Source organism: Papaver somniferum, chromosome 3 (assembly GCF_003573695.1).
Source record: "Papaver somniferum cultivar HN1 chromosome 3, ASM357369v1, whole genome shotgun sequence".
Classification (NCBI taxonomy): domain Eukaryota; kingdom Viridiplantae; phylum Streptophyta; class Magnoliopsida; order Ranunculales; family Papaveraceae; genus Papaver; species Papaver somniferum.
The window spans coordinates 66,782,850-66,854,938 of record NC_039360.1 but is presented as its reverse complement, the minus strand read 5'-3'; the positions used below and the strand labels follow the sequence as shown (position 1 = coordinate 66,854,938).

General features: G+C 36.1%; 4 protein-coding genes across 10 annotated transcripts; all 4 read right to left on the bottom strand.

Annotated features, from left to right (window-relative positions):
- Positions 1-26,661: 26,661 nt before the first annotated feature.
- On the bottom strand, positions 26,662-29,304 carry LOC113361330 (gibberellin 20 oxidase 2-like). The gene is made up of 3 exons (XM_026604602.1): positions 28,557-29,304; positions 27,922-28,243; positions 26,662-27,143 (listed from the first exon to the last, which is right to left on the bottom strand). The coding sequence occupies exons 1-3, from the start codon at positions 29,132-29,134 to the stop codon at positions 26,760-26,762; spliced, it is 1,284 nt and encodes a 427-aa protein (XP_026460387.1). The 5' UTR covers positions 29,135-29,304; the 3' UTR covers positions 26,662-26,759.
- A 901-nt stretch (positions 29,305-30,205) lies between these two features.
- LOC113356383 (PHD finger protein EHD3-like) lies at positions 30,206-36,150 on the bottom strand. Its single transcript, XM_026599498.1, has 6 exons — positions 35,549-36,150; positions 33,738-33,992; positions 33,352-33,648; positions 31,739-31,828; positions 31,585-31,629; positions 30,206-31,459 (listed from the first exon to the last, which is right to left on the bottom strand). The coding sequence occupies exons 1-6, from the start codon at positions 35,807-35,809 to the stop codon at positions 30,551-30,553; spliced, it is 1,857 nt and encodes a 618-aa protein (XP_026455283.1). The 5' UTR covers positions 35,810-36,150; the 3' UTR covers positions 30,206-30,550.
- A 9,225-nt stretch (positions 36,151-45,375) lies between these two features.
- Positions 45,376-59,340, bottom strand: LOC113356382. 6 transcript variants are annotated; one of them, XM_026599494.1, is made up of 7 exons: positions 59,195-59,340; positions 59,048-59,089; positions 53,659-54,240; positions 51,702-51,787; positions 46,680-46,931; positions 46,493-46,594; positions 45,376-46,389 (listed from the first exon to the last, which is right to left on the bottom strand). In XM_026599494.1, exons 4-7 carry the CDS (start codon positions 51,753-51,755, stop codon positions 45,652-45,654), a joined length of 1,146 nt encoding a protein of 381 aa, XP_026455279.1. In that variant the 5' UTR covers positions 51,756-51,787; positions 53,659-54,240; positions 59,048-59,089; positions 59,195-59,340; the 3' UTR covers positions 45,376-45,651. The 6 variants fall into 6 exon arrangements, 4 of the variants coding, with proteins under 4 accessions (XP_026455279.1, XP_026455280.1, XP_026455281.1 ...); XM_026599495.1 differs by having other exon boundaries at positions 54,200-54,240; XM_026599496.1 differs by lacking the exons at positions 59,048-59,089; positions 59,195-59,340 and adding an exon at positions 47,512-51,012 and having other exon boundaries at positions 46,680-47,236; positions 54,200-54,213.
- A 1,414-nt stretch (positions 59,341-60,754) lies between these two features.
- On the bottom strand, positions 60,755-65,013 carry LOC113356381 (putative pentatricopeptide repeat-containing protein At1g77010, mitochondrial). 2 transcript variants are annotated; one of them, XM_026599493.1, is made up of 5 exons: positions 62,495-65,013; positions 62,287-62,392; positions 62,050-62,212; positions 61,106-61,219; positions 60,755-60,994 (listed from the first exon to the last, which is right to left on the bottom strand). In XM_026599493.1, the coding sequence occupies exon 1, from the start codon at positions 64,853-64,855 to the stop codon at positions 62,807-62,809; it is 2,049 nt and encodes a 682-aa protein (XP_026455278.1). In that variant the 5' UTR covers positions 64,856-65,013; the 3' UTR covers positions 60,755-60,994; positions 61,106-61,219; positions 62,050-62,212; positions 62,287-62,392; positions 62,495-62,806. The 2 variants fall into 2 exon arrangements, with proteins under 2 accessions (XP_026455278.1, XP_026455277.1); XM_026599492.1 differs by having other exon boundaries at positions 62,050-62,392.
- Positions 65,014-72,089: the final 7,076 nt, after the last annotated feature.

Here is a 72,089-nt window from a genome sequence, read left to right as displayed (position 1 = left end):
AAGTATCTTTTGATTGAATTCATTACGATCCCATAGTTTTTGGACCTTTGCCAATTTTTATTAAGAAAAAGGGGAGAATAATTTAGTAGTTTCACACTACATACATATGGTTTACAGATCATTATATAAGGGGGGGTGAATCAATAATCTATAGGTTTCACCTATTATGCAAAAGATGTAAGTATTGATTAAGAGGGAGAAACATATCATCGTAGTATTACTTCGAAGTTGTGATACAACTGAACTTTGGAGAAGATAATAATACTATGTTTATGTATAATGATAATTAAAAATCTCTTTTCAAAGTTGTTATCGCTACGGATCTTCAACAACAACGATGAGGTTAATACCTCAAACTCTACTCAATCAGTATGTATATAGACTCAAGGTCCGTGAACATGATTGTTAAGCAGAGTACTTGAACGATCTCAAAAATCAATATCCAATATCAATCTAGTCATATCCAAATAATTCGATCGGAATTCTGCCAAGTGATTGAATTGTTATCTATCTTTCAAGTTACGATTTCTATAAGAAACTAGTATCGTAATTGATTAAAATTAAGCGGACGTATCCACTAAGATTGAATACGTAAAAACCTGTGTAAATCCAATTATAAAGATAAACAATGGGGAATAGGAAAAACACAAGATACCAGAAATTTTGTTAACGAGGAAACTGCAATAACAGAAAAACCCTGGGACCCCGTAAAGATTGAACACCACAATGTATTAAGCTGCTACATACACTAGCCTACTATCAGACTTCGTACTGGAATGTAATTGAGACCGAATCCACCCTCCAAGCGATTCAGTTACAGTCGCGCTCCTTACGTCTCTTAAACCTCGCAAGGTTTGAATTCCCTTAGCTGGCGTCCTTTACAACCTAAGAGTTGCTTCACCGAAGTGAAGAATTTTGATACCAATCAACCTCTAACATATAAGCCTATTTGATTTCCGTTTATATCAAAGATCAACGCGTCGAAATATGTTTTCAATACACAAGCTAGCAAACCTCACAAATCCGGAACTTACAACTTCCAAAGAGCAGCCTAGATTCTTAACCACCTCTTAAAAACAATCGTCGTAATATCAACTAAGATCAGTCTTTAGATATCTATCTTGAGGAATCACAAAGTATGAGACAAAGAAAACTTTGCGATTACTATCTATCTTGCCTGAAAGAGATTATGAAAACTTGGATAACAGAAAAACAAGATTAGGATACACGAACTATCAAGGTAAAGATAGTGGGTCATGGATTCATGAATCCCCAAGCGAAGTCTTTTAGTCGTAGACCTAAAAGGTCAATAGAGGAAACTCTAGAATCAACTAGGACACAAAGTGTCATGGATTGATTTTTCCAGTTGACAAAGATGCTCTATTTATAACTTTCAAAGACCAGGGTTAGTTTAAAATTCAAGCTAAGATAACTTGAGAATCAAGAAAACAAATTAGGTCTTCAAACTACAATATAAGACTATACACATAGGTTCGGTTACGGAACCGTGTATGATGACTGTTCGGTTTGGCAAGTTAGCCAAAATAACTAAAAGTTATTTGATGTTCATTTAAACACCTAATAAATTAATCATGAATCACACTCATAAGTGTTTAAGTGATCAATGAAGTCTTAAAAGTGTTTAAGAGAGTTCTAGAAATGCTAAACATATTAAAATAATAAGACTTTGAGCATCTGCTAAACATTATCGGGACTGTTGGTATAACGGTTAACCAACCGTAGGGCTTGTTCTAGAGTCAGGGTACTACGGTTCGTGAACCAGGTTCGCCAACCCTACTAGACTATCGAATCAGTTGACCACAGTTCGTGAACCGGGTTCGCCAACTACTAGCCAATTTATCCAACTTATAAAATAAGTTCACCACGATTCGCCAACTGGGTTCGTGAACTGTACCAACTAATTGAACTTGCGGTTTGGGAACTGGTTCTCCAACCTTCCTGTATTTCTATATCTCAATTATTTATGGTTTGCGAACTGGCTCGCCAACCTATATACCCTGAGTGGAAATTTTAGTAAATTCAGATTTCTCTCTTATAATGTTTGAAACATTCCCGAGTGATATAATCATTTGCATAGGAAATTTTCAACTGATCCACAAATTAATTCATATAACTAATATTGTTAAGGACCTTTGAACATCTAATCGGTAAATCATATTTCAAGATTTTTCACAAGACAAGCTTGACTCAAAACATCTTCTTTGTAAATCTACTATAAGTCATACGACATAGTCTCAATAGATATAATCATGGTATAATGAGTAAAATATAATGGTTCAGTCTTCACATACCTGATACAAAAGTTATCCAAATGTCTTCGACGATCTTCAGTCTTCAAGGGTGATCTGTGATACTCAACTACAATTCTAACCTATCCGAAACTTGACTTAGTAAACTAGAAATCAAGATATAGTATTGATCACCTAATATTGACAACAAGCCTGAGATAACAAAACTTTTGGGTTCAACTGAGAAATGCTCTAACAGTATTTTTGCATGGATGTCAATATTAAAATTGAGCTATAAAAGGGAAGCCATAACACCTATGGGAAATCGATTATAATCTTATGTTGTACAACTATGTTTGTACTACAAATAAGTTAAATGTGGTCAATAGGTATTCAGGTCTCTTCTCGCTTGGTTATTCTTTCAAATCCTTGCGTTTGGTGCTTATTTATCTCGTTGTGTTATGTTTTGAAGATCTCAAGATGCTCATCTTACTAAGCTAATGAACTGAGATGAATGATTTCAGTTGGTGGTCCTGGAAATCGAATGCAGTCACTACTATGTAAGTTTTTCCTTTTTAGTGTATGATAGTTATTTTGAAGCTTTTCGATCTGAGATAATCTTCTTTGGTAGTAATGTTAGTGCAAATTCAGGCCAGACTCTTGCTTGACACGCACCATTAGGTGCGGGGTTACCTCATACTGTAATCCGCACTACCACTAGCAAAGTTGCATCATGAATGAAGGGTGAGATGCAAACACTCTTACTAGAATTTTTTTCATGAAAATTACTGCTCTAAGTTTATCTCACCTTATTTACTTTTTTTGATTTTCTAGTCATCAATAACCTAGAAGTATGTCTTATGTGCTGCAATCCGTGCTTCCGTAGCAATGTGAAGGGATTGGTGCTATTCCTCGAAGGTTCACAGGGAAACCTGGAGATGTGCAATTCCAAGTGAAACTTGCGAACAATAAAGCAAGTAAAAGTTGCAGGTCATGTTTACCTATTAATTCCTCGAAGGTTAAGTTTCTATTTGACGGTGTTCCCTTTTTAACTACATTTAAGTGCTTAGACAAAAGAACATCCGATAATGGTTTAACTAGAAGTGGTATCACGGTACAAGATATTTCCATGGAATTAGTATTCGACTTAGGATATGCAGGAATTCTCTTTGAGGAATCTTTAGCGCATTCAACAAAAGTGGTGTTGTATAATTGATGGTTGTTAGCTTTGGGTTATCAAAAGCATTAGGGTGAGATTCAATTTAAATTCTTGAAGTTCCAGCTTAATGGGGACAAAGGATGTGGGTGACGTAGAGACATTGGAGATCATGGTAATACTTTTAATATTTATGTTTGTAACGCTTTCGTTTAACAAGGTAAACATTCTTATTTAAGTCTTGTTTACTCTGCGCTTTTCCTCCATGTGTGTCGAAGGCCACTTTATTATTGTTGCCATGTTTACATTTGAGAAGATTGGGTTGTTTGGAAAGATCTAGAGATACTAACCTTTTCGATGATACTCCATACTAGAACATTCTCCAACGGATACTTCAACTGAACTATGAAGTTCATTTGTTTGTCCGTCTCATGTTTCTGTTTGTGAAGTTTTAAAACAACGTTTCCATGTTGATTTAGGTAAGCAATGAAGGCAACCTGTACTTTTTGCTGCGGTTATTGTTATCTTGAAATGATGGGCCTATAGACTATGCATATGGGTGACTAATATATCATTTGTTGTATCCTTGTAGACATGGAGATTGAGTCTAATTTAAAGGAAGTGATGATACCCGTCACTTATTCACTGGTAAGTTATACTCATCACCACAACTACATGCCACTGCTGGGTCATAAGATTAGTGATGTTGCTAAGTGCACGATAACTGCAGCTAAGCTGCTCCTATCTACAATCTTATTCTAATTCAATGTTGAGTGCTCTTGTATTCTGACTTCATAGTTGCTAAAATGTTATGTAATCATTTTCACATTTGGAACTTGAGAGATAATAGTTTGTTGAATTTATAAAATGAAGTCGGTTAATGATGCCCACTCAGTTTCATTTTTTTTGATAGTTTTGTTGGGTTAATTTGATTTCCAAATGAACAAGGTAACTTGATTTTGTTACAAGGAACTATAATTTTGACTTGGTTTTGACATATCGAAACCACTACTTTTTTATGTTGTAAATATTTCGTAACTGCAGTAAGCTGTTGCGACCTTTCAATTTCGCAACTTTTTTTAGCTGTTGTAACCATGTTGCGACCGATAATTCGCAACGACAATTTAGCGGTGCTAAAAATTGCAACATTGATTTTCGTAACAGTGATGAACTATTGCGACTCCGCTTTGCAACTGCCACTCACTATTGCTAATCAATTTAGTGTTAGGAGGTGGCTACAGGAGAAAATATTAGTATCTGGTAAGATAGATGGATTGATGGAGCATCAAACTTTAAATAGACCCACAAAATTTCTTTTGTCGGATTACACAAAGGTATCTCAACTAATCAATCCATACTCAGCTGAATGGGAAGATTATGCTTTAGCTGAACTATTTTCCCAAACCCAACTAGATCAGATCCACCATATTATCCCTCTGGAAGGCAAGGATATTATAAAATGGTCTTTAAAAAATTCAAGGAACGTTTCAACTAAGTTTACATATAAAGCTCTTTTGCGGGATCAATGAGTTTCAACGCCATAAGAAACTGAAGCAATGGCTACATCTCTGGCACATGGATATTCTTCCAAAATATAAAAAAAAATTATCTGGAAATGCATTCATCATATTTTTCCTCTAAAATCCTTTCTAATTAGATTTATTATTTTGTCCAATGATCTTTGTTTCTCTCTGTGGTTCTAGATGGTGGATTTTCACCAAAGGGAAAAACTGTAAAATCATGAGGCATGTTTTGACATGGCTTTCAGGCATGCAACGATTCATATTTTACGAATCCATGACGAATATGTTTTCGAAAAGCCTCCACTAGCTGACTGTTCGATCCCTGTCATTTCGTCGTGCCCTCTATGCAGAATAACATATTTGGGCGGTTCTCCGTAGATTGAGAACTTAACGCCTTCAGGACGTCGGTGATACTCATTGTTCCCTGACTGCAAGAGAGAGACCCACCTCCACATAGAAGAATAGTTGGGCCGCGGACGCCTTCAGGACGTCAGTGACACTCACCGTTCCCTGATTATGTGGAGAGAGTGCATAGATTCAGGCGGTTCTCCGTAGAATGAGAACACTAATGCCTTCAGGTCGTAAACAACATCGTGACTTCCTGACTATGCACCATTCAGAATGGATGTGACGCTTTAACTGGCTAATATCTTTTCTGAAATAGATTACTTCTGCCGTGACATTCACTACTGAATTCCCAGAATAATCTATTATTGCTCCTATTCCATGGTCAAATCCACGGCCTGATCCCATGGAATGACAATAACAATTGCTCCTATTCCATGGTCGAATCCACGACCAGATCCATGGAATGACAATAACAAATTGCTCATATTCCATGGTCGAATCCACGGCCTGATCCCATTGAATGACAATAACAATTTCTCTGATTTTATGATCAAATACACGACTTGATCTCATAGAATGGCAATAAAACACAACTGTGTTATCTCGTTACTCCGATTTCATGATCGAATCCACTGATCTCATCAAATGGTAATGGATAATCTTAATTACTCCGATTCTATGGTCGAATCCACGATCCCATAGGATGGTAATGCTTGTTTTATTATTCTGAATTCGTAATCGAATCCACAGCTATCCTATGAATTAATAATGAACAATTATTCATTTTTTATTACTCATTTTCATGAATTATTCTCCACTAAATTTCATAAATTAGTAATAAATACTCAACAACTAGGCATCTGGACCATCGCTGAGTAAGCCCCACAAAAATGGTGCAAGTGTACTCGACAATGATGCACGACTGAGCACTCGGATGCACGAACGAGCATCCAAAAATGTGAAACAATGAGGAATCCTTCACAAAACAGGAGAAAGCATTAAATAATAATAAAATAATAAGAGGCGCTCAAGGTGGGCCCACCGGCCGGTCGGCCGACCGTTCCCTAGCCATGGTCGGTCCGTGCCTCTCCCATTATTTTCTTATTTTTTGTTATTTCGTGAACCCACGAAAACTCCTTGGTTTTAGCAACTTTCCTTGTTTTTGCAAAACTCGTGAATTTTCCATAACTTTGTGGATTCACCAAATAATATTATAAAATAAGAAAAAGTGTGTGGGACCAGGCATCCCAGCCGGCCGGCCATGCCCAAGCCGTGGTCGGTCCCACACCTCACAATCCTTAGCTTTTTATAATTATTATTCCTAATCTCACGAAACTCATCTGTTTCAACAAAAACTCATGGATTCTCCATATCTTCATGGATTCTCTATATCTTCAAGGATTCTCCATAACTTCAAGGATTCATGAAAAATAATATTATAAAATAGGGAAAGGTATGCGGGACCGGGCAACATGGCCGGCCGGCCATGCCCTAGCTGTGGTCGGTCCCACACCTTGCAATCCCTAATCTTTCATAATTACTATTTTTCTCAACTTGTGAAACTCTTGGGTTTGAGCAAAATTCATGATTTCTTCATATTTTCTCAAATATTGCTCGAATCACGAAAAACCAAAAGCCAACATGGTCACACGACCGTCTAGCCTCTCACGAAAATTTTAAATATTAAAACACTTTTATTTTCATATTTTCAAAATATTGATGAATTGAGCATACATGCTCATTTCAACAAAAATCGAGAATTCTCAGTCAAGATGAAACTCTTCTGAAAATTCACAATGTTGCTCAAACGCGCATCAGAAAATACTGAAACTCTCAGTACGGAGACAAGGACATCATGGAAACACGTGCATGCCTTCATACCGACCAGGTCATTCCTAGGGATTGCACGAAGCCGGTCCCACACGTTTTCGCAATTCTGACTTAATTTGCTCAATTGCTCATACTGGGCCCGAACTCTCTCCAACCAACTGGAGAATTCTCCAATTGACCAAAAACTGGTCCCGTGACCACCAGGAGTCGGTCACATGCCCTCTTGGTCGGTCCCCCATCTCTCATACTTAAGTTTTATCACCTAATGCTGAATTCACCAATATTTCAGAAAATGGTGAAACCACCATTTAATCATCATTCTTTCACCAACTCTCAAACTGAGAATCCTGATGCGTGCTCACTCGAGCACTGAGCACCACATAGACGCCCATCATTCCATGTGGTCGGTCCCTCATCACTCATGATCAATTTTCAGCAATTCGCCAATTGATGGAGGATTGATCGAAAATTATGGTTTCGAATAAACACTCTGTGAAACCATCATTCTGAGCAATTCCAAACACTAATAAATTTATGTTGATCCATCAATCAACATCTAAATTAATTATACAATATTCGGCAATCTTCTAATATTTTAATTAATATTTTATTGGGTCACGTCACCAGTAAATTATTCGCTGAATCGAGCAAGACTTGCTCAATCGCTTGAATATTAGTCAATATTCAGCAATTCATCAGTAATTTGTCGAATTGACAAATACTTGCTCAGTTGCACGTCGGATTAACAAAAATCATTAATTTGGTGAATTGAGCAATACTTGCTCAGTTGCTCATCAGATTCCCATAATTCGGTGAATTGAGCAATACTTGCTCAATCACTCAACTAGTCAGTAATTCATCGGTGAATCAACAATATTGACATCCCTTCAGAGAACTACATGTTCGATCCACGAATCGCTGAGCATTCATCACTCATGCTCGATTCAACGAAACTTAGACTCATTGTCTAAACAGTCAACAACGTACTAATCAAAACACGTCTGCCCTGCAGACTCCACGATTCGTGAAATATCAATCACGTCACAAATGGGGGGGATATCACTTAGGGTTTTGGTCTGGCGGTCTACGGCACGTGGATTCATCCACAACGAGAAGAGTGGGTAAGTTGTGCAAATGGTTGAAGGAGTTAGCAAAGTAGTGGGTGCACGATCAGTAAGTCTCCACACGACATGGAACTGACTTTACCACGATCTCCCATTTTGCCACTTTTTCACTCGAGAAACCGTCACACTTACAGGGATCAGTGTGTTCACTACTCTAACAGTATAAATAAGTCTCTGAATTCATGATTGAAAAAACAAGAATTACAACATAAGTAATCATCCACACAGAATTTCTCGAGTAAATACTCTCAAGAATTCATCAATCATCCAGAACTTATTCGAACTCGTCAGTTCACCAATACTGCAGAAACCTTCAACACACCCACAATCTTCGATCATCACTGATCCCACACAATTCTCAGCTTCCCTCCTACAGATCAACCCATCTCCCTCTTTGCGATCGAATTGACTCTGGAACGACCATTGTCTTGGTTTAGGCCGGAGTCATACAGATTGATTTCCCGAATCTAAGCACCCCTTTTTTCCCGGCTGAGGAGTCTCGACAGCACGCTCGACTCTTCACTTTCCCAAAAAAACCGGCGACCCGTTTTTCCCCATCCACAGATTGGAGACCACAGTGAGAGATTAATCTCTCGGTTGCAATCTCTCATTTTCATAAAATGGTTGATCTTAGGTCTGGTTCAGTTACCAATCATAATCCAAACAACGCTAGCAGTAGCAACAATGGCGGTACTCCAGAAGTTACGCCTGCTTCCAACATCGGTGTTGTTTATACCACTCCTCCTCAAGCCAACTTTGGAAGCAATCCTCTCTTCAGACGATCTCCCGAAGAAATCAGGGAAAATCCACGGACTATTTTCGATCTCATGAAAGTTCAGGAAGTTCTCGCCAAGAATCAAACTGATATGACTGCTACTCAGAAGGAGCTATGTAAATACCTCAAAACTCTCACTGACAAGATGTCAGATAAAACTCAAGAGAAGGGAAAAAACAAGGAAACATCTCCAACTACGGATCCCGAAGTTATTCCAGTCCCTGACGAAACCCGCAAAACTGCAGAACCTGAACCTGCCGGTTTCATCACCCGTGAAGACCTGGAACGCTTTATGGAGAATCGAGAAAAGGTCCAAACACCATCCGTGCACCGTCATCAACCTCCATATCACGCTGCTACACAAAAATCCCTCTCCCAAAAGGCTACACTTCTCCAACGTTCACACTCTACAATAGAACGGGGAATGCTCGAGAACACGTCTCTCAATTCCTAGAAGCACTAGGAGAGCACGAACACGACCACGTCGTCCGTCTGAAGGAATTCTCGAAATCCCTGACAAGCCGAGCATACACCTGGTACAACAACATTTCACCAAGGAGCATTGCTAGTTGGGGAGAGATGGTTGACGCTTTCTACCGAAAATACTTTTTCGTCTCAGAGCAGATTACTCTCTCCGACTTAGGAAGAATGTCTCAGAAGAACAATGAACGTCCGAACGACTATTTGAAGAGGTTCAGAGTCCAAGCTTTAGATTGTCATGACACGAATGTCACTGAACAAACAACTGGTGGACTTGTACATCAACAGAATGATCTCAGTCTACAGAGCCTTGCTGGAAAATCTCCGGTTCTAGACTTTTTCATAGCTTCATGAAGCAGTCAAACGATCAGCGACTACTGCACCCGCTTTCCTGGAAAGAGTAAAGTCTGCAAGATCGAGGATCCTCGAAGCAGCCGACGCCTAGTCAACAATCAGCGCAATCTCCAACCTTCCACGAACGTTGTTGCTGAAGGAAGCAAAAGGAAAGCCGAAGCACCAAGTAAAGCATACTTCTCCAATCTCTCAGGATCCTTGGGAAGCGCAAAGAAAGGATAACCAATCCTGAAATGCACAAACCTCAAGCCTGCATCAACAAACGAGGAAATGATCAAACGGGGACTCAAACTTCCATCTTCCCACTGAAGAAGTGATCGAGTTACTGGAATTCTAGATTCAAGATGATGTAATTTATTGTTCATCAGATAGAGCCAACTAACGAAAAATGGAGAATCCCAGAACCTTTACACTCTCTGAACAACCTATCAAATAGGCAGTTCAATCCTTGGTCGAACATATATGCTCTATCTGTCAAAGGCACAAAGGAAAGACATGTTTACAACACCGCATTACATTGTGTCAGACGTCTGTCTATCCCGGAAATACTCCTTTAACCTTCATCCACGGACAAGAAGATGCAAGACTGGGGACTGCTTACCACAGTCCATCTCAGAGGAAATGAATTCAGAAGAATGATTGATCGATGCTAACACCGTCATCAACATCATTCCACAGAAAACCCTCAGACGCATCCGCAGGCATCATTCGACGAGAAGCTACTCATGATCCCATCTCAATCAGAAACCATGAAGGAACGCACAAAGATACTTGTGGCTGCATCACTCTCAAAGTGAACATAAGTTCAACAAATCAAGTTTCACATAATCAAGAAGATCCAGGATATAACATGGTCTTCAGACGAACGTGATTCCACGCTGAAAACATGGATACTGACAAAGCGCCTTTAGTTGCACATCACTCCAACAAAGAAAGTTCTGATCTAGAAGATTTGGCGAACATTCCATTATCAGAGCACTTGGAGAAATTTCAAACTTTGACGAAGTTGAAGCAAGAACCTGCAAAAGATGCATAGACATTCATCAAGAGGTTCCGTACTCAGGCAAGTCTCATTCCATGTCTATGTCATTTATTTCCTCACATGTTATCCTAGCATGAGAACTCAATTCTTCTAGCAACTCTGCAAGACGTTATGATTGGTAGCTTCACCGAATTAGTGTTTTACCAAGTGGTTGAATCTGACATTTCTCCGAATCGAGCATTGATACATTCATTACTGAGATGATGTCCAAGCATGGCAAAGAACACTTTTAGCGTTATCCCTAGAAGAGTGTTCATGTGTGCCACTAAATCAGACAGCTCTATGTTTGCACAAGTGGTGAATTCCACTACCGCAACGAAAGGAATGCTGAATTAACAGAAGATAGTTAAGGCCGAGACGGTCAAACCTAAGACATGCTCAAGGGATATGACGCTTCACCGCTGAAACACCTAAGAAGCCTTCAAATTGTACTCCCAATCAAAGAGTACACTGGCTTCAGCACAAATATCTCGACACTGATTCAACACCAGCACGATCAGAACTACAATCGATAAGTCTTCATTATCTCGTTATAAGACTTCTGAAGCAGATGCAACATCATTCATACATGAATATCACCAACTCCTTCAACATACACTGGGAAACCTGAGGTGATTCCGTGAAACTTCATAAACGCACAACCTGTATTATTTCAATTATAAAGATAAACAATATAATGCGGAAACTGAAATAACACAGATACCAGAAATTTTGTTAACGAGGAAACCGCAGATGCAGAAAAACCCCGGAACTAGTCCAGACTGAATACACACTGTATTAAGCCGCTACAGACACTAGCCTACTCCAAGCTAACTTCGGACTGGACTATAGTTGAACCCCAATCAGTCTCCCACTGATCCAAGGTACAGTTGTACTCCCTACACCTCTGATCCCAGCAGGATACTGCGCACTTGATTCCCTTAGCTGATCTCACCCACAACTAAGAGTTGCTACGACCCAAAATCGCAGGCTTTAACAATAAACAAATTTGTCTCACACAGACAAGTCTATCAAAGGATCAATCTGTCTCCCACAGAAAAACCCTAAAAGTTTTTGTTCCGTCTTTTGATAATAATCAAGGTTAATAGGAACCAATTGATAATCCGGTCTTATATTCCCGAAGAATATCCTAGATTAATCAATCACCTCACAACAATCTTAATCGTATGGTATTGAAACAAGATGTTGCGGAATCACAAACAATGAGACGAACGTGTTTGTGATTACTTTTGATATCTTGCCTATCGGAGAACTCTCACGATCTCTAGCCAATCAATATGATTGTACTATTACGATAGAAGATGCAAGATAAGATCACACAACTACGATAAAAGTAGTATCGGTCTGGCTTCACAATCCCGGTGAAGTCTTTAAGTCGTTAACCTGGTTTAAGAAGAAGAAAACCTAAGGTTAAAGGAGAAACGACTCTAGCACGCAAACTAGTATCACACGTAAGGTGTGGGGATTAGTTTTGCACAATACTAGATGTCTCCTTTATATAGCCTTTCAAATCATGGTTTTGCCTTAGTTACAAAGCAATTAATATTCACCGTTAGATGAAAACCTGATTTAGGTTCAAGCTAATATTTCTCAACCGTTAGATCGAAAACTTAGCTTGTCATACACAAATGACTGTACATTTCTAGGTTTTTTTAACCGCACCCAAATGTGTACAATGTTGGTTCAACAATAGTCTACCCAAAGAGGTTAACCATATGAGCATTTTATACCAACCATGTTCTTCTTCACCATAACTAGTTCAATTGACTCAAATGAACTAGTTAAGAGAGTTGTTCAATTGCAAGGAAAATTTTATGTAACTACACAAGACAAAATTGAAGTAAAGATGATTTGATTCACTCGAATCGGTTCATGAACTTTAATATCCACGGTTTGCAAATGCATTTCTTAGTCTTTTAAGATTAAGTTCAGAAATCATCTTTAGATATATAACCTTCTCAAGTTCGCAGACTAGGTTCGCGGACTTAAGACACCGGATAGAGTTTACAAACTCCAGCAAAAATTCTCGGTTTCGAGAACTACGCCGGTTCGCGGACTGGGTTCGCGGACTTGGCTCACGCAAGTAGTTTGTCAACTCCAGCAGAAATTCTCGGGTTTGAGAACTTCGGCAGTTCGCGGACTTGACACTTGCCATTCTTCCGGTTCTCTTGATCAATAAAGTTCGAAAACTTCGGTTCAAGGAATCCATTGGTTATGTAATCTAAACTCTCATTCCAATCATTGAAACATTCTTAGAGGACGTTATATAGTTGTTACACTATTTCTCGTCAAAGCAATTTTCAAAGTGATTGAAACATTCATGAGTTTCGTCACTAGGTAAAGATAAACTTGGTCGAAGCGAAAAGCTTACCTACACATATTTCGAGATATAGATAAGCGAGGTATCCTCGGCTCGAAATACCAAATGTGTATGATCTAGTCTATATATATAGCATACGACTTTTGTCTCAAAGAGTAGGAGATAGAATAGAAAGACTTTTGAGTGATAGATAAGTTCAAGTCTCCACATACCTTTTTGTCGAGAAGTTCCACTGGTTCCTTGAGTAGATCTTCTACTTGTATGATGAATCGCCATGAAGTCCTTGAGCTGAACTACACTTACTATCCTAGTCCGAGACTTAGCTATAAGAGACTACAAATCGAAACTTATAGTTTTGATCACTAACATTGACAAACATGCTTGAGATAGCAACGCATGCAAGTTTGACCGAGCAGTGCTCTAACAATATCATCTTTGTTTCTCATAATTTGTCCCTCGTCCAAACTATTAATTGAGTTACTTCTACTATCAATTAGAAAAAAATTCTTTTGTAAGTGACTGTAAAATTGAATTTCAACATTTCTAAAACTATTTTTACAAGCATATAAACAGGAAATATAACGGTGCAACCGACTACTTAGCTAAATTAGCTAGAAAATCTAATGTACCACAAGTGTAGTTTGACCGACCTCTTACTTCTACTACCGGAAAACTCTGTACTTTGTAAATTGGGGTAATTTAATAAATTGAAGTATAGTTTAAAGGGAAAATGTTACATGAACAATCAACAAAAAGAAAAACAAATAAGAAAATGGGGTTGGTGGAAGTTTTCGCATAAGAATAAGAACCATGATATTGGGCATACCAAAATCTTCCAATGCATACTGAATGAAGACAAAAAAGGTTGTGAAATAGCAAAATTAGATAACCCCTTAACCCAAATGTTTTTTAATGGCAAATCTGCCCTTTACGTATTAGTGTTAATAATCTTGGTTAGTGATTAAATATTTCGTTTAGTGATTAAAATAATTTTCAGAATTATAAGAGTTGTTTAGATGAAAAATTTGAGGAAAAAAAAAATCAAAGTTTTGGTTTGGTTAAGAAGGAGAGAAAGAGAAGGAGAAAGTGAGAAAATTCTAATTCTTGATTCAATGGAGGATGAGGAGGGTCATATATCATCTAAAAAACCTAGGAAAATGCACATCAACTACATCAATGATTCCCAAACCATTGGAGGATGAAAAGGTTCGACTTACATTTATGAGCCGAACCGATCCCTTTATGAACAGTTCGGCTAGCTGAAACTGTTTAGGTATGTGCCGAACATTTGCTAGACACTAGTTCGGCTTGTATAAAATTTTCCTAGAAAGCCGAACCTATTCCTGAGAGTTCTGGAATAAAAAATGTTAATGGTTCGGCTTATATAATGAAAATCGTATCAGCCGAACCGTTCATATACACTTTCAGGCTGAAAATTTGAAGAACCGTTCGGCTTAAAAAACAACAACATTATGCGCCGAACTTAGGTTCGGCTCACAACGCAACTAAATTATGCGCTGAACCTAGGTTCGGCTCACAACTCACCTAAATTATGCACCGAACCTTGATCTGAAACCTGGATATTGACAACTAATGAACAGTTCGGCAAGCTGAAAGTGTTATTGTTATGAGCCGAACCAACTAGTTCGGCTTGTTTAAAAATATCATAATGAGCCAAACCTAGTCCTGTGTGATTTGGAAGAAAAATTATGTGAGGTTCGGCTCATGGATGTAAGCCGAACTGTTCATCAATGGGTTGGTTCGGCTCATAGATGTAAGCCGAACCTATTCCTGAGAGTTCAGGAATAAAAAATGTTAATGGTTCAGCTTATATAATGAAAATCGTAGATTTTAACCCATTAAAATCAAGTAGATTTTATCTTCATCTTCAAGAGAATGAAAATACGAAGATAACGCAAAAAGAATGAGGTCATTCCGACATTGGACGAAGAAGTTATGATCAAAACAAGATCGAAAGAATTCAGTCCACAGCGGGAAGTTCGGCTGATAACTCATCAACACGAGTCAGCCGAACCTAAAGCCTATAAATCAATATTTTCGAAGTGTTTAAGGGTGTATAGGTCATTGCATACCCATTAGACACCCTTTATCAATACACCCTTATTAGGAAAATGACTTTGTATGCCTATAAAGTTTTTGGTATGCCCAATATTATGGTTCAAGAATAAACCCTACCAAATAATCCAATAGGAAAGCCCATCCAGTGGCCAAATTGGATTTTTTCTAAGAGAATCCACTGATAACGATGAGACTTGACAGTTGACAGTAAAACTCTTCTCTGATATAGAAGCCCAATTACTGATAACTGTAGTAGCAGGTTCAACCAAAAAGTTCGTGATAATTCTTTTTAACCTCAGTATCATCTAGTGGTACTCTAACTAAACAACTCCATAGCCGTAGACATCTATAAAGGAGAGGAAGCACTATTATTTTGCCTTTTTATCGTCAAAACTAGACACTACAATATAAACACAATAACGATGTCTGCAAAGCGAATGCATGCTTTCGCATATTCCGCAACAATATATAATACCTAAGAAATCAAATAACACGATTTAGGAAAAAAAAATACTCCAACGAGAGATACCGATCCAAAGATCCACTGTCATAATTATTTTTCTTTATACGGATTGATATCCTTAGATACTTTTGATATTTCCTTTTATATACCGTGCTCAAATAAATTATTTTTGCTGAAAGCAAGCCTGATTCATTAAATAAACGGAAGTTACATGCTTCCTTCGTCCTAGTTTACTTGCCAAAATAATTTTTTTTTTAGCAAAAGTTTACCAAAAAGTTTCTATATTTTTCGCTAAAACTTTCTAATTATCAAGAAAGAACTAAAAATTAGGATGTGAAGCTAGTATATTGAACAAGTAATTTGGATGATTAATGGTGTATGTGGAAGTAATTTGAATTCCTTTCAAGTTTTTACAAAACCCTGTTTTGGCAAGTAAACTAGCTAGGACGGAGGGAGTAAAGAATTGGGACACTGCGGGAATAACTCCTGAAGGAAACATATCCCTTCCATGTTTATATAAGATTTTCTAGCTAGTTTAACTAATGCATCCGCCTGCCTATTATACTTTACTAGTTTTTCACCCGTGCGATGCACGGGTTTGTTTCTTGTCTATGGAATATTAAACGCTTGTTATAAAAACCATTATAGAAAGACAAATGCGTTAATAATCAGTATGTATGATAATCTTTGTACAAATAAAAATTAATAAATTAATATCTTAGTTGATGTGTAAATAAAAAATTAAACCAAAAAGGGCTAAAAAAAAAGTTCAGGGGGCAGTGCAATGAAAAGAAACTTCTTCTTAGCATTCTTCCACATCCTCTTTGTGTTAGCCATAAACCATTCTTATCAGTCCCGAAACTTAGCATTCTTCGTTGTGCACTTTTTCCTGGCCGTAAATCTGTCCCCTTAAAGAACAATTGTTTTCTTGGATTGTCTTGAATGTAAATCATTGTTTCATTATCAGGTAATGAGTATTATAATGTTGACTTTCAAAACCTTGAATATGTTGGCCCCGGTTTCCATATTGAACCTGATAATGACGTCTAAAAGGTATTAGTGGGTACTTTAACTAATCGCCAATAAAGAAAAAGATAACAATCGTTGTTATCAACATTGATCATGGCATGTCACCCATGGGCTGTATTCATCTTAAATTCCAAAAATGATCATAAATACATTTATGGGTACTGTGACTGGAACAACTCGGACAAAGCTGACAAAAAATTGTCGGCCTTGCAATTATATATAAAAAGAGGAAGGATGTACATATGGGATCTCTTTTTTTTGTTGATGGAAACGAAAATTAGCATATATAAGTAAATGAAAAAAATTGACCTTTTATTGGAGGAACACAAAATCCACAACACTGACATTTCTGGACCAATAATATCTTGCAATGAGAAAGGCCATGAAGTTCAAAGATTAAATGTTTGTTCCAATTTTGGCGAATTACATGATGTCTTTTTTTTTTGCAAATAATCACAAAATTACAAATATAAATATTAAGATACATCAAGAAGACAAAGATAGATCACATACAAAGCAAGAACACCCTAATAAAGATTTTAATCGAAAAGTATCACCAGTTGTATAATTTCTCGTTAAAGTCAAAATTGTATTTTCGTGGCCATTAATGATAATGTATGAAGCGCATTTTAAGTTGGTGCATTCAATACGTATGGTAAAATTACCAACATCATATTCATCATGTATATTCTACTATAACTGAAAAATAGAGCCTCAAACTCCCTTGTGTATACAAATGACTGTCAGTTTGTCCACAAGACAAACCAATACACTTAAACGTCTTCCTTGATCCCACAAATGGTACTATGTTGTAAACGTCTTATGAACAACGTCTTGCATTGGTTTGGTTAGGCATGAATCTGAACTAAATCAAGGAATGAAGGAGATCAAGAAAGATCAAGGATAATTTTATGCTCTGGATTTATGATTTTCACACAAACAGATTTACAAAGTTTACATAGGCATACATAGCTTACTCGGTTAGTTGCATATATAAACTCCAGCATTGCCATAATTAATAAACACCCTAAAAAGAACAGTGTATACTGCTAACATATGTAGTGGGGGTTTCATTTCGGTTTGCTTATGCTACTGATCCATGCCCGTGCAATAATTTTGTGTCATTGCAATAAGAAACCGAAATCGTTGGGGTATATATAGAAACTTAGATTTTACCTCGATACTATGATTTTGGTATTAATCCACGTTTTGCAGCTACCTTAAAAAAACCAGAAGAAAATACAAAAAACAGTTGTATGAGCACATTTCTAGAATCATAGCTTGAATTTAGGTTTTGCATCTCTCTAGCTTAATAGCTTATTTCTGGTGTTTGACCTACAATGAAAAAGACAAAAACGATGAAAAAGAAAAGATAGCAAATAAAGAGCTAGTGTGCAGGCGCTAGAAAACATAACACAAAGTAGGATTTCATTGTGTTAAATGAAATCCTACTTCGAAAGAATGAGCTTGTTAAACTATCATCGTGTATTGGGCTTAATGTTGCACCAACGCAAGGTCAAAATTCAAAAAAACCCTAAGAAAAAAGAAGAAAAAGAAAAGAGAATATAAAAAAAGAAAGAAAAAAAAAAGAATGGTTTCGTTATCACGGGCGGAGGTCACCAGCAACAAAAAAAAACTCAAAGAAAAATACTATAAATACCTAAAAGATATGATTTCAGCGTCAGGATGAAAACATTGAATGAGGTATATGTGTGGGTTAGAATTAATACCATAAAGCTTAAAAAAGAACTAAGATCATCCTCCTGAACAATAAAACCGTAAAAGGAACAAAAAGAAAAACATTAATGGCTGCTCTATATCATATTTCTGTTTTGGCAAACCACGTTGAAGAAACAACTCTGGTTCACGAAAAACAAAAGTTCATCACATCAAAGTAGAAACAAAGATCGCACCATAGCAAAAAAAGTAAATAAAACAAAGAGAACCGTGAAAAAAAAAGCTCATTACCTTATCTATGCACCCGTACAAAATAAAACAATTATTGTTCAAGTTTGACAATGAGGAACGACAACTGCATAACAAAACCAAATAAAATATAGATCAACGAAACTTTGAATTATGAAAGATAAAAGTTCATTACCTAAGAAGTACACCAAATTATTCCATCTAATTGCTCCATCATTCATTGATTGAGAATATAACACCATCATCTGCAAAAAGGCCAAAATTCCAAAATAAAAATCCAACAAAACCAAAAAAACAATAAAACAATATAAGAAGAAAAATCAGAGCGTAGGCGATAAAAGAAGAAAAAAATCAGAGCGTAGAAAAAGTTCATAAACCACGTTGAAGAAACAACTTTGGTGCACGAAAAACAAAAGTTCATCACATCAAAGTAGAAACAAATATCGCACCATAGCAAAAAAGTAAATAAAACAAAGAGAACCATGAAAAAAAACTCATTACCTTATCTATGCACCCGTACAGAATAAAACCATTATTGTTCAAGTTTGACAATGAGGAAAGACAACTGCAAAACAAAACCAAATAAAATATAGATCAATAAAACTTTGAATTATGAAAGATAAAAGTTCATTACCTAAGAAGTACACCAAATTATTCTATCTAATTGCTCCATCATTCACTGATTGAGAATATAACACCATCATCTGCAAAAAGGCCAAAATTCCAAAATAAAAATCCAACAAAACCAGAAAAACAATGAAACAATATAAGAAGAAAAAATCAGAGCGTAGACGATAAAAGAAGAAAAAATCAGAGCATAGACGATAAAACCTTGCCTTTGTCCGGCGCTTTATATAGAATTCGACCAAGCAGAAATTCCATAAACTTAGTACGATATTTTGGAAATAATATCATTTTATATACATAAATTTATACTAAGGATATTCTTTTATTCTTTAATTAAATTTATATTCTTAAATTTAGATAATTTGAATATCTCTGTATTTACTTGTTGCAATATTTTTGCACTCTGAAAAAAAATACACCCAGCATCATTACACGTTTACAATAGAAATTCTATTTTTTTTATGGAATGAATAAGTATTTTTTAAGGAATGAACAATATTAAGAAAAAAGACATCCAGCTCATTATTTTGTTTTTTGTTCTTCTCTAGAGTTTACTTAATACCTTGTTGTAAACATCCACGATTTTCTACTAACCACATTTTGTATTTTGACTATTGTACATGATTATCATTTATTTATTTTTGCGAAAGAGGAAGCACCTTTTGATCAACGGGTACGCATCAAAAAATTTATGTATTTTTATTTAAATTTTTAATCACACCTAATCTCGATCTTTTTGACCAACGTTTTGTTAATTTTATTCAAATTGAAATAGTAAATTTTTAATTATAATTGTAGATTGTAATTAGCATTAGTTTAATTTTTTTTCTCCTTTTTTCTTTTTTAATTATCAGTGGTTTGGAATTGTAATTAATATAAGTTTATAATTATGAGAAGTGTAACCGGACATTGGACATTGGATTTTTTTTTTAACTTTTATGATTGATTTATTTTATGATTAACTTGTGATGAATGGTTTAATATCTTTTATTAATCGTGATTTTATCTAATTTATTTATTTATATCTGTAAATTTTAATTTTAATATTTAATTAGCATAATTAGAATTAGAATTTTAATATTTAATTAGCATAATTAGAATTTTAATTTTAATATTTATTTAGCATAATTAGAATATTTTTGGTTGAAAATATATATTGTGGGCCTAAAAGATTCTACTTTATTTCTATTGGCCAAAATCTTAAATGGTGGTGCCAGAATTAACCAGAAGCTCCGGTTAATGAGAGCGCTCGAAAAAACTCTATTTTTATATAGAGAATATTTACATACACACTTTTAGATTGTACAAGTGAGGAAACGCCGATTTTACAATTATTTACAATAAAAAGATTTGTCCAGTGCAGTGCATAAAGAGCTTCATTAATAGCCCGAACTAGAATGAGATTGTCTGAAACATAATGACTATGGAAAGCCCATCCCATAAAACACTTTACTTTGTAAATTTTGGTTGGTTGGGGGATCATGGTCTTTTGGGGGACCATGGTTCTATTTTTAGTAAGACATTTAGAAGTAAATCTAGGTCACCCCTTATCTAGATATTTATATTAATACCTAAACTACCCTCCTGATTAATTTTGGATAATGATTAGTGAAATCATTAGTGAAATGATTAAGTTAAAGAAGTAGAATTATTGAGAGATTAAAGTTAGAGAATATGAAGAAGAAAAACATGGAAAAAAATTGAGTTCACTAATCTTGAGTATTCAATTGATGATAACACATCTGAATCTTCATCTCCTTCCTCTCCTAGAGTATTTGTTAATCTTCACAATGATCCGGATATGATTTATTTCTTAGATGGTGATTGTATTCTTCCCCAAACTCAATCTCAAGATGAAAACGATGGATTTTACTAACCACAACCGGAGGAAAAGCATTTGGGTTATCAGGTATGCTTCAAACTTATATAATGTTGGTTTAATTGCTCCAAACTTTCAAAAAAAATGAAATTTTTTATGTAGATTTGGGTCAGTTCGGTTACCATATGTCAAGAACATGTAACCGAACACACCTGAAAGTGTAGTTCGGTTACGTTTTCCAAACACGCAGGTTATCGAACTCGCTCGTTAATGGAAGTTTTGGTCGTACAGTGTAATGTTCGGTTTGCCCGCAATGTAACCGAACTTTAGGGTCTAGAAGTTCGGTTGCTTTGCAAACAATAACTAACCGAACTTTACGTGATAATAAAATTTTACCAACTGTACATAGTTCGGTTGGTACGCAAAGTTCATACCAACCAACTATCCAACCGAACTTTACGTTAAAAAAAATTATTCCAAGTGTAAGAAGTTCGGTTGGTTCACAAACTTTTATCCAAAAGCCTATCTAACCGAACTCAACGATAAAAAAAAAAGCCAAAGTTACAGTGCTATATTCGGTTACCTAATATAAAATGGTAGGTAACCGAACTTTGAACTTAACAATTTATTTGGGTACATCTTGTGTGTTCGGTTACATATCAAATTGCTCTACCAACCGCACTTAAAGTTCGGTGATATCCTTATTTTGCGAAGGAACCGAACTTATGGACTTGTGTTGTTCTAATATAAGGAGTTCGGTTAAAAGTATTTTTGCGAATCAACCAAACTCTGAGTTCGGTTAAGAAAAGATTAATTCGTGATAACCGAACTTTTTGCGACGTAACCGAACTAAAAGTTCGGCTGGGACTTGTTTTTTGCGACGTAATCGAATTTTGCTCTGGAAAAAAAAAACCTCCATTAAACCTCTTCCATTTTCAACTCATTTTGATGATTACTTATCATTTATTCAACCAAAAACGAATGACAAGTAGTAGGTTTGTGAGAATATCTTTGTTGATGTTTTAAATTAAGCTATATATATAGAGGTGGTGGTGGTTGGTGGTAGTGGTAATCGGAGGTGGTGGTGGTAATCGGTGGTTGGTGGTGGTGATAATCGGAGGTGGTGGTGGTAATCGGCGGTGGTGGGCGGTGGTGGTAGGAGGAGGTGGTGGTGGTAATCGGTGATTGGTGGTGGTGATAATCGGAGGTGGTGGTGGTGGTAATCGGCGGTGGTGGTGGGAGGAAGTGGTGGTTATATATATATATATATATATATAGGTGGTTATTAGGACACCCTACCCTTTTATAACCACCTATAAATTAAATTAGGTTAAGGGTAGTTTAGTCATTTCAACATTTTAGGACACTCATATAACTATAGGGAAAGTGGCCTAATAAAACCATGGTCCCCAAAAATACCATGATTCCTAAAAAAATCATTCATAAATTTGATGTCTTGTTCAAAAGAGAAAAAATATTACATGAACAATAGGAAAGCCCATCCCATAACGTATATATCTTTTTTTCTCTTCTTGAATCTTGATAGAACCTATAAATAGGGCTGCAAAAAATCGAACCAGAACCATTAACCAAACCGAAACCGTTGCCTTTTTAACCGAACCGAACCGGAACCGAGTTCCAACTGTTTATGTCTGGTTGTCAGTTTTAGAAAACCGACACACTCGGTTTCAGTTACGGTTCCAATACAAAACCGAACCGAAAAATGATGGTTAACCGATTGAATCACAGGTCATACATATAAATTCACGAAACCCTAGCACTATTTACTTTCTTCTCTACGCATCTTCTCTTCCGCCTCTTCTCTGCGGACAGCAACTTCTTATTTTTTATTGTTCGGAGATTCAATTTGATTGATTCAAGAGATTCACCTAAAACTAAAACCCATTTAAGAGAAACTTTTGTTGTTTCATGATCTTGTTCAGCAAAAGCGTCAACTACTACAACTTCCGATCTTGTTATCAACGATGCTAAGGAACTCTTCTTCTTCTGCTACTACTTCTAATTCAACATTTAGTTTAGAAGATAGGCTACGTTTAGGTAGCGATCCTTACAAAGAGAATAAAGAATTTTATTATTAAATGTTATGAATTTGGGACTAATAAAAATTTTACTATTGGATCCATGGCTAATGTTTTACTGGTACTGGTAATCTATTTTCTTTCGAAGCTTTGATCTTTAATGCCTAATTTTGAAATCTATGTCTTAATTGATTTTGGGCCACTCTCGTGCCAAAGCTGCTGATGGGTACTTTGTAAAAATGGAAAAAATTGTTCTGATAAATTGAGTTTTAATTTATTTGATTTTTTTTTATTAGATTGATCTACAATTATAGTGATTTTGAGTTGTGGGTTTTGTTTAGATTTTTCAATTGAAGCCATGGAGAACGCAACAGTACCTAGGGCTAGGGTTATTTTCAATTCCGTTCTATTTATTTATTATATGTTTGATTTGATTTTGTTAACTAATAATTGAATTTGTTGATAATAATTGAATTTCTTGAGAGTTAAGAATTGAGTTTGTTGTTAAATGAGAATGAACAATTATTCTGATCTTGCATGTTTAATTTGAATTTTTTAGTTTTAAATTTTAGTATGGCTTGCCAATCCAGGATTGGAGCTTAATTTGATTTTGCTTCTGTTGTTTCAATAGCTATATTGTTCTGTTCATTCTATTTTGTATCCTTGCCTGGTAGCTGAGATATGGATGCCCATAATTCCTGTGATTAAGCCGGTTAACCAAAAACCGAATGGTTTTATACCAAACCGAGTAGAAACCGAATCAAATGAAACCGAATAAGCTTAATGGTTTCATTGATTTTTAATATTGAAAACCGAGTATTATGGTTTCGGTTTTGCCAAAAAGCAATAAAAACCGAACAATGTGCAGCCCTACCTATAAGTAGATTGCATATCATGTATCACTTGAATCCCTTATTCTCGAGACTGTTTCTCTATCATTTGGATATCGGTAAGAAAACTCCAAATCTCAATCACGTGAAGTGATTGAATATGTTATGCCAAATAGAGTAAAAGTGCTCCACAAAGATCCGACACCGACAATGACTATCAAAAAAAAGAGATGCAGACGTTTCTCCAAAACTAGATCTTCTCTATTATTCTCTACGTGATTCCTATCGATTCCAACAAATTTTTGTTTCTGCATGCTTCTTCTCTCTCGCGGCCTCGAGAAAAATTGGCCCCTACAAGCTACAACCCCACCTCTATAAATCAAACGACATTTCTTTTTATAATTTTGATACAGAAAAGAAAAAATGTTGTTGTAGTTTATATGGACCAACTATTTAGGTAAACCCATTTTCATATGACTCATCTAAGACATGAAAACATAAGACAAAATCATCCCTCATGCAAATAAATCCTCTCATCTTCATCTAATAATTAGTCTCCATCTCCACTATTATGGAGACAAAGAATTCGCTAATATATGGAGACACCCATTCGGTTTAGCTCCCTATTTCATGTACACCAACTTTAAACTTCAACTACAGCGAAATATACTAGTGTCCGAAGGGATACTATTAATTGTGGTCATAATAGCCTGATAAGAACAAATTGCGGTGTCGGGGACTCGGCCAGATATGATAAATGACGACTAACTTCCAAGAAATTTAGCAAACCGGTGTTGTTACTATCCACGAAGTTTTGTTTTGACAACATGGATAAGAATTGGAAACTTACAAATCTTATCAAATGAGTATTTTTCCAAGGGAAATCTGTTTTTCACCCCTCAAATCCAAATATACAGTTTAAGGGCGTTGAACAAACAAATCCTAAGTTAATTATCACTAATCCATCTGCTATCTAATCCATCTGTTAGAACCATTTACTACGTTCTTTATCTAACTGGTGGTGTTGAAGGCAGAGGTGAGAGTTAAGGTGGTGGTGTTGCCGGAAGATTTGTAAATGGTGGTGATGGTACTGTCCAAGGAGGCGTAAATGATGGTGGTGGCGGTCTGTGTGTGAGGCTCATGCTCATGCATGGTGTGGCGGTGGTGATAATCGTGATGGGAAAGAATCAGTCTTGGTGGCATATTATTGGAAGTTGTTTCATGATCTCATCGGCATCTTGACAGGGAAGACTCGGATAAGATAAATAATGGTGATGGGGAAGAATCAGATGAAATAGCCATGTAAAAGATGACGAATATTAGACTACCCGTTGACCCTTGCGTACGACCCATTTTATGTAGGGATATTTGGTCTTTTTTAGGTGGTTCCATGACCGTTTGGTTCATTGAGAAAAAAACGTTTCTTGTTTGGTCCATAATTATTCGAACATATAAAATGAATAAAAATACCCTTCCGTCCTATTTTAGCATTAATTTTCTTAACTTTTTTATTTTCATAATTAATTATTTGAGTTCATTTTCTATGATCAATTCTAAACTTTTTTTTTTTTTGTAGGAGTTCTGTTTGATGAACTATCAGGTATTTGGTAATGTTTTTTGTAGATTCGATTTCATTCTTAAAAATGAATACACAACAAAAAAGTCGTTATTGTGAACAAAAACAGAATTCATTCTTTCGAATGAACACCTAATCAAAACCAAAACGTAATCAAATCTGAAAAGAGAGTTCATTCTTTCGAATGAACACCTAATCAAAGTGCATTATTATGAACAAAAATCAGAGTTCATTCGTCAAAATGAACACCTATCAAAAACAATTCAAACCTAGTACAGAGTTCATTCTTTCAAATGAACACCTGATAATTCAAGATCTAAAACAGAGTTCATTCTTTAACATGAACACAACAAAAATCCATAATTGAAAGTTCATTCGAAATCAAAAAACAAAATATCAGAGAACCTTGTAATTTACTATTTTCTTTGGAGTCATAGTTGGAATAGGATTTACAACAGCTGGCAGCATAGTATCATCCTCAATCCCCTCATCATAAACCTTTTCCCTCTGCTCATCATCTTCACCATCAGTTTTGTGGCCATCCAGCCCCTCAATCATACCGTCATATATCTCTTTTAAAGCGTCATATCTACCTGAACTAACTGGAACCAAATGCTAAGTAGCGAGGAAGATTTGGGGCAACGAAGTAGATTTTGCGCCTTAGGGTACACTTTGGCTTATAGGGCGGAGATCACAAGGAAATTTTTGGCCACATTAAGATTATGGTCACATGGTAAATTTAAGATCACAATGCATATTTTAGGCCACCGTTACTTAGCAAAATTCAAGATCAGGACATCAAAATTTGTGTGGTTGCTAATGGGGTACCACTACTTTACTAGGTAGGAGTATCAAAATCCATATAAGATAAATTTAAGGTCCTCTAACTTTTATGTATTCTGATACCCTTCCCAATAATCGGGCACCTCCCATTAGCAATGCTGAAAATCTGGTCACAGTAGAGTATCACAATAGGGGTGATATGATACTTTTGGAATTACTAGTCTAATTTCCGACCATGCAGATTAAGATGAACCTTATACTAATGACAAAACATAAAATGGTACGACCAAACAAGATGTTTACAAGAGAGATCATATGGAGAGTGAAAGACAAAACTAGAGTATGTCCAAACAAGATTGTAGTAACAGGGCAAGTAGATAATAATATCTAGTTGGTAGCTGCTGTTGCTGCTGCTGATGAAGAAGATGGGTTATTATTAGCATTTGGAGAAGTAGCTGCAGTAGAAGAGTTAGAAGTCGAAAGAAGCCAATTGGTAAAACTTTGGAGGGTAGTAACATCAGCTCTGTAGTGTTTTTGAGTGAAATCAAGGAAATCAGACCATGTGAAGTCTGGATACTTTCTTGTTCTTTCATGACTGCTATCATCTTGATGATGATCTTCTCCTCTATAAACAATGTTAAGCAGATCCACTGGGGGTCTCACAATTTTGTCTTCTTTAGGGCATACAAAAAATGCTAGTGATCTTCTCTCTTTGTATCTGTTCACTACTGCCCGGTGCAAGCAGCTCTTGTATCTTCCATTCGATAAAGCCTACACATAAAACAAACTACCATTATAACTTTTAAGCATAGCACGTAACCTATATATAAGTCATTATACTCTAGCTACGTTGATGTGCTTTTATCTATCTATATATATATATAGATATCTAGATAATCTAGCTAGATATAGATAGATAGACAGATTTTGATGCATCCATGATCCATCCGACCACACGAGCTTTTGGCCACATTTGCTGTACAATTCATGATTGATGTGACCGATTTATACACCAGCACTATGTACATTAATCATGTGTTGATGTTTGTCGATATATACATACGATTATGAATTCATACATTCTGCCCACTGGAAAAAAGTTTATCACCTTAGAGTAGTTTTAAGTACGCATTTGGAATCAATTTTGTCATCACAAACACATTTAGCAGAACAGATCTGAATCATCTGATAATCATTGATTTTTGTGATTAAAATAATAAAATGATAACGAGATTGCTGCTGACACGTGACTTTCACGTGAGCTCTTATCCCCCAAAGACAAAATGCACACTCTTTTGTTTGGTATGGGGGAGTTAGAGATTTGGTGAATAATTATGGCTTTGTCCGATCATAAAACAGGAAAAGGAAGATGAATTACATATAAGAAGTTGCATAATGATAATAATAATAATAGTGGATATTGGAGGCTAGCTAATGTAGTGGTTTTTGGGAGCAAATTAGGACATATCACATATCATGGGTTCTATAATGAAAATGATGAGATATGATGGAATTAAGTTCAACAAGAAAATCAAGAACGGTTGGTTACCATGAATGTGTCACCAATATTGACGACGAAAGCATCCGAGCGGGGTCGAACAGCTTGCCACTTGTTATGTGCAAAAACCTCGAGTCCTCCAACTTGGTCTTGATGAAGTATAGTAAGAGAAGTAGGATCACAGTGAGGACCAGTGCCGAGGGTTAGACTTGGTTCTTGACAAGGTGGGTAATAGTTGCACCGCATTAAGGAGTTACTATCTTGGAAGAATCTTCGAAAATGCAATCTATCAATACCCAAACTTATCGCCAAAAGTTCCATAATAACTAGGGATAATTCCTTCATTGCTTCACAGTATTTTTGGTAAACCAACCTGCCCGACCGAAAATCGCAAACAGACAACAAACGTGGTATCAATATAGTTTCATTTTACACCATGGTTACACCAGTCCACAAGGACTCTACATGGAGATGATGAAAATGATATCATGATGATCCAATAGTATTGCGACATGGTGATTTTCTTGCCATGTCGGATCATCTTTATAGAAAAGAAAATTTCATATACTTCTAGAAGGTATATAAGTTGAAGAATAAAAGTTGATATATTTAATAGAAAAACGGGAACTCAATGACCATTTTATAAAACAAAATAGTCATGGACGGATTGATTGTTAGTTACTTACCCGGTCTCTTCAAAATCTTTCCCAAGGACGGATAAAAAGTAACTAAGAACTGCAGAGTTATCACCACAACCATCGTTGTTGTAACCAAAAGAAAATGTCTCCTTCCACGGTAATTTAGACGAGAAACGTTCGCAATGAGCACCGGAGTAACCCCACGTGCTGCCTGGTTTCTTCCTAGCCTTGAGTTTATGAGAAACAGGTAACTTAAAGAATGCTTCCATATGATCATGAGCTGCAGTAATAAGACGTTTATCAACACCATGGTTGACAACTTGAAAGAACCCATGGTTGGTGCAAGCAGACCTAATGATATCAGCAGCATGTTTAGTAGCGAGTTCGTCACCGCATATAAAACCATGAAGATCTATAATGGGTTCTCTAAGTTCTTGCCTGCTTTCAAAAACTAAGTCACCATGAGGCCAAAGAAATTGTCTGGGTATTCTAGTTTGCTTCTTCAACAAAGATGCATCAAATACGAAATCTCCATTAACAAATACATTATCTTTCTTTCGATGATCTTTATTATTGTTGGTGGGCTCTAATGGAGAAGGACGCAAAAGAAAAGCACTTGAATCCATGAAGAGAGACAAGAAGTAAGATGAAGTGAGTGTGTGTTTTTGATAATAAGCATATATATAATGGAATTTTTACGAATTATTATACATGAAAAATTCAAAAAGTTGGTATAGTTTAAAGAATAAGTTATGAATGAGTACGTGTACAAGTCTAACAAAAATACAAATTCAAAAACGATAAAGTAAATAAATGATGATATGGAATTCAGTGTTTTTGTAGATAATTATTTGAGTTGACAAAAGAAGAAGAAATGAGAAAGAGGGAAGTTCAGAGATAGGCCAAGAGGCCGTCCATGGGTGGTGAAATATCGGAATCTACTGTGTAGAAGCACCCTACAACGACTCATGAGACGAGTCACGACAAGAAATATTTATGCATACATATCCTTATTTGGCAAATTTCGCACAACTTATTTAACTCCAAATCAGGGAATCGATAAGAAATCTCATTACAGCATCCACAGTTTGGTTTACCATTCTGTTCTTATTTGGAAAATTTCACGCAACTTATGTCTATCTTCCTTGAACACTATTTTTTGTCTTTGTCTAATTCAAGTTAGAGTTCGCCTTGTTTTCAAGGACACCCATGTGGGCAGTTCTACTACATGCATCTCTATCTCTATTATATTTTTTTGTGTGGGGTCTGCCTGTATGATAAACTGAATTTGGTAAAATTTTCTTAAACCGGCTTAACTCTTAGTTAAGGAATCAACTTATGTTCATACCGATAGTATTTAATTTTCTTGTCTTTTGTCTAGTTTGGGCTTCAGTTTGCTTGTTTTCGAGGACACCCATGTGCACAACTTTACTACTACATCTATATGCACCTCCAATGCATTTTTTGTATGTGTCGTTTCATCATTAGCTACATACAAAGTTTACCCAAAATTTTATGTAGGGTGCACATTTTCTCAAAAAGAAGGATCAAACCCAGTTTGCAGAAACTTATAATTCATTATTACTCAAAAAAGAACAAAGAAAACTTGCCATGGACATTTTTTTACTATCAGAACACTGTACCCTTAGCCATATCTGCAATTGTTACAAAAGCTGAAAAGTTAACAAGAAAAAGAGTTACTACCTCCCTCCAAAAAGCTTTCCTTTACAAGGATTGAACATTAGTAAGTCTCAGCATATGGTGTTAGTCTATTACACAGCTTACAAGAGGTGCGACAGAATGATACACCGCGTGGCATCATTTTCATCATGTACGGTGTTTGCAAGAATAGAAAAGGTCAGCAAATCTGAATGACTTCTAAATGTCAGCTCTGATAACGAGAGCATCGATTAGCGGAGGGACGATCCGAAATGTACAAAAGAATCAAAAGTCATTTACCTACAAAGCCGAGGTTAACCGAATGCAGACTAACCATATCCATAAACTGTCTCCTTTTTGCTAACAGAATGCCTCCTGCATTGTCATCGTTCTGTCTCACCAGCGGCCAGTGTCTCTTCAGTTTTCAATTTCTCAGCTGCACTTAATAACATGTCAACTGATCCTCCCACAGCATTGTTCTGTTCGATGGGTCTGTTCTGTGTCTGTTTTTTCTCACGACTCTGCCTCTGGAGAGTCCTTTTCGCTTTGCGTACTTTCTGAATTTCCTTATCACACTTTTTACAATACCATTTTCCCTTTGGAATGAAGTTAAGAGGAGGATTCGAGCAATACATGTGATACGCGTGATCACAACCATCACATAAAACAATCTTATCATCATCTTCATCGGTGAGGCAAGTTCTACAGAGGCAAGATGGGCAATACCAGCGCGGACCATGATATTTCAGCTGATCCTTGGCCAAGCAATGCACGTGGAAAATCCTGAATGGGCAGAATTGGTGCTCACATACTTTAAATTTCTGCCCTTCTTTTATGTCACCTTCACATAGCTTGCAAGGGCGGTTGAGTATTCTCTCTCTCTTGGAAAACTGGACCTCATTCTCCTCAGATACCATGCTAGACACTGACTTCTCTTCTAAATTGCACAGAATATCTTTAGGAAGCGATTCTTTACCATCTCCAACTGATAATTTTTTGATTCCAGTGTAACTGAGCTTCTCGCATACCACACAACTCTCATGAAGTAACTCGGTTCCTGCAGCGGTGCAGTTGGTACAATACCAATTTTTTGGTGGAATCTCCTCAACTGGGGGCTCTATGCAAGACACGTGAAACATTTCTTCGCATAAATCACACACAAGGTAGTCCTTTCCATTTGCTTTCTTACCACAAGGCCGGCAAATACTAACTTTGTCCAGACCAGAAACCTCTGCTTGGTCAGATATTAGGGAACGAGATACTTTTTGAGTATCCAGATCGAAACAACGGTGCTGTTCACAAAAAACACAAGCATAAATAAAAATAAGAATGAAACATATGCCATGATGATGCATATAAATGATTGCATATCAGCAAAACAAACTGCTAGTATCACAGCTTAAAGAACACTATTTACCTCATGTTTTCCTTCTACCCCGATGCCATTAACCCTCCCAACAAACTGAAAAAGAAAATATTTTTTGTTGAGTTGGTGAGGTAACAAACAAAAATGACTAGCACAGTGACATGATAAACTATGTGCAGGCACAGAATAGGTTCAACATTTTTACCTCATCAAGATAGGATTTCCGCGAGATGTCGGAAAGGAATGTTGCAAGAGAAACCATTTCTGTACCGATCTTCTGGAACTTTCTCCAAACCTGTGAAACATTCAACATGAGCAATCCACTCCAAACAAACTGACCTTCAAGGTATTCAGATACTTTTATGGAATGACGAAAAAAACACCATCATCACAAATGCAGAATAAGAACAGGATCTATAAATTGATTGCCTGTTACTAGAGTCTCCAGTAAACTGATTGCCTGTGATGTCCAAGGTCATTTAAGAACCTACAGTCTGAAACTTTCCAGTTTGACTATTTTCTAAAAAATGTGGCCATGGAAGATAACTGATGTAACAGAATTCATATAAAGTGATGCACAACACCATCAACCAATATCAGACACCAAAATATTCAACATACAAAGGAAGCAATAGATAACCAACAGGAACAACTTAACTTATGTAACCGCGCCAGACTCCTAAATGCTTAATTTAACTTAACAGACCTACTAACAAACAGGTAACGCGCCATAAATTTGGCAAGCTTATCTACCTATCCATTTTAAAGAGTATATTTTAACAGTAAGATGATTGACATAAAACTTATTCATTCCGTATTTTGAACCCTTGCAAATTTTAGAGTTTAAGGCTTGCTTCTTCCTTCATTTCTCCACCTTCAAGCCTCTTATCTCTATGTACATGCCAGAAAGCCCCAGCTCCTAACTTCACCTTCTTAGTTACGGGCTGCTGAAACCATTCTCATTGCAAACCATCTCTAAATTATTTACACGTGGCCCCTCATAGCTGTGTAAAGCTATATAAAAAAGGGCCTTTGTAAAATGATTCTTTTAAACAATATAAAATTTTAAGAACTGAATAATATGGATTAATATCAGGAAGAGAAAAATTATCTGATTCTTAGAAGCTTTACCACATCCGAATGTTTTCCATGTCACGTATTTCAATTACAACACAAAGATCAAACTCCAAAAATATCCTAAAAGAGCAATTATCACATGATAATATGACAACAGCGGTTCCAGTGTAGTACCCTAACCATGTTACAGGTGCACAGCTGAGAGGCCCACCTAAATCTTGCTGCTTATATGCTTACAGATAACCTAGGATGGATGAACTACTGTCTCTTTACCCTCACAATCATACTTCTAAACTGTGAAGGGATTAAAGATGGTTCTTTGTCAAGCGATAAAGCTATTCAAGGTACGTAGAAATTTGACCGTTTCTGAAGGCTATAGACATGTTATAACCCCACTCGAGGAATACTCATATGGTGGCTGTAGAACTAAGTGACCAAACCAAAAAAAAAAAGTACAGGTCCTTGTCACGAACAGGTGAAACTGATAGTAGCAAATAGAAACAGTATAGCTAAAACTACATTATAAAACACCTGAAACTCATGCTTCAATATTTCCTATAGGCATCTGACGCATGACAATACGGTAAGAAAAATACACATTCAACAGGATATCATAAGTGTGACATTCTACAAGATGCACATTGCATAGACATGACAAGATTAGATTGAGCAAGCATACAAATACCACAGGTACCAGATTAACTTTTAAATTTAAGATAAAATAAATGTTTTAGTAAGTACCTGTTGTATATCTGTGTGGAAAACTGTGGGAGATGATCCATAGGCCCCATTTCTGAACTTCGAAGTAATGTTGCTAAATTCGTCAACGCTTTCGACCTTGATGCCTTGGAAGTTTTCACAGAGCAACTTGCACAATAACTCAAAGCTTTCCGAAACTAGCACCTTTTGAAATACACGTTGACACAGTTCTGTCTTAAAATGAGCAGCAGCTTCACTATTAAGGTCCTTTCCGGTGAGCCCATCTGAAATAGAACTTATGCCACCATTTCCCCCATCTTGATGGCAACTTGCACAGCCCTGTAAGCCCGATTTGAGAGACGTATGAGCTCCATAACCCACAGGAGAAAAAGAGATTAAAATCATTATATTAATAAGTGAAACTATACCTGGTCAGGTCCAGACTGCTCAGAACGGCTAGGCAATTGAAACGTGTTCGATGAACTAGATGCAAATGCATCTCGGGTGCAGTCCCTGAGACCACTTTTGCTTTCCAATATATGTTCAATTACAACACTACTCCAACGACCAGGTAGTCTATCACCTGAATCTTGTTGCGTAAGAAGACGGACATCAACTCTAGAATGTCCATTTTGTTCATAAGAGTTGCTCTGCAACACTTCATAATCAGGTTGTTTTAGTTTCTGCAAACAAAACAAGCATCATGTAAAATCTAAAAAATCCAAAAACTAGCAGAAGCAAACACCGTACATACTGATGAAGTTAGACGAAAAAATGTACATATACTGAAAGAGAACGTTGTGAAGTACAAGTGATGAGTAAACCCAATAGATGCTTTTCTTAGACATATAATTTAGCTTAAAAAAAATTACAGAGACATTGCGTCCACTACATGAGAATTTCCTTGTAAAGTAACCATAATCATATTCTAACACATCCAATTACTTAGAACGCGTCAACAACACCTATATACTCTCCGGATCATTGATTTGATGGTGATCAAAATGTCACATTCTCTTTTATTGCAGATATCGTTGGTCAATGAAACTTCTTCAAAGTGCAAGCATAACAATGTAGCAGGAAGGATTAGCTAATAATGCTGAGACATAGTCTCGTCAATATCATGTTGAATGAACACGAAAGAACGTGTAAAATTAACATACAGAAAAGAATACGGAACTCATACAAATAAAACTCATGTTTCACGTTCTTCCTAGAAGTTGATACGAAGAAGTTAAAAGCCTAAACTAATGCTCCACAAATAGAACAATCAAGTTGAAAACCAACAGAAAAAATAAAGAAAGTGGGATGATCAGTATAGCTGTTTGGATTAGCTGCCTATCTGAGTATCTAATGATAGGATTGAATGTTTGTCTATCACCATTACACAACTTAGTGAAGGATCATAATTCATCACCTACTCTAGGTAAAAAGATTATTAAGTAGTTAACCTTCCATCTATTTTGCTTAGTAAGGTGTTTCCTAAATGTTGAGGCAAGATATTGCTGGTTATTTCCTCCCATTAGTGTTCAGAATAAGCAAATAAAAACAATTAGAGAAGTCCTTGGAGTTGGACTTTCAGTGTGAACTATCAGATCAAGAAAATTACACTCAACTGCACGAGATAGTAACAGTGGCAATCCAAATACAGTCCTCAAGGTACACCTTTGCCAAGCACCACTATTGGCAATCCTTGTTGAAGCTTTATCAACTCTTTTCAAAATCTCAACAGAATCACTTTACAGTTTCTAGATAGTAAAACGGAATAAAAGAAGCCTGTTGTGGGTTGCAAACCCCAACACCATGTAATTTCTAGACAAGAGAAAACTATGAAAAAAGTTCTAATAGTTTCACATAAGTACTTTCCAAGTATTTTAGTATGACCTATGAACTGCGGCTCGCCTAAGAAGAGAGTAACATACAAACTATAAAACTTAGTGTTCACCCACATTCGAGGTAAATCCATGAATCTGGGTCACTGTAAAGACATTTGTGCTTGGCTGTTGAGTTTTTCATTAACCTAAAGAAGTGGCTCAAGCATTTCTGTCTTTCTGTACATTATTCTTCAGTTCACTAGTCAAAATTAGGTTTGAAGGTGTGTTCATAACCTAATAAACTAAAAGCAATTACTAAATCCAAGATTCAGACTTATGAAAACAGAAATTCAATCTAAATTTAACAAATCACATAAACACCCAAACAATTTCTATAAAAATATTTCATGAAAGAAAGCACAAACCTGTTCAACCTGCAAGTGCCCTTCAGCAGCAACAACAGAAACCCTAACATCTTCTTCTGAACTCGTAGTGGCATGTTTCCTTCTCTTATATTTCAGAACTCCATTACCATCCTCGGTATACGACCCATCCAAATCATCAGCATCTCCTCCGTTACCATTAGGAATCCCACCATTATTAAAAGCAGCACCTTTTTTTCTACAACGACGTAATGGTGGAAAATCCACATGAACAACATTGCTGGTTCTCTCTTCAACCAACATTTCTCCAAAAACCCTAATTCACCACTCAGAAAAAACCAATTCTTCAAACTTCAAATTCAAGATTCAAACTTTTTCCCCCAAATTTCACAGAAAGAGATCCACGAATGAAAACCCTAACTTTTCCCCCAACTCTCACTACTACTTCACTTCCAGAACTTGGATTTAGGGATTTTTGTAAAGCGAGTAACATGCGGAAACCATATCTATCTATCCAGATTGTTGTTTGAAGAAGAAGAAACTGGACTCTGAAGAAGATGGATGAATAAAGATGACTGGTTACGACTGTCAAACGCTTATGTTTCTTTTCTACTTGCGGTCACTGCATTTTCCTGAAACGGCCAGCTGGAGGTATGCTGACCCGCGAGAGACGGTTTAACAAGGATAGTATATCTTCTGTTTTGCAGTTTGGATTGGATCTTTGGTTTACTTGGGCATCAAGAGTATAAAGGTGGAAAACTTCATTCATGTAAATGAACATGGATATGGATACATCCGATTGTCTACTTTACCACTCTACCACATGAGCCACTGTCCAAATTCGATGTTATTATTATTACCTCCGTTTCAAAAAATAGGTTGGTTTCATGTACAAATTACGCATAGAATCAGCATATTATTTTGAAACGATGAGAGTATAAATTAATAGCATGGAATAAAACACTTTTACCATTATCGTCTCTACCAAAAGCACAACTTTCCTTGTCAAAAGTATTGACCGAAGGCCTTTCGACCTTCGACTCCACAATTTCCCCCCGATGCGACTATGATTTGAAGACTGCTACTCTGCTAAGATATTATGTTGATGCAGATTCATTGCTTACCAATTTAATTGTATTTGATGGTTCTTGGGATATTTTGTATCCTCGTGTAATAGACCCTTAGCAGTTTAATAATATTCATGCTTTAAAAAAAACATGAAGTGTAATTGTGCTTCATTAGCTAGTAATGAGGTCTACTGATTGCTAGTTGTTTGCAATCAGTATGAATGTTGACTATTGGTAAAATGATGCCGAATATTTGTTTTTGCTAATTGCTCAGTTACCGTGTTGCTGACTGTGATTTTATCATTTTAAGCTGAAAATAAGTAGTACATAAGTTATTTACATTATTAGTTACTAGATGCCCGGTACTTGAGAATGGAACTATTTTCATAATAACATAACATGGACAGAATCATTAATCGCTACATGTTGTAAATTTGATATTTAATATGAGCAACCGTAGTCATGTATTAAAAAGTCAGATTTGGCAATTTTTTGAAGCACGTGGAGGGGAGGTAAAAAGTCATAAAGCTAAAAAAAAAAGTTATGCCAAATATGCACCCAAATTTAGCTATTGTTGAATAGCGAGACGTTAATTATACGTGCATATGTACTCGGACGTGATTTTTAGAAACGTCCAAGATCAAACGCTCATATAACTTGCATCGGAGATTGAGACGTTATTAATATTTCTGTCTATACCGGACGTTGTTATACTATGTGTTTGCCAAACGCCCTTAACATGTACGTCTAAATTCAAACGTCGATATAACTCACGTTATACTGAGATGTAGGTTAAACATTTGTTCCGCCCACGTGTTATTTTCAATTGTGTTTGATTCCAAACATAATCATGTAAAGAGGAGGGATCCCCTCACACTTTTATTCTCACACTATCTCACACGTTGGACGTGATTTTTGCGAATAAAAACCAAACCATAATGGATTTGAAGATAATATTTTGGGGATATGTTCCTATTGCAAAGCTCAACTTTCCTACCGAAAATGAGCGTATTCCGAGACGTATAACACCACCATCTACTACTTTGAAAATAAGTCGTTGAAACTCAACTGATTTTTAGCCATCGAAATTAAGATCGCTAGATTGTGAGGTTTTATATTTTAAAATATACTCATTTTTGGTAGGCATGTAGAACTTGGTAAGAGGAACATGACCTCATGATATTAGCTTCAAATCCGTTACGGTTTAGTTTTTATTCACAAAAATAACGTCTAATGTGTGAGATAGTATGAGAATAAAAGCGTGAAGCGATCCTTCCTCTTATATAAAATACGTTTGAATTTTCTTAAATATTTAACAGATGCATCTTCGACCGTTTTCATTCCAACGACTATTTTAAATACGCTCAACCTATGAATAAAGTACTTCGATCTCCATGTTTCAAACAACTTAACTCACAATTCAATCTCTTTACGAAAGAATCGTGGCAGCTAATCCACGCGGTTCTAATTTCTCAACTTCTCAAGATATCACTCACTACGGAGCTTATTTATTAGGATATCAAAATATCATTGTAGGCACAGATCAGTTAGAAGCAATGATGTGATTTTAGATCAAAGAGAAAATGTAACTAATGCTACCTGATTCACCTAAACAGGCCGACTTCTCTATTAAGAGTCGTTTCCAAGCAACATGTAAAGAAGTTCAATTGTATATTCCAAATTACAAGAGCTCGACAGAGAATATCGGAGTGGATGGAATGCAGAGGAGATTGTAAATAGTCATATTTACTGAACGATTAATAAAATAGTTACATGTTATTGCATTAAATTTTTTTATAATAACAGATAACTAAAGCCGGTACGCGATTTCGGCTAGCCAACAAAGGGAAAAGTGTTAGGCACAAAGGGTGTTGACAAAATTTGAAAAACCATCCAAAATTCTCACTAAAAACTATACTTGTGTTCGATTCGAGCAAAGATTCTCCCAATCTTGACGGCAACAATAAAAATTAGCACATTCATGGGAAGATTTTGGGGGTACATTTATCTGTAAACCCTCACGAGAGAGAACTCGTCCATTAGGATCGCCTATTGGTTTAAAGGCTTGTTGAACATGATAACTACAACTGTGATTCCTACGAAAGTGAGTTAGGATTTATTTAAGTGGTGAAGTTTTCTTTTGTTATTTGTACTTTAATTGGTGTACTCTTTTTTGCAATTAATAAAACAACTGTAACTTTTTGATGCAAAGTTGCAAATGAATATAAGTGTATAATATTCAGACATTGGATTCTATTATAAGCTTGGATTATATTATCATTGTTGTAGTTTATATACATATAATGTGTTGATGCATGGTGCTCATGAAGAAAGATTCTAAAAATTTTAACTATTGTTACACTTATGACTACCGATTATTCTGAATTCTAAGCCTACTCATTTATTGAAAATTCTCAACTTATATTAAAAATATATATTGGAAAAATATACAATTGAAATTTGTCAAAACCGAAAAATATTCATTTATTGCATTTCTTAAGGGTTTTCGGATTTGGTAATTTTTTGTCTTCCAAATAAACCTTGGTCATAACATTATTAATAATGGAGCATGTATTCTTACAAACTCAATTCTTTACACACTGCCTAATCGTTTGTGTGGGAAGCAAACTTGTTGATAGAGGAGAGTAATCTAATTAGGTGAAATCTCTTGTGTTGTCTTCATTTAGAGTCTTCTTTGAAATCAAAAAGTTTTGAGTAGTACAATGGTGGGAAACTAAATTTTATTGTTATTATAGTTTTCAATTATAGATTTGATTGATTAACGGTGCAGTTATCCTTGATAGATCAAACTTGATTATTCCACCATCCTTCTCTTCTGATATAAAGCCACTCAAATTTTTTTAAGGATTGACTATTACACATCTTGTGATTCAAGATCTGTAGATAGAACTAGTATTCAATGTTAACATACTCCATTCTGTGTATATTGATCATTAGTAGGAATCAAGTTGTTTTGTGCGATGGTTACTTTGGAGATTGAAGACTTGAATAATTTTTCTTTTTGGTTTATGATCTTTGTGATACTTCGTGCACACTTGATTCTCTAGGGTCCAAACAAGCAGGGTTGTTTCTTTTATACATTAGGCCTGTTGAAAGATCAAACACATTGTCTAGTTGCTTATCCTTGTAGAGTTGCATGCATAGAGCTTGTTCACTGAGATAAGTTATTTTATAATCTTTGTCTTGGTTTGTTTGATCTTTGACCAAAGAAGTTTATATTGAGAAAAAAAGATCAATTATACTCAACTGTATATCTGATCATTTCCGGGTTTGGGAAGTATGCAATTATGTGTGTACCGAAACTGGTTAGTCCTTTATTGTTTCAGGTTATGATCCAAAGAAGTTTAAAGAATAAGTCTTCATAGAAAGTGAGGAGACTTTAGATAGTAGACTCTATCTTTAGATTCAGGTGCGTAAACCAGATTGGTTGCAGGCGCAAGGATCCTGAAGGAACAGAGTAAGTAGGAGTAGTTTACTTGGTATCATTTATACGAAGTTGCGATAGTAAATTTTTGTGGCGGTTTAGTTCCGAGAGTATTCAAAACTGGACTAGGTCCCGGAATTTTTCTATCAAGCAGCTTTCCTCATTAATATAATCTTGTGTTTCGTGCAATTTATTTTACTTCCGCATTATATTATTTATCATTATAATTAAAGTAAATACACCTTGTACATAAATCAAACTTAGTACGGTCTTCAGTCACGAACTTAAGTTATATACCAAGTTACATTTTGTTGAAGTAATATTTTGGCAGTCATTGTTTCTTTAATTTTACGTAAGACGTGTTTATAGTAGGTTGATAAGAAAATATTGAGGTGTATGTACTACCCTCGTCACTCAATTGGTATTAGAGTATGCAAACACGATAAGATCTAAAAATATGTGTTTGGTACGATCCAACCTATTTAGACAATGAACTCGGGTTCACATGAACGTACCATAAAGATTTTTTAGCATCAATTTTTCGTGGTGGAAGACACAAATGAAGATGACGAAACTCTTTTTTATTTTGGAAAACGGATAGAATCCATAAGTATCTCAGATTTTATGAAAAACTTATTGTCAAATCAAAGATATAACTATCTGAAAGATCAAGGTTCTTAGGATAATCTCTCCGAAAAACTAGATCCTACTAAGCCTGCATAATGGAAAGACAATTGCATCTCTTGTCTTCGTGAGCAGATAATAATACACAAGATTCAAATTATCAAAACAAGTGAAACTTAATTTTTCATTATCATGAAATCGCTAATTTTTTCAATAACTCTTCAGATGTTTTTCTTCTTAAAAGGATAATACTTTTTGATATGAAAATGAAAACTCCATTCTATTCGAAGGAAAGAGTTACGTCTGAAATCTTTTAAAAACATCATCCTTAACAGGTGATCCTTTTGGGTTAGATTGTAGAAACAATATAATAAAAGTATTATCATTTAAAGAGAATCAATAGACTCATAAAGTTCCTATAATATTTTGTTAGAGCATTGCTCACAATTGTTTGCTATCTCAAGCTTGTTCTCAAAATTAGTTTTCAAAACTATATCTTGATTTCTAGTCTACAATTAGTTGAGTCTCGAACTAGGATAAAAGCGTAGTTGAGAAACAGTGGATTAATGAAGATATCATTGCGTTCTACCGTTTGAAGGAGAAGATCAACTGAAGATTTTGGAGAACTTCATCAACAAAAGGTAACTGAAGACTGAACCACCTATATCTCAAGTTATATTCACTTTTCTATCATTAAGACAGTGTCGCGTAACTAATTAGACTATTATGCATAAACAAGAATTTCGAGTCAAGTTTATCTTGATAATTACTTCTTGAAATATAATGACTAAGCTTAATTAATATTTGTTCATACATGATGAATTTCGGTTAAGAACAATTTATTGTTCATAATCAAAATCATGATTCAAGTTTCATCAATCGAAAATAGCCTGGAACAGTGATATGTGTCATTGATATTGTTCGGGAATGTGTCCAATCAATTTATAGAGAAATATAGAACTATTATAGATTCGGATATAAGACAGTGTTATCAGTCTTACAAACTGGGAAATTTTTTATAAGTCTGAACCTATTATACATGTAATCGTACACGTAGTGGAGTAGCTATATATCGACTTACAGATTTTTGATACACATATTCTTATGCACATCATGTGAAAATCTGTTTAACTCATGCACCGCATCGGCATGCATACTTGTATGCTAACTATTTTGGAAATGTGGTTACAGAACTACGATTAGTATCCAAGCCAGTAGGCAAACTAAAACAGTTTTGTGTTCCCGAACTCGGTTGTATACCCAAACTGGTACGCAAACCAAATTAGTTATATGAACTCCGGAACCGGTGATAGTCTTAAGGTTTCCAAACTGGTATATACCTAAATAGTTCTTTTAACACAGGAACTTGGTTTGGTTAAATGTTTACAAACCGGTACACGTACTATGACTGAACTGGATCACGAACGACAGTGGTATTTTTACCTTGTACACCTACTAACCATGTTGATTATTTTCAAGTGCGATTAAATTATTTCTATGAGATAATTAGCATTTGATTAATTCTCTAAAAACACTAAACTTATTTGATCACATGCTTGTGACTCAAGGTTAATGTCTTATGTGTGCATGAAAATGAATATTAAGCTTTTAAGTTCAAATCTGCTAGTTTCAGCTAACCATGTTTAACATAGTCTTTATACACGGTTCGGTTACGGTTTCACCTAACCAGAGTGTATATCTTGTTTATGTAAATCAGATTCAAAGATTTATCTAACAGTGGATATTGTTTGCTTGGTTCCAAAGCTATCTTATATTAAACCTAAAGCAACATATGCTTTGAATGTCTATAACAGGGGAACTTCAAGCAACTGCGATCGTTGAATCCCGACACCACTATTTGGTGTGTCCTAGTTGTATCTAGAGTCGTCCTCTTCCTAACCCTTTTAGGTTTTAGCGACTACAAAGACTTCATAGGGATTCGTGAAGTCAGGACTAGTAATATTTCCTTGATAACTCGTGTATCGTGATCTTGATCGATTGTTGAGCTACTCACTTAATCAAGATATACAGAAATAATCAAAGTTCTATATGTCTAAAATTGTGTTCATTCCACAGATTTTATACTTGTGAGGTGAATAATAATCTAGGATGCACTTCGGGTTGTATAAATCCGGATTTTAAGGTTATCTAGACTTTGTCTATTGTTATCGATTTTCCGTCACCTTTGATCAAACTATTTGATTGTGAAAGGAAATCATATATATGATTCATATATGTGTGTGTGTGTGTGTGGGGGGGGGGGGGGGGGGACATATTGGTTCAAAGTCTTCAATCGAGTTGAAGCAAATCTTAGTTGGTATGACGTCAGCTAGGGGAATTAATTGCGCGGAGTCCTGTTGGGATTCAAAAGGCGTAAGGAGCGCGGTTGTACCTTAATCAATGGGATATCTTTTAGGTCTCAACTACATTACAGTCCTAAGTTAATTGGCAGTAGGCTAATGTCTGTAGCGTCTTAATACAGTTTAGTGTTCCATCTGGACTAAGCCCGGGGTTATTCTGCATTTGCGGTTTTCCCGTTAACAAAACTTTTGGTTCTTTTTCCGTGTTATATTGTTTATCTTTATAATTGAAATATCATAGGTTGTGTGTTGATCAATCATAGTAGAGACATCTGACCTAGTTTGTTGGATACGACTTGATTGATTCTTGGATATTGGTCTTTGGTACCGTCCAAATAATCTCTTTGTGATTAGGTTCACGGATTTGATTCTGTAAACGTCCTAATCGCAAGAGAGAGATATAACTCTAGATATTATTCCTTGATTGAGTTTAACTCTCGGAGTTGTATTGAGTTTGTCCATACAAATTGCCTAAGAAAAAAGTTGTGGTGTATTTTGGTACGCCCGCATTTTCAGATTTCTCTAAAGGTTCACTACACCAAATTTAGGGCTTAGCAACGGTAACTGGCAGTTGCAAAACCGTGTCGCAATAGTTTAGCTCTGTTACGAAAGCCGATGTTGCAGTTTTTCGCAACGGCTACATTGCCGTTGCAAATTTTCGGTTGCAACAGTTTGGATCTGTTGCGACACCATAATGTCGCAACAGTTCGAAACTGTTATGACCGGATGATGTCGCAACAGTTTCAAACTGTTACAACCCTTAAAACTGTATGATACGTAGCAACAGTTTGAAACAGTTACGAAATTTTTACCCAATTTTTTAAAAGAACAGACAAACTTATTCGATCCGGCTATGATAGTTCCGTTATAAAATTAGCAATAGAAGTAACCGTTGCGAAATTTTTGTAACATCAAAAAAAATAGTTCCAGTTCAATTTTGACCTGGTTAAAACTAGGGTACCTGCAATAGTACCTACTTTCTAAAACAGAGTTCAGCTGCAATCTTTTCAGCAAAACATTCACAACATACAAGAATTTTCTACAACACACCATTGTTACCCATTTCTACACCAATACATTTGTGTATCAAAACATACAAGTACAAATTTCTACACTACACTCACAATTCTTCGACAAGCAAGCATATCATTTTCTGCAGTTTATAAAGAATGAGAAGAGATATGTAACTAACTAAACATAGTCATTTACTAAGTTGTTTTATTCTCATTTCCTAAGATATACTTGAAGGTTTTGTCTAAGACAAATGAAACAGTGATTAGAGAGTACTTACTACAGAGAAGTATTAACAGTGCTCTTCTCATATTCTACATCCTCAAATTTATCTAGAAGACCTAACTCAGAATTTGTGATACCCAAGAGAACCTGCACAAAGAATATCCATTCATGAGATACCATCCATGACACATCCAACATTACGAAGAAAAACAAATTCAAACTCCACTGAAGTATAAAAGAATGACAATTCAACTAACTGCCAACGGAGAAAACCAAGCTGAGAACATTTTTAACAGATGCGAAACATTAACTGCATGTCACATCTCTATTTACATAAAGATTATTCAAGGCAAATAAAAAACTCGAATATGATAAGGAAAGAAACCCAGTTTCTTCAGTTTAAACATAGAGTTGTGTTTAATGACTCTTAAAAAGGAATTCAGAAGCGTAAAAAGGAATTATACCTGCACATGTTGATGCCGATCCTAATGCATTCACTTCTCACTCAGCAAAAATGAACATTAAGCATAATACCTATCAAGTAAACAAAACTGAAGGTCAGACTCCATAAATAAGATATACTTGAAGGTTTTTTGTTTAAGACATAATAAACTGAAAAAATGAAATAATGATTAGAGAGAACTTACTACCAGAGAAACATTAACACTGCGCTTCTCATATTCTACATCCTCAACTTTATCCACAAATCCTATCTCGGAATCTGTGATACCAAAGAGAACCCGCACAACGAATATCCATTCATGAGATACAATCCATGACACATCCAACATTAAAGTTATGTTTAATGACTCCTTTCAAAAGCGTAAAGAAGAAATATGCACGGGTTGATGCTGATCCTAGTGCAGTTCATTTCTCACTTAGCAAAAATGAACATTAAGTATAATACCTCGCAAGTAGATATAAACTGAAGGTCAGATTATATAAACACAAACTTAATGATATATGTGCGAGCAAGTGGAGTACTTACCAGGGATTTACATCTCCCCAGGTGGCTACTAGTGCTTCATCAGACTTTAAATGAAGCTACCTGCACAATCACATATAACAGAAAGACCACCCACATATACATATAGGATAAATAGAAACAAAGCAATGAAAAGGAAAAGTAGACTCATAACTGGTTTCTGTTCACATACATATACCAAAAAGATCAGTTGTTTCTAGATTAAGTTAAATACTTCTTCTGCGCAACTGCATAAAAGTCTTTCCTTAAGGAGAATAGGATAAGACATTTCCTTATGCACAAATGCATAAGAGTATGCATATTAAAGTGTTATGCATACATACAAAAGTGTGAACAAAAGCAAAAAAAAGATTAAAGCCATATGTTAGACATATATATATAAGTATGCAAGATGACTGATATATCTCCAAAAAAGTAGTGAAGTCATCTTAATTATATGTGATGGACCTCTTGGGATGAACCATGAATCGTCCGTTTCCAACATCTCTAAAGGTCTCCACAAACTGGTTAGCTTTTATGGTGCGTTCATCTGGTAGGAGAATGTCGTCGATCAATACCTTCAAATGAGTAGCAGGTACAGCGAAGCCGTGAGCCATTAGTCCTTGCACACCAGTACAAACTTTACAAGTTGTAATTATATCACCCTCCATGTTCAGCAATGAACACTGCTGCTGCATACCTGCACCTGATTGAGATGGTGATATGGCATGATCAGGTGAACTTGTTTGAGCTGCTGGCGAGACGGGAAGACCAGGTGAACTTATGTGAGCAACTGAACCTGATTGATTTGAACCAACATGACCTTGTGAAGAGTTCTGACCATGTGAAGTGCTACACATGTTCGAGGCAGCATCTGATGATGACATTGCATCTTGGATATCCTTCACTACATGGCATAATGTTCCAAATCCTTCAATAAGAACTCTTATCTTGCCACATAAGTCTTCCACCTTATTACTAAGAACTCCATCTTTAGACTTTAGTTCAGCTATTTTAGCACGAGCAGAAGCATAAAGATCAACTTGTGTACGAGAAACAGGACCTACAACACGAACCCGTCCTCTTGAATCCTTCCCAAACAATGAAGTCACTTCACAAGTTTCTTCTACTGGAGTATCTGCTTCCAGTTTTCCCTTGATGTCTTCTAGAACCTTAGTAAGTTGTTCCTGTAGTGTTGAGCATCACAATCACTTGCTTATAATATTGATCACTAGCTAGTATAATACAGTTAAAGAAGACTACATATAACTGAAAAATAATCTGACTCACATAGTATGGTTGCGCACTAGGTAAAATCACCTCATGCTCCTGTGAATGAGCTTTAATCCACACATCAGAGGTACTGATTTCTGCTTCAGGGCTCGCCGCCATCTACATTCAAAAACACAGTGAGTATGGATTAATCATTGTCCACAACAGTTTGAGGTAAGTTGCATCATTGAAATAAAATACCTACCAGTTCAGCTCTAACCAAACAATGTGGCTTGCGACCAAAGGTATGAGAGTAATCATATTGTTCTATTTTCCTCTTATTAACAACACTTTTACTTTGGACCGCAACATCATTCTCATTTTCACATAATTGTATCCAATCCTCTGACTTTACATTTGGAGGAATATTATCAATCCTTTCTTGATGAGTATTCCAAATATCATAATGGTCTTGACGTAACTCGCACTTGAATCTCCTCCATGGATCAGACATCCCCTTCACCATAATAGTCTTGGAAGTCTCAGGTAAATCAAATGCCATATGAAATTACAGAGCTAATCAGTGGCATCCTAAATGTGTACCTTGACTAAAATTAAGTAAAAAATGAGCAGAGATCATGTCATGGGGTAGATTTTGTATCTTAAGTTCATTCCAAACATCGTCCTTGTACTTGTCAGGCAATTTCCTCCAGGTTTCGTACGAAATAGGCACATGGGTACGAACCAAGGCACCCTTCCTGTGGCTGAGTTTTGTTGCCTTGGAAGAAATAGGTAGTCCATGTGACGACCCGAATACTAAACCTGCTTAGCTAATAGGATTATAACATAATTTCCAAATGAAGCATCGAACCAAGATTACCGATTCTAATAATCATAATTACATGAGCTAATCCCAAAGGCAACCCCATACACTCCTTGCGGAAAAATCATACAACACATATTACACGCAAATCAAGGCACATATAAGCATTTATATAGATAGTAAAACACACAAACATGCCAAAAGTAATAAAGACTCGTCATACTCGCAATACAAGGAATGCTTAATGATTACAAGAATTTTACAGAGTTCCCACCTGATTCTGAAGGCAAACCATTCTTACCTTGAGATCCTCAATCCACTGGTTCATCCTTTAGATCGATCGTTGTTAGTGAAGACTAACTGTTAATCACACAAGCACTCTAAGAATTAGCCAAAAGGCCCATACAAGTCTAACTAATGGTTCTAAGCCCAGTTATGACTTTACACCTTTTCATTCTCTATCTTTAGCATAGATAAGGTTTACTAAATGAATTGAGTTGGTTCTATAATCCATTAGATTAGTCTTAAAAAGATCTACAACTTTGTATAAAGAACCAAAATCTAATTCGGACCCCAAGGGGTCTAATTCATCAAAATAGGAAAACTAACTCTAAGCCCAAGTCCACCAAACCAGCCCATTAACTTAAGGCTCAGTCCATCTGGGTCAAACTAACGGTCAAAGGATCCAACTAACAGTCCACATCAGTCAAAGTCCAGGGTCAATGGTTCAACTCAGCCATATAGACTGAATCAAGTGAGTCGACTCAGTCAGACAAACTGAGTCACACAGAACAAGATCTAAATCAGACATCTAGCTCAGCTAACAATGAGCAGAACAGAGCCAAACATTTTAATTCATAATCAAAACACCAAAAACAACATATAATTTCTATCAACCTATTTCCCAGGCTTGAATCAAACTCCAACCATTACAATCTGCTCAAAGATATAACTTCCTTCATATTCATTAAACTTCTACCATAACCTCTTGTCACTCCATTAAAACTCATCTCTTTCTATTCAATACCACAGTTCCCTAAATATCATCATATTTACACAATCACCACAATGCATTTCATCTCCATCTGTAGCAAAAGCTTAGCTTCAATTCTACATTCTTGCACTTCCAGTTCTGCCACCATTGCAACATCCCTCTATGCAAGTTCTGTGACAACAATCTTCAGAACTGACTTGTCTCTACTCAACCCCTCAGCACTACCAATTCATCCATCCTATAACTGCAACTACCTAAAATTCATTTCAACAACACCACAATTATAACCTCCCTTTCAATCACTGTTACATCTCCTATAGTCAACAACACTGACCTTGCTCTTCTTTTTTTTTACCAACATCTGATCAACAACAACACTAATTCTAACTCTAACTTTATTTTCAATTCCACCATCTCAACTGCAACACTTCAACCATCCAACTCAGTTCAGTTTCATCATCAAAGTCTCTTCCATAAACTGTATGCATACTAATCAAAATCTGTACATCTAACCTGCAATTCAGCTTCAATCACTTGTTCATATCTTCATATCAGTTACAACAACAACATCTCAGTAATATCACCACTAATTCAACTAGACTCAACTCTTCTCTGCCACCAATTCAGCTTCTAACATTCATTATCTAGCTGTAACCCATACCAGCTCTTCCTTGATTAACATTTGTAATCTCAGTATCATCATTATCAACATCAATATCACATTAGCTGAAACTAAACAAAATTCTAATTATCCATCTGCACCATCTCAGCCTTCAGCTAGCACCACAAATCCTAATCAATACAACCCCATTGAAACAGCAACAGACCCATCTTCATATCCTCTAACCTTAATTTGATTCACACCTCAATTCTACGCAAAACCATCTTCTAAAATAAAAAGCCTAACTTCTAATTCTTCTCTGCAAAACCTTGAATTAAAATCCCAACTTCAATCACCTCAATCTAATTCATCTTCTTCATCGGCAGAAACCGACTCAATCACCCTAATTCACAAGAACCCTAACTTCTGGTTGATTTAGGGAAGAACAAAAACCCTAACTTTTTATGAAATCGAAATTAAACTTCATAAATTCATCTACACTTCAATTAACAAGAAACCCACTCTATAATCAATCAAAATAAACAATTTCATAAAGAAATTTCAATCAAAAACGAAATCCTAACTCTGCTTACCAGAATTCTGCTTTTCCAGAACTCAAACGACAGCAGCAGCATCACCATCACCTTATCCCTCAACTCAACAACTACAAGCTTTCTAAGATCTAATTTCGATAAACTCAAGCTCGAACCATTGAGAATAAAATCGACCGAGAGGAAGAAAGGAGAAGAACAGAACAAGCAAAGAAAGAAGAAAGGAAAGAGAAAAGAAAAGAGAAAATGATTTCTGATCGACACGCTTAGATGATGATATGGCAACTAGATTTACTAAGGAACACAAGAAAACGGATAAGGGAAACCCCAGTCGGTTTTGATACACAATGACTATTTTGCCCCTCGTATAACTCTGATGTTATCTTCTTCGTCCGGTATCCGAATGACATATTCGAGTAGTCCATTGCGCATAACTTTTAGAGATCTATTTGATAATGCTAATTTCGTATCTAGATTATTGTTAGACTAATTTCTATTAATTAACGTTCGTGTTAATCTAATCAATTCATTAGCGGTTAAATCGTCTTTTGATTACTGCTAGACCAGTCAAATAGGTTGACGAGCTTGAGGGTCCTTACATTCTCCCCACCTTATTCATTTTCTTCCTCGAAAATCGAACCATCCTTTTAAACGTTCAAAACTCCCCACCTTAGAGAAAAACTATCTCTCAACTCAATGCAAGTACTGCTCATACTTACAAACGCACAAAAGAAAATAACTCATTTTAAATGAGTTCGAAACAACAAGAAATGAAACACAACCTTGTATGTCTTTCTACAACTAATCTTTATAATTTGTAGCTCTAGCTTCAACTACACTGATTTAAATTCTATCCAAGAGGGAAATCTAAGTTTCTTACATGAACTTCTATAATGGAAGCTGTAAATTTTAGACTTAAGTTCTCTACACTAATTTCTATTTCAATAAATTACTGGTTCAAAGTATATTACCAACTACTCTGTAATAAAGTTTATATATGATATTCAGGGTCTATCAAATATACTAATCGCACTATTCTTTTAGTATTGGTTTTCCTATGTATTCATAATTTTAGACTTATTATTTTCTAATCTCACATAAAGTAATTGGTTTACCCTACAATTTTACTTCATAAAATGTACACATAGTCAAATAAACAAACAAATCAATTCAAACAAATCTTTTAGTTACTGCTATCTTTTAGTGATTAAGGATTATCTCACAGCCCATTCCAGTTCTAAACTATTCTAATTCATAAATTGTCACTAACTATTATCTATTCTTGCCCATGTAAGATCTAATAGTGAGCTTTGATACCAATTTGTGACGACCCGAATACTAAACCTGCTTAGCTAATAAGATTATAACCTAATTGCCAAATGAAGCATCAAACCAAGATTACCAATTCTAATAATCATAATTACATGAGCTAATCCCAAAGTCAAACCCATACTCTCTGGTACTATATAAATGAAGATCTCTCGAGTGATATGAATATAATAATGTCTTCTTTTACAGATTAACAAAAATATACATATACAAAAGCTACGCAATATCTCTGATACGATAAAAGCTTTAAGCCACAAAACGGTTATCTTCGAGCGCACCTTTTCTTCTGATTACTGAAAACTGAAGTGGGAACGAGTGAGCACATCATCCCAAAGGGGTGCCCAATGGAATATGCTTCACAGTTCTAAAAGAATATAAATCGAAAGAAACAAGAAGAAATTGATCATTCAGCTATTTATGCATCATGAAGCAAGTGTCACTCTAACCTCGCCAAACTCTTTGGAGAAGACGACGCGAGAGCAACCCTAATCAATAATAATAACATCGTCCACACAGAGTGCCCATACAAACCATAGTTCAGAATATTACCATCAAGACCAGAAAGTTAGACAAACAAGTATAATATACACACGAGTGATTTCCCCAAAATAAAATAGTATATATAATAACGAAACGGGGAATAAGCCGCCCTACTAGGTACTATTATAACTGGGAAGAAGCCGCCCTACTATATATTATTTATATCCTATCGAAACGGGGAAGAAGCCGCCCTACTAATATATTGAAACGGGGAAGAAGCCGCCCTACTAAATAATATTAAAACGGGGAAGAAGCCGCCATACTTAACTTAGCAAAGAGCCGTGCGGAATCACAGACACTCCTTGCGGGGAAATCATACAACACATATTACACGCACATCAAGGCACATAGATAGTAAAACACACAAACATGCCAAAAGTAATAAAGACTCATCATACTCGCAATAGAAGGAATGCTTAATGATTACAAGAATGTTACAGAGTTCCCACCTGATTCTGAAGGCAAACCACTCCTACCTTGAGATCCTCAATCCACTGGTTCATCCTTTAGATCGATCGTTGTTAATGAAGACTAACTGTTAATCACACAAGCACTCTAAGAATTAGCCAAAAGGCTCATAAAAGGCCCATACAAATCTAATTTAAGCCCATTTATGACTTTACACCTTTTCATTCTCTATCTTTAGCATAAATATGGTTTACTAAATGAATTGGGTTGGTTCTATAATCCATTAGATTAGTCTTAAGAAGATCTACAACTTTGTATAAGGAATCAAAAGCTAATTCACTTTGTATAAGGAATCAAAAGCTAATTCGGACCCCAACGGGTCTAATTCATCAAAATAGGAAAACTAACTCTAAGCCCAAGTCCACCAAACCAACCCATTAACTTAAGGCCCGGTCCTTCTGGGTCAAACTAACGGTCACTGACGGTCAAAGGAGCCAACTAACAGTCCACGTCAGTCAAAGTCCAGGGTCAATGGTTCAACTCAGGCATATAGACTGAATCAAGTGAGTCGACTCAGTCAGACAAACTGAGTCACACAGAACAAGATCTAAATCAGACATCTAGCTCAGCTAACAAAGAGTAGAACAGAGCCAAACATTTTAATGCATAATCAAAACACCAAAAACAACATATGATTTCTATCAACCTATTTCCCAGGCTTGAATCAAACTCCAACCATTACAATCTGCTCAAAGACATAACTTCCTTCATATTCATTAAACTTCTACCATAACCTCTTGTCACTCCATTACAACTCATCTCTTTCTATTCAATACCACAGTTCCCTTAATATCATCATATTTACACAATCACCACGATGCATTTCATCTCCATCTGTAGCAAAAGCTTAGCTTCAATTCTACATTCTTGCACTTCCAGTTCTGCCACCATTGCAACATCCTTCTATGCAAGTTCTGTGACAACAATCTTCAGAACTGACTTGTCTCTACTCAACCCCTCAACACTACCAATTCATCCATCCTATAACTGCAACTACCTAAAATTCAGTTCAACAACACCACAATTATAACCTCCATTTCAATCACTGTTACATCTCCTATAGTCAACAGCACTGACCTTCCTCTTCTTTTTGTTTACCAACAGCTGATCAACAACAACACTAATTCTAACTCTAACTTTATTTTCAATTCCACCATCTCAACTGCAACACTTCAACCATCCAACTCAGTTCAGTTTCATCATCAAAGTCTCTTCCATAAACTGTCTGCATACTAATCAAAATATGTACATCTAACCTGCAATTTAAGCTTCAATCACTTCTTCATATCTTCATATCAGTTACAACAACAGCGTTTCAGTAATATCACCACTAATTCAACTAGACTCAACTCTTATCTGCCACCAATTCAGCTTCTAACATTCATTATCTAGCTGTAACCCATACCTGCTCTTCCTTGATTAACATTTGTAATCTCAGTATCATCATTATCAACATCAATATCACATTAGCTGAAACTAAACAAAATTCTAATTATCCATCTGCACCATCTCAGCCTTCAGCTAGCACCACAACTCCTAATCAATACAACCCCATTGAAACAGCAACAGACCCATCTTCATATCCTCTAACCTTAATTCGATTCACACCTCAATTCTACGCAAAACCATCTTCTAAAATAAAAAGCCTAACTTCTGATTCTTCTCTGCAAAACCTTGAATTAAAATCCCAACTTCAATCACCTCAATCTAATTCATCTTCTTCATCAGCAGAAACCGACTCAATCACCCTAATTCACAAGAACCCTAACTTCTGGTTGATTTAGGGAAGAACAGAAACCCTAACTTTCTATGAGATCGAAATTAAACTTCATAAATTCACCTACACTTCAATTAACAACAAACCTACTCTATAATCGATCAAAACAAACAATTTCATAAAGAAATTTCAATCAAAAACGAAATCCTAACTCTGCTTACCCGAATTCTGCTTTACCAGAACTCAAACGACAGCAGCAACATCACCTTCTCCCTCAACTCAAAAACTACAAGCTTTATAAGATCTAATTTCGAGAAACTCAAGCTCGAACCATTGAGAATAAAATCGACCGAGAGGAAGAAAGGAGAAGAACAGAAGAAGCAAAGAAAGAAGAAAAGAAAGAGAAAAGAAAAGAAAAGAGAAAATGATTTATGATCGACACGCTTAGATGATGATATGGCAACTAGATTTACTAAGGAACACAAGAAAACGGATAAGGGAAACAGTCGGTTTAGATACACAATGATTTTTTTGCCCCTCGTATAACTCTGATGTTATCTTCTTCGTCCAATATCCGAATGACACATTCAGCATAACTTTTCGAGATCTATTCAATAATACTAATTTCGTATCTAGATTATTGTTAGATTAATTTCTATTAATTAACGTTCGTGTTAATCTAATCGATTCATTAGCGGCTAAATCGTCGCTTGATTACTGCTAGACCAGTCAAATAGCGTTGAAGAGATTGAGGGTCCTTACAGTCCATATTCATCGACCTCCACTGCTGCTTCCAGAAAAATCTGTAAAATACCAAATGTCAAAGCTTAAGATTGCGTAGGTGAAAACAAAGCATCAATAGAACAAAACCATCCACATAACAGATAACAGAAGTGACTTTTCATAAAAAGAGCGCAAGTGATCAAACCAAACAATTCAGAAAACATAAGTGACTTCTAATTTAAATTACAGAGTTAACACAAATGATATTTTCTAAACTCTCATTGTCAGTGAAAGCTGACTGATAAACTGTAGGAAATTCAAGCTTATCTACTGCGGACGTTAATTTCTGAGGTGAATGCAACACCACAGACCATCCCTCAGGTGAAATATCCGTTGAGTAGAACACTTGGGATGCTTCAGATGCGAGGATAAACGGCTCATCAACCAATCTATTGATACTTTTAATCTTGGACAAGTTAACCTTTATCACACTTGAGGTTACATCAACTTGGCACCCATTAATTTTATCTTCAACTCTGACCCAATCACAATATAAAATTGTTTCTTCAAATTCCAAGTAATTCAAATTGATAGCTTCTTTAATAAGTCCATAATAGGTAATTTCAGCTTCAAGGTAATTTGTGTTCGTCGACTTAGCTCTATGTCTTGTAATAGCTTCCATTGAGACACCAATGTTTTGTGATACACGCTTCGCATAACAATCTTGTGGGGATAAAGTAAAGCCATTGACTTGGTATTTTGCATTTCATTGTGCCTTGAACTGAGGTCCTTGCGTGAGTCGCCAAAGAACTGAATCTGTTTCATTGGCTTCTATCAACTGCAAAAGATCATGTACAAGTTAGTTGCATAACCAGAATTGAGAATTCAATCAGTAATTGAAACATTTATCATATTTTAGAATATTTACCAATATAAATTATTCTTATTAACCTTTATCATCATTTTTCTAAGAACAAAATCAGTTTCATCACTAATTATCATATTTCTAACAACTGAATCAGTTTCATCAGCTATATTTATAAGTACACAATAAGTTCAGATATGAGGAAAGACACTGCTTTATTACCTCGTCGCGTAACCATAAATGGAAAGTCTTTAGGGTCTGGTTGGACGAATGATTTCCCTGACCATGAGACCTGGCGCAATTAACATAGGAATCATACTTCCTACGATCAAATAACAATTCAAGCAGTATTAGATCAATAACCCAAATATCAACAGCCACTCACCAATATGAAACTAATTTCTTTGAATTACCTTTGCCAGTCATCAATGCCAACATATTTAGAAAGTATCCATCTGCGAGCTTGTTCAAACTGCACTTGATTTAAAGTGATGTCCTTGGCCTTACTTCAATGCATCTCATCAGCAAACTCGCCAGCATCATCCAGAAAGGCCTGTCGAGTATGTTTATGAGTACCATCACCATCCTATGATATGTCCTCCATACTATATAAGCTATCTTCTCGCAGCACATAGCCTCTTGCAATGCACCTATCAATGTACTTTTTATTGCGAACCAATCCTTTGAAACCTTTCATTAACCTGCAAAAATCAGTCACAAAAGTTAACTAGTTCAGTAATGCCAATTTCTCAAATTATAAATCAAAAAACAAAGTAAGTAAAGCAATTACCTCTCAAAGGGGTACATCCACCTAAATATGACCGGAACGCAGATTAAAGCTCTGTCTGCTAGATGCACCATCAGGTGAATGCTAATAACGAAAAAAGAGGGAGGAAAATGCTTTTCCATTACACACATTGCTTCCACCACACTTGCTTTTGCTTTTAGAAGATGTTCTCTGTTAATGACCTTCGCGCACAAAACTTTGAAAAATATGCTTATCCGGTGAAGTGCAACTCGTAGATCTTTTGGTAGTGAAGTCGCGACATGAACGAGCAACGGAAAAATATATTGCATTAGTACATGGTAATCATGAGACTTCGGATTCCTTATCTCCGGAGGGTTGATGCTGACATTGTTGCGAAGATTGGAGAGAAATTGGACGGGACCTTCAAGTTCTTCAAAACGGTACAAAAAGCAACTTTCTCTTTTTTTGTCATCGCAAAACTTCCATCTGCCATTGATGTTTTACCAGTCACTTCATTTGTGTGCAACCATAAATTCCTTTTAATCCCCATAGCTTCCAAATATTTACGTGCATTCACACCATCTTTGGACTTACTATTCCCCATCACAGTATTAATAATATGCTCCGTGATATTCTTCTCCGTGTGCATAACATCTGTGCAACGTCGGACAGAATTCGAACCCCAATTTAGAAAATCATATAAGATGGACCTTCTTGAAAATAGAGAGTTTTCAGCTGCCTCTTCTTCTTTATCAGCACCGTGTTCATTGTCCCGTTCAGATCCTCTTTTACGTTTCCTTGCTGATTGTTTTCCTTTCCCTTGTTTGCATTTAATATTACATACCATCTCTTCAACCTGCAACCCTGTTAATGGTCATGGAGCTGATCCGCGTTCTACCCCTCCAGCGAAATTCAATCTATCATCTCTATACTTGTGTTTTGCTGGCATCCATCTACGGTGACCCATGTAACAGATCTTCTTACTGTATGAAAGCCACTCAGCAACTGTCGTTTCTTCACAAGTCATACACGCATGATACCCATGAGTAACACATCCAGATAAGGTACCCAAAGCCGGGAAATCATGGATAGACCATAACAGCCTCGCCTTCATCAGAAATTCAATCTTAGTGAAGGCGTCGTATGCTAGTACACCTTCATTCCATAAGAGCTTCAACTCATCTATCACTGGCTCTAAATAGACATCGATATCTTTCCCTAGTGCTCTTGGGCCTGATATTAACAATGCCAACATTGAAAATTCTCGCAACATACAGTACGAAGGAGCAAGGTTATAAGGCTGCAGAATTACTGGCCAACAACTGTAATTCAAACCGAAACATCCATTAGGGTTGAATTCATCTGTCGTTATTCCAAGTGTAACATTCCGCGGCTCCTTAGCAAACTCTGAAGAAAACTTATCCGCACACCGCCAAGCCGCATAATCAACTGGATGTCGCATCACATTCATATCTGACTGCGTTTTAGAATGCCAATACATTGCCTCTGCTATCCATGGTATACTGCAAAACCTTCTCATCCTTTCAACTATCGGAAAATGTCTGAATGTCTTTTGCACAACTTGGGTAAATTTCCTTTCATCATTGAATTTTTTTACGTATCTAGGTTCTTGACAAACTGGACACTTCGACAATGCACTTTTATCCTTCCAATACAAGACGCGGTCATTTACGCACGCATCATACGTTATATAATCCATACCCAGTTCTTCACTCATCTTCTTAACTTCAGGGAACTTACACGGCAACGTGTTTCCTTCAGGAAGCATCTCTTTCATAAACTCTAAGACTGAAGTTACACCGTTGTCTGAAAATCCATATTGCGTCTTGATGTTATTCAGTTTTATAGCAGCGTAAAGAGCTGTGTTTCCTTTAGGACATGAATGGTACAAAGGTTCTTTTGCATGCTGATGTAGATACTGTCTTCTCTTACTCCTGCTGGTTCCAACATTCCCATCTACTGTATCTCCGGCATTCACATATACACCTCCACCAACATTCTCATCTACACCATCTGTTGTTGGATTAACTGAAGGGCTGAAAATATGGTCCAATAAAGGATCGACTACAGGCTCAATATCATCAACAACATCTCCCACATTGGCATCTACACCATCTATTGAAGTATTACCCCTGTGTACTTGATGCGCTTTTACTTCAGAACTTTCACCATGGAAACGCCACAATGTATACGAAGAATCAATCCTATACTTGAGCAAAGGGAACGAAATTTCACCAAGTGGTACTGAACCTTTACCATTGACACATCGTTTACAAGGACATGAAAAAAACATACTCCCACCACCATTATTCTTAACAAACTCTATAAATGATTTTACACCTTCTATGTATTCTGGAGACTTACGATCACAATCCATCCACATCTTGTTGATATCAACTGACATATTACCCTTCAAAATATATACTTAAAAGATTAAACAATTAGCCCTAATGGTTACAGGGTTGCCGAAGCCCTGTCATATAGAGACAAATTTCTCTTCTTAGAAAAGAGAATAAGCTACAACTAGCCCATGTAAAACCACTAAGACTAAGACTACAAAACCACCATACAACTACACAGTAAAATCACCAAATACCTAGGACTGTAAAACAACCACAGAACTGAACTAAAGATGTAAAAAAGTGAACAGAGAGGGAGAGGATTCTTTAAGTTTTTAAATTTACTTACAGTTTTATCTTGATTTTTCAGTTCCTATGTGATTCTTTATATTGAAACTAATTTAAAAACCAAAATAAACAAACACCCAATGACCCAAATCTAAACCATCTTAACATGAAACAATCATCGAATTTGATTAAAAAAAAAAACAAACAATCATTGAAAATCTACTATCATTTATCAAACACCCAAATTTGAAGAAAAATAAAGTAAACAGGGAGAGAAAGAGAGGGTTCTTTTCAGTTTTTAATCTTCTTTTGTTTTCTATTTCAGAGAGCTTTATCTTGATATCTTAGTTTCTATTTGATTTTTATATTTTGAAAAAAATCAAATCAAAATTGAAAATAAACAAATACTAAATCTATCAAAATTAAAAACAAACAAATACCTAAATCTAACAAATACCCAAAATGAAAGTAGTTTAACATAAAACCAACATGCAACATCTCATTTCATCTATCAAACACCCAAATTTAACATACAAAGCAATTATCAAAGACCCAAATTTCATCTGACCTAAATTTCAACTTTAAAGAAGAAACGAAAATAAACAAAAAAAGAAGAAACTTTATACCTAAGATTATCACGATTAGCGGCTGATGATTAGTTCTTCCAACTGCAAAAGCACAACTAAGATAAGTTAGACCTAAAAATCGAAAAGTAAAACTAAAATCAAAAACAAAATCTGAATCTAACAGAAAGTAAAGTGAGAGAGAGTTACACAGTGAGTGGGTGAGAAACTGATTGCAGAAATGAAGTATCTTCTTCACTCAATTTCTGGATCTAGTTTAAATAAGAGTAAATGAGAGAGTAAAGAGAGAGAGACGGAAAGAGATAGAAAACGAGTGGAGGAGAAATGGACGTACAGGGAAAAAAGAGGGGGAAAGTAAAGAGAAATCCGCCGAAAGGTATTAGGGGGTAAAATATCCTGCACACTAGCTTTTCACACGGTGGCTGAAACTGTGTTTAAAGTGTAGCCAGCTACACGGATTTTTAGCACGCGTACAACATGTTTTAGTTGTGAATCACAACAGAATTAAACAGTTGCGAGTTTAGTCACCGTTTCAGTTGCGAAATTTTAGCAACTAGAATCCGCAACTGAAATTTCGCAATATCTCATAAGTTGTTGCAAACCTGAGTTGCTAATCCCAATATATGGTGTAGTGGTTTATTGCTATAGAAAGAGAAAACGATTCTGATTTATATACCATAAGAATTTTATTCTCTGTTACAGTATGCAAATGTATTAGCCCGGATACTGAAACCTTAACTGAAGAGATACTCATTCAGAAATAGATATAAAAAGTATTCTTTCAGCTATATTGTTGAAGTCGTCTTAATGCATTTTCCACATAATGGTTTCCTTGAAACAAGTGACAAGACAAAAAAAATTTGTAATAATTCTTTAAATTTATCTTGCTTCATCTATGTCCACCTCTAAAATGTTTGTATTGTTCTCAATAAACTAAAATAATCTTATAACTACATAAGATTTGACAACGTTCTCAATATTTCTGAACAATTTTGATGGACTTTAATGCATAAGAGAAGTGATTTTGGATCCATATGTCTCAATAAAAAGTCTCAAAAGCTTTTGTGAATGAAATCGGTAACTTCTTACGTAACCATATTTTGATATCTTAATTGATTTTCGAAATTCTATTTCCTAATCAGGCACGGGTATATTTTCGGTAAAGAAAACTCTTAAAAACTTGTTTCCTCAATTTAGTCTTGATTTCTGAATACATATAGGCAAATATAACTGAATCAGTTTATTCTCTTGGGTTTCAAATAAAAGTGGCTTCTTGGAAAAACTATGTTTTCAGAAAAGAACTATATTCTAAAGAATTTTTGGTACATCTGGTGATCCTCAAGCTTTGGTGGAAACATTTTGTTTATTTATTATGAGTAAGAAAACATTAAAAAGAAGCAAAACAAAAAAATGATAAAGAAAAAAAGAGTTTTGGTGAAAGAAGATATTAGTTTTGAGAGGAAAAAAAAAGGATATTTTGATGAAATAAATAAATAAATAAATCATAGTATTACAAGGGTTACCAGTAAAAAAATAGATTTTGTGGTGAAAAAAAACTAATTAGGTATTTGGAAATAAGGGTCACCAGTGGGAAAAAAAATTGTGACGAAGAAACAATCCTACTAAATATAAATAGTACGTTTCAGTGGATTTTTTTTGTAGTAGATAGAAGTGGCACTCTCCTTATCAAAAATTTAAAAAATCCATCTGACACGATCATCAGGGATTAAAGGGTTCGAACCCTGAAAAGAAAGAAAACAAAAACACCGGCAACAAGCCAGTCACTACAAAACGCCACAACATATAATAAATCTTCTGATTTGCATCTTACGCCAAAATCCTGTCAAACTCCTCGCCTAAAGAGTCTGGATCAAACCTCTCAAAGGTAGGATGAGGATATAACCCTGCCAACCAATTAGCATCTCTAAAGTGTTTTACTGTAAACATCATATGAGCAAGTTCTCCCAAAAATTATTTAAGCACCTGATGCTGAAACACAAAGGTGAAACTGTCAAGTTCCTGGATTCTAAATGGGTTGAAACAGAAAGTGAAACTGTTAAGTTCCTGCATTCTAAATGCAGTTTGGAAAAGATCATTTACCTGAACAGCGAGACATCACTTCATTTGTTTCCTTGCACGTTCGGAGGAATATCAAATATCTTCACGTCTTTTTGTCTGAGCGACTCTGTTCAGCTTTAGAGTCCTTGACACTGTCTGCATGGAGCAAAATTCAGAGTGAAGCATATTATTGAAATATTTACGTACCCATCTTGCTAAAGGACTAGTTAACAAGCTCACAGTGTAATTCTCAGAACTTGACAAAAAGAAGCATCGGATTTAAGTTTACTTTAATTTTTATTTATTTTCCAACTTTATTGTTGCTTAAACATGATAATCATCCAACAAACAGAAACATGGATAAAAGCTCTATACATCTTTGTTTATGTAAAGAAGTAGCTACAAAAATAATCACAAGTTTCTTCTTAAGCTTTTACTTTTTGCAATAGTGGCTCAGACTATGTGAGACAGAGTTGGTAGACAAATTGGAACTGAATTAAACTCGTTATCTGCGAGTAACACATCCCTACAGTTTTCTGGCCGCTACCAATTGATTTACACTAGAGGAAGGTTAAAGCCTTCACACACGAGTAACCCAATAAATGCAATTGTGAAAAAACAAGAACAGGCACCATTTAGCACCAAATTAAGAGAAAGACATCAAAATATTGGTTATCCAAAAACTACCATCCAGCCTAAAAAATATAATGATCAGAGGATATAAGTTTAAGGCCCATTGAAGGGAATTTGCACAAGGAAATCAGGTCAGAAATACAAATCAAACATATGGTGGTGTTTAAGATTACCCTACTATTGTACGTCACAGAGCCACTTATTTAGAATTGTACAGGAGACCTTATAGTAGTATTAAATAAAGACTATATTGTACATGTGCAAACTTAAAATTTAACAACAAAGACTTTTACTATTTTTGTACAGGCAAGTGTTGTTCTGTGAATTTTTAGCATCAGAAATGATTAACTTACCGTGGAAAATCCCGTGTGAGAGAGGGAGTTGGGCCACTTCAACTTTAAACATGGGTGGAATATGAGATGCGTACAAACCAAAGCGAATTTTTAACAGAACTAAATATCATTTGGTCATAAACAAATAGATGGCTCAAACTGCCTGGATATCCTTACCTAAATACTGAAGTAAAACACGGTAAGAAATTGCAGCATGTTAGAATGCTAAAAAGGTGCTCATATAGACAAACAACTCACCTGTAATTATAAAGATTCATACCAAACAAATAAATATACAATTCTCAATTCTCTCCTTTTTAGTTCACCAAGGAATTTGCTGTTCCTCGTTAGCTAGCTTATCAACCTGAAAAACAGTGAAAGGAATGGATGAGATGTGAAGTCTTCTAGGTTAATAGGCATTTACAATAGGTAGCTGGTTGAGGGTTCATCTGGAGAACTGGATCACCTTGGTGTTCAGGGTGCAATGTTCTGGTGTATGCCTCATGCATGCAAGGAACCTTATCGAACACCAAAGTAGCAGGTTTCAGGATCATGTCTATCATCTCAGGAGGTTAATGAAGGAGTTGGATTTGACAACAAGAGTTTCTATGGTTTGATAAACTGAGAAATTAGATCTCATCATCAGCTAGTAGACATATACGATTTGGTCGGGGAACTTCAGCACAAAAGGAAGGATCCTACAAAGGCAATTGATCATTCCCTAATGAAGATGGTCTGAATATTTGCTTAATATTTTTACGCGAATCGAATTTCCACTTCAGTCATCGATCCAACTATAACCAGGAATTTTTCGAACTCCCCTCTCTTCCATTAACCCTCTTATTTGTGCTGATCTCTCCCAATTCCCGCAGGTGGCATGTATGCTAGATAGCTGCACATAAGCGCTTGATTCTCTGGGTTCGAGTTCACAAATACGTTCTGTTACCTTCATACCGAGAGATTCATTTCCATAAGCCCTGCACCCCTTTAATATGGAAAACAACATGCTTGAATCTGCCTTAAATGACGTCTGGTCAAAGAGATTCATGGCTTCTGCGAGAAAACCTGCACGAGCAAACATGTCAATCATGCACGAGAAATGTTCAATCCCCGGCTCAATATTGTATTCTTGTTTCATTAAATGAAACCATTTCTTTCCCTCCTCAACCAAACCACAATGGTCACAAGCAGATAAAACCCCTACGAAGGTAATGTTATTTGGAGCAACTCCTTCGTTTCTCATCTCCTCGAAAAGCTTTAAAGCTTCAATCACATAACCGTTCGCTGCATAACCCATCAACATTGAGTTCCACGGGATTTCATCAGTTGTTTTCATCTCGTTGAACAGTCTTCGCCCATCTTCAATGTAACCGCATTTACAGTAGAAATCAATGAGGGCCGTGCAAATGAACTGATCGGATTCTAAGCCAATGACTGTAGCTCGAGAGAAAATTTGCTCGCCTAGGCTGAGAGAACAGGTGCTAGCACATGAACTAATCACACAAGCAATGCTAACTTGGTCCATCGGCAAACCCAACCTGTGCATATAACAAAAGAGATTCAGTGCTTCTATAACACAACAATTTTGGTTATAGCCAGCTATCATTGAGTTCCACGATATCAAGCTTCTACTTGGCATCATATCAAAGGTCTCCCTGGCATCTTTGATTCTCCCACATTTAGAGTACAAATTAATCATCGTATTTAGCAGTAGGGTATCATAATCATATTTCTGGAGTTCTTCAAAGAATTTGCAAGCATCATCTAGACTTCCACATTTGGAGTACATGTCAATAAGAACAGTGGCAGTAATCATATCATGTATGAAGCCAACTTTAAATCCATGTCCATGAATTTGTTTGCCAATGATAGCAATGCCCAGGCTAGTCGTAGCCGACAAAACACTGGCAAGTGTAGTGGGGTCTTCGCGAATTCCATCATTCCGCATTCTACTGAAAAGATTGATCGCTTCAACTCCTTCGTTATTGGCAACGTATCCAGCAATAATAGAGTTCCATAATACAGCATTGCATTTACCACCACCACTGTGATCCAAAACTTTTCTTGCATCCATCAATCTACCACATTTTGTGTAACCTGTGATCAATGCCGACAATGTGAAGTCATCTGGTTGTGTCTGCAAAGAATTTAATAAATGATTGGCACTATCTACATCTCCACATTTTGCGTACATATTAACTAGGGAGCTCATTAAAACTTCATCAAAACCCAAATTGTTGATAAACATGCGAGCATGAATTTGTTTGCCAAAATCCAAAGCTGTCAAAGCCGCGCAAATTTTAAAAACAGTTGCTAGTATATGAGTATTATTCTTCCATACGGTATCATTGGAGTAATTCAAAGACTTGAACAAGTTCATAGCTTCATCATTACGTCCAATTCGTGCATACCCATTAATCATAGAGTTCCAAGGTTTCTCATCTGTAACAGGCATTTTATCAAACAATTCTCTAGCAGTATGAAGATTGCCCGGTTTCGCAAAACTCGATATAGTAAATTTCCACGAGTATTCATTCTTTTCGGGCATAGAATAAAATAACCGGAGTGAGTCTTCTTTATTAGTTCCAGATTTTAGGTAAGCTTCGAGCAAAGAGTTCCATGAGTAAGAGTCTCTGTGGGGCATTTCATCAAACAGTTTTACCGTGTCAGATAATTGACCACATCTTGTGTACATTTGGATAAGAGGATTATCCACGGAGAGAGAAGAATGAAGAAGACCAGCTTTGAGTATGAGAAGATGGAGTTTTTTCCCTTGATTAATATTGCTGCAGTTCCGCAGATAGTTACGGATATCAAGCAGCTCCATTATCACCGAGAAATGGAGGGTATATGTATATGTCGGTTTAGTCTGTGTTTGTAAATCGCAACGACAGAGGAAATTTCCCTAGAACTAATCGAAAGTTCATGAAACCACGTTGAAGAAGAAGAAGAAAGGAACAGTTTGGACCGGTAAATAGACAACGAAAAGACCAAGGGAATCCTCTGTGTGAAGAAACCTATAAGGCGGGAGGGTGTACTGGCCACTGGGGCAACTCCAGTGAGGGAACTTCATTCACCGAAAGCGGCACTTAAGCTGGATGTACACAAGGCTTATGATAGACTCAGCTGGAACTTCATTCACCGTGCTCTTTTGGCGTTGGGTCTTCCTACTTGGCTGGTAGATCGTATCATGTTTTGTATCTCTTCAGTAACATATGCTGTGAAGATTAATGGAGCTCGCCATGGATTTATTAAACCAACATGTGGAATTCGTCAAGGTGACCCGCTGTCGCCATATATTTTCATTTTGTGCTCAGAAATTTTATCGGCGAACCTTCTACATCTTGAGTTGACAGGATCTTTCAAGGGAATGAAGATTTCAAAAAATGCACCTCCAATTTCGCACCTAATGTACGCGGATGATCTCCTCCTAGCCAGCCAAGCACCCATTGAGAAATGTTACAACCTTCTTAATGTTCTCAACAAGTACAGCTCCTCGGCAAACCAACAATTCAATCTCACCAAATCATCACTAATTCATCATCCTCGGCTATCTCCTGCAACAATTCATCAACTCCAAGCAGTGTTCCAACTTCCATTTACATCTACACCTACTACATATCTTGGGGTTCCACTAACGATGGGAAGGAACTCCTCAACTGCCTACACGACAATTGTCAACAAAGTGGCCCTAAAGATGCCAGGATGGAAGACTCACTCTATGTCACCAATGGGAAGATTGACAATGATAAAGACCTTGTTGGCAGGAACAACCAACCATATTATGCAAAATACAATGCTCCCTGGACATGTTCACAAAAAACTGGACAAGTTTTATAGAAATTTTCTGTGGGGGCACTCAAATTCAGAAAGGAAGCTCCATCCAATCAACTGGCAGAAAGTCACGAAGCCAATGCAGGAAGGTGGATTGGGAATTCGAGCAGCAGCTCCGATGAACAAGGCGCTCTTTCTAAAGAGAGCATGGTCCATACAACAGAATCCTTCGTCACTATGGGCTCAACTTTACAACTCCACCTACCTCAAGGGTAATGATCTCCTCCACATGCATCAGGTAAGAGTTTCCAAACCCAGTCCATCATGCAGAGCCATCAACTCACTACAACTAATTTTAAAACAAGGTTTGAAGCACATTATAGGAAATGGGTTAGATATTCCTCTGTGGAATCATGGTTGGATCCCAAACCAACCACCCTTACCTAACAACCACTTGTCAAACTTCTCTAAAGTTGCAGATCTGTTAGATCCCATCACTAATCAATGGGATAGACAAAAAATTGAGTCCATATCGCCTTCGCAGGCTGTGACCAGCAGCATCTTGAGCATCCATCTACCATCATCTGCCTGTCCAGATAAACTGGTTTGGGGACTCAATATGGAAAGTTCAGTGTCAAATCAGCGTACTCAATGATAATTCAATCGGAGGAAGACCAACAACAAGCTGCATCTGATTCTACAAGGTTCAAAGACATATGGAAGCTACCTTGTCCACCAAAAATTCAATTCTTCATCTGGAAGATTATTTTAGGAGGCCTGGCAACTAAACTAATGTTGTACGAAAGACGGATATCCATATCTCCATTATGTCCTAGATGTCTTGCTCTACCGGAATCAGTGGAACACATGATCTTTCATTGTCCAGGCTCCATACAAATTTGGAATCAGGTGGCACAACTATACCCTCCTCTAACTGGTTACATTTCTTTGTTACAGCAACAATCAGTACAGGGTATTTTGAAGCTGGACAACAAATCCCAACAGCATATCACTTGCCTTCTCTGCTTCACTCTCCGGGGCATTTGGTTGACACGGAATCAACAAGTTTTCGGATCAACGGGTTCTCAACAACCAGCATACACAATTCTAAACATGTTCTGGGAATTCCAGTTTGCATCCACCCATGTTCCATCAGTAATTATTGGGCAATCACCGAATCTTAAAAGTGGCAGCCAAAAATTTTATCACATCATTTCAATAAACTGGCAACCACCTCCTGCGCCATGGCTAAAACTAAATACTGATGGAGCGGTACGAGGAATCTTAGGAATGCCTGGGTTTGCAGGAGCAGGATACATATTACGGAACCACTGGGGAAACCATATCATCTCATCAGCAATTCCTCTTGGCAGCACAATGGCTATCGTGGCAGAAACAAAAGCATGTTACCTTGGGCTAAAGGAAGTGGTTAACATGAGGCCGACTCATCTACATCTAGAAATGGACTCAACAACTCTTGTGCACTGGCTAACATCACCACTCTCTACGGAATTTGCATACCCTTGGCAGTTGTACCATCTAATTACAGACATCCACAAGCTACTCAGGCAAATCCAAAATGTTCGTATCACCCATATATATAGAGAAGGTAACAAAGCAGCTGATGCATTAGCGAACAGAGGAGCTGACAAAGCAGCAGATCCACTATAGGCTGATTCGACAGAAATATGGATGGATACAACACCTCTATATTTCTAACTCCTTTTATTGTATCAGATAAAGCCCAAGTTCCATCAGCCCGTGTAACTCGACTTTCATTTTAATAATAGAACCCTGATTTTGGACATACTAAAATCTTTCAAGGCATACAAAACAATAGTCCCATCTTGGGTGACCTTATAAGGGGTACCCTATGGGTAGTTCAATTACCTATATACCCTTAATATAAAAATTTAAAATCAGTTTTCTAATCAAAATCAGTTTCCCTTAACATCTCGTCCCCCTCCTGCGGAAAAAAAATTCATCATCGTGATTAATTGTCGATTCGTAAAAATTTGATCGTCGATTAAACTCAACCACATAATGACTCGTACAAAGAAAACTAGGGACTAGGCAAACCAAATCGTCTTCTAATCCATCAATTGAAGAAGAAGAACCAATTGAAGATGAAGGTGTAGAAACTGAAAATCAACCACCAATTGAACCAGAAACTGAACCAACTACATCTCCAACTCCGGAAATAAGGATAAGAAAGTAAGTTTTACAAACCCAATCTCCTATTTGTTGTTTTTCATCGATTAAATGACGGTTACAGTGTTGGGTTCGGTTCAAAATTGAGTTGCATTTTTAGCCGAATTGTTCATCACAAAAGCTTCCTGCAAGTGTATATGAACAATTCGGTTAAAATTTCATGAAATTTCAAGCCGAACCTAGTCACAGATAGAGATGCATAGGGGTTCGGCATATTCGATAATCATAATATGTGCCGAACCTAGCAGATTTATGAGGTTCAGCTATTACGATATTCTCAATATGTGCCGAACCAATAACAATATTTTAACCCAAAAAATAACAAATTGATGTTCGGCTCATACGATTTTCGAAATATAAGCCGAACCAGTAATTATTATTTTTCTGGGCTATTCAGGATGTTGTTCGGCTCATAGATGTGAGCCGAACCGTTCATCAATTGGTAGATTCGGCTCATAGATGTGAGCCGAACCTCAACATGTTTTGCCGAACCATGATCAAAAAAATCATCTAAACAACCTTTTATAATTCTGAAAATTATCTTAATCACTAAACAAAATATTTAATCACTAATCAATATTACTAACACTAATCGTAAAGGGCAGATTTGCCATTAAAAAAATTGGGTTAAGGGGTAATCTGATTTTGCTATTTCAAAACCTTTTTTGTCTTCATGTGGCATGCCTTGAAAGATTTTGGTATGCCCAAAATCAGGGTTCTAATAATAATCTAGTTCTCAATAAAAAAAAAAGCTAGTACATCTTTGGGATGGTCCACATGGTATGGACCAAAAAGTACCATTATGGGTAGACCTGTCAAAGGTATTTATCGAAAGGGATATGGGCCTCCGCGGTATCCGTTAACGATAATATTCGATGGATATTCAAAAATATTTTTCGTATCCGTTCCGATAATAATTTCGGATATCCAATAATATCTGATAGTATTTCATAGTAATAAAAATAATTTAAATTTTTTTAGTGTTTCTCTACATATCATAAGTTACAAAAAAAATCAAGAAAACCTTAAGGAAATTCAAATAAATAAAACCAAATACATTGATCAAATGCAAAAATTTCACTTTATAAATTATTACATTAAATTAGATTTAAACAAAACTCAAATCTTCTCTACCAGAATTGAAAAAAATTCTCCGCGCTTTTCTCACAACCAACAAAACTAGTTGGATATTTGTTCTTCTATAATATTTTTATTTCTTAGTCTTCAAATATTACCAAGTTAACAACTAAATAAATTATTCAAAAAAAAAAATTGTGTATTCGTTCTTTAATGGATATCGGATATTATCCTATAGGATAATGCCTTTTCCGTATTTGTTTCGTTAAAGTAAAGATATCCGATAAGGTATCCGTATCCGATATCCGCTACCCGAAATTTTAGACAATATCCAAACAATTTGAACAGACTCGTACGTATATCGAATATTCGGTTATCCATTGACAACCCTAGTTATTGGTGCATTTATAACTCAAAATTTAGGGGTGAGTAGTCCCTCGGTCATCCACTGATCAGATGCAATAATTTTTTTTGAAGTGTGGTTACTGAATGATCGTATGAGATTTTAGTTTTGATCTCCATAACGTAAGAGTTATCATTAGAGTATAGTATGTCTGAGAAGCACTGACGTGGACACGGTACAACACGAATATGGAGAAGCACCAATTTCTCAAAAACCAAGCACTTTTTAAAATCAAGAATATTCCTTACTAGAATATATATATCATGAATGTGGTTACTAAAGACTTCAAAGTTCAAACTAATCATCGGGAAGCGATTTTTAATCGGAGGATTTGCAGCAAGGAAGATACTCAAGTCATAAGCAAACTTGTTCTTCAAAATTTGGAAATACTGAAAGCAAATGATTTTAGGTTCATAATCACCAAGGAAAATTGCTTTTCCAATTAGAGCTTTGATGCAGAGTTTGGGCTAACATGGATTATTTTCAGCGTCAGCACCAATATTTGGTTAAGCCTATCTCCACCCAGCGGGAAGAATTACAGATTAAACCTATGGAATAAGCCTTCTCTCGTGATCCAACCAGTGCCACCTTTCTCATGGGAAAATCAGCCTTTGGTGTGTCCCCCTCCACCATATGATACACCTTCCCCCCGAAGTTGATTCAAATCGAACTCTCCACAAATATGATCCATGAGTTGCAAAATATCGGAGAAACAACCAAAAAGAGGGAAAAACATCTTCATCATCCTTTGTGTTTTAAAAATGTATATCTTCAACTATAACCCAAAAATTGAATCCCCCCATCAAAGATCAAACTCAAACTCATCAATCCAGATCCAAATAAATTACCTAGAGGAAATTGCAAAAAGGAAGATCATGATGAAACTACAAACAATGACTCAATGAGTTGGCCAAAACTGGTTCGATATTGTTATGCGATGATGGCCTTCAATGACTGGGCAACAACCTTATCAACGCATAAATACAGGGTTGAACTCTTCGACGTCTACGTCAAATCAACTAATGGAAAAAATCATCAGAATAAATCGTTGCAAAAGTTTTGCTGCATCAACTCGATTCCATACTATTTCCACTCATGGTTCCTGGGATTAAAATCGGGGGAATTTTGGAAATTAAGTCCAAAGAGTCCAGGGTACAAAAATAAAAACAAGTGGAGTAATGATGGGTGGCACAATATATATGTATTGTCAGTGGGATAAAGCGGAAAGGGGAAATGACGACACTCTGCACAAAAGTTATCAAGTTGGTGAATCTTGCATCTTATGTTTAATAAATGAGTGTATTAGAGTTCTTAGTTTAGGTCTAATCTTAGTGAAGTTTGACTGGTTTAGTTGCTTTGTGTCTGTTTTAGTTAGCCTGCATTTATGTGTACTAGTTACTATGACAATCTAGTTTTAGGTGATGATATCAAACATGGTCAGACAACGATTCAATCTGCAGGTTTATGATCCATTCGACTACGGAGACGATTCTACATCAGCTTGCTTCCACATTATCAACGGCTTGTACATATTCCATCATCAGCTTCAGTACCAAGTAAACCTTTTTTTCTAGGCAACTTTCTCCGGAGGGTACTTAGTTTACCAACTTGGGATGATGACTGTGAGAAAATTGGTGTTGGTTATCTCCTGCGGGTACTTAGTTTACCAATTAGGGATGACAAATTCTCGGAACTGTTGCGCTCAGAAAAATTTGGGCTTCTCTTGTGGGAAGTATTTGAAGAAGGGTTAAAATCCTTCGCTTTTTACCACTCTCGAAGCAGAGTGCTCCATCATATCTCCAACAGGCAACTGGGACCGAAATCAAGTAGAAGCCAGGTGTATCACATAACTAGGCAGTCTCACTTCTAGAAATCTAACTTTCGTAAGTGATATTAGTTAACATAACATATACCATACTGACCATAAACTTATTTGTTTGAGCATGTGTTAAACTCAGAAGTTTTGATATGTCAGATTTAGATGATTAAAACTATGTATTGATTTATAGTTTACTAAATCCAATATCGAATTAGGAATATAACATGGTAGTTGAGTATTAGAATTTTACCTTGAAGGTTAAAGAATAATGGATACACCTATAAGGACCTCGTTAACAAAGGCATGTGAAGACTAACTATCTTATTTACTAAAATTTTATATTATTCTATCAGTTGATACAATGTTGTATGGCTTTAACACTATGACAAAAACTGCAAAGAAGAAATTTCAATTTCAAGCTAATACTTGATAAATCTCAAATTACAATTTCAACCAACGAAAATTTTAAAGAATTTACCAAACAATAGGTTGAGAATAGTTTATTGTCCAATATATCGTAATTGCACAAGAAGTTCATATATATACATCAATTTATATTCGTGTTTACGAAATGAATTAGTTAGTACAAGAACTTTGAGCTTATTGATAGTATATTTGATAAATAAATCTCTTGTTAACTCATGTACACGAACTGATTTTCTTAGTTCGCGAATTGGTTGATTTTTAGATGTTCTTGGACACTTTTGAATCCTCCAGTACATGAACTAATTTGGTCAGTACGCGAACTGAATGATTTTAAGAGTTTTCTGAACGCTT

Excerpts from the sequence above, each read along its gene's own strand:
- LOC113361330 (XM_026604602.1), bottom strand. The coding sequence starts at position 29,134 with ATGGATTCAAGTGCTTTTCTTTTGCGTCCTTCTCCATTAGAGCCCACC. Across the intron at positions 28,244-28,556 it reads AAAGATTTTGAAGAGACCGG|GTTGGTTTACCAAAAATACT; the intron begins GTAAGTAACTAA and ends TCGGTCGGGCAG. Across the intron at positions 27,144-27,921 it reads ATATTGGTGACACATTCATG|GCTTTATCGAATGGAAGATA; the intron begins GTAACCAACCGT and ends TTTTATGTGTAG.
- LOC113356383 (XM_026599498.1), bottom strand. The coding sequence starts at position 35,809 with ATGTTGGTTGAAGAGAGAACCAGCAATGTTGTTCATGTGGATTTTCCA. Across the intron at positions 31,630-31,738 it reads GGAAATCCTATCTTGATGAG|TTTGTTGGGAGGGTTAATGG; the intron begins GTAAAAATGTTG and ends TTTCTTTTTCAG. Across the intron at positions 31,460-31,584 it reads GGGTAGAAGGAAAACATGAG|CACCGTTGTTTCGATCTGGA; the intron begins GTAAATAGTGTT and ends TTTTGTGAACAG.
- LOC113356382 (XM_026599494.1), bottom strand. The coding sequence starts at position 51,755 with ATGAACCAGTGGATTGAGGATCTCAAGGTAGGAGTGGTTTGCCTTCAG. Across the intron at positions 46,932-51,701 it reads TGGTTTGCCTTCAGAATCAG|GGGATGTCTGATCCATGGAG; the intron begins GTGGGAACTCTG and ends ATTATGGTGAAG. Across the intron at positions 46,390-46,492 it reads CTAGTGCGCAACCATACTAT|GAACAACTTACTAAGGTTCT; the intron begins GTGAGTCAGATT and ends TCAACACTACAG.
- LOC113356381 (XM_026599492.1), bottom strand. The coding sequence starts at position 64,855 with ATGGAGCTGCTTGATATCCGTAACTATCTGCGGAACTGCAGCAATATT.